The sequence below is a fragment of the Macaca nemestrina genome, chromosome 2 (genome assembly GCF_043159975.1).
Source record: "Macaca nemestrina isolate mMacNem1 chromosome 2, mMacNem.hap1, whole genome shotgun sequence".
Taxonomy (NCBI): domain Eukaryota; kingdom Metazoa; phylum Chordata; class Mammalia; order Primates; family Cercopithecidae; genus Macaca; species Macaca nemestrina.
Window position 1 is genome coordinate 199022118 of NC_092126.1, and position 72089 is coordinate 199094206.

Sequence of the window (72089 nt, forward strand, 5' to 3'; positions counted from 1 at the left end):
GTTCAAATTCTATTGGCTTTTACATCCTAATATGTGTAAATAATTCCAAGACTTCATATTCCTGAAAAACAAGTAAAAAAAGGAGAAAACAAAGAATATTTAACACTCTCAATTTATAATAGGAATGTGACAATACTGAAAGATTACTCCGTAAGTAGCAAGTATGGTAGTTAAAGAAGAATGTCCATGAGACTGGAAAGGTATCTGGGACTCGAGTAAAGAGGAACTGGGACGGGGCAGAGGCAGGTGTATGGGCCCATATGAATGGGAAAAAGAGAGAAAATGAAAGAATAAGGGCAACAGGACGGTAGAATGACAGTGTGCAGAGTGACAGGATTTGATGCTATGTGGCACAACACTTTGGCGGGAAAGAGAGTTATAGAGGGCTGTTTGGAAATTTTGCTTTTGTTTTTGTGAAGTAATTATACACGTATTTGTTTTCTACTGGACACGACATATATTTAAGACTGGATAAATGTTCTGCTATGTTTGAATTCCAAATAAATTGTATTTAATGCCAATGCAGTGATTCTTACACAATGACTTAGAGCCCATGATATCTTAGAAATTATCGTAATTCCAACATAATTTAATGCAATTACTGCTCTGATTAAATAGATAACACATTTCTACAAAAAATATACTTTAAGAAAGTAGAATTGTCACCATTTGGTGGGAATGGGGATATGAATGATAGATACTTCTTTTCTGTATTACCGGTTATAAGACAGTAAGCTTTTATATTTTCATAAGATCAGTTAGAAAATGTTGCTGCATCAAAATGGCAGCTGTTCATCTCAATCTTTGTTATATGATTGAGAAGTTAATCCATGAAACTTCAGTAGTAAAGTAAGGCTGATGCTTAATACATTTAATTACCCAAAAAAATTGAATAATTTAGGTTGTGAAACTGTGGCTACATTAAGTGATTTTAATTAAAGAGAGAATTTGCATAGGCAAATAGTAATTATGCCAGTTGAAATTTAGTCAAGCCATTAAGGTCATCTGAAAGTGCGGTTCCTAATATATATGTAGGAAACAAAGCAGTATGTGACTATATTTTTTTCTGAATACCCAAAATAGCATATGTAAATTTACATTTTGTTTTATCAACAAGGCATAATAGAAGGAGAATCACATAATCTCTATTTCTTACAGAGTCTTCCACTTTAAGCATTATATGGAAACATTTCCTTGAGAACAGCACTGTTAATGAGAAAAAATAAATCCTGGTAAAAGAAATTACTAGGTCACTCTGATGACAACAGATGTTGCGAAATAAAGAAGGCATAGGTAGTGAAAATTTTTTTAAAAATTTGCTCTGGTTTTTGTTTTGCTATGTCTAGTAAAGAAAAGTATTTTTTCTTTGCAAGAAAGGAATAGATACAGCATCTTAAAACTGCTGCTGCCATGTGACATCTTAAAGCCCTAAAACTATTTTACTTACATATTTTCCTTTGTATAGAATGAGTATCAATTAGTTTTAAATGATTTTATATGCCAATATTAGGTAAGCTAAAGAATGGGTTAATGTAGGCTAGAATGCAAAACTCAGATATAATTTTATATAAGTAAATGAAGATTTTCTGTATCAAAATCCTTTTTAACCTAGAATAATGAGCACAGCAGTCAAGATGGGTGATGGATGAAAATGTAATCAGCTGGCAACTGAGTTCAGGATATAATTATGTTACTTGTATAAACGTGTTATGGTGGCACAAGGTAAACCAGGCTCTGACAGGACAGGTAGTTTATCCAAAAGGGAATTTGAAATTAAAATGTCATAATACTTGTAAAAATTATTTTAAATGAACTGACACATTTAAAAGTTGCAAATGAAAAATTTTCTAGAATATTATTTGAACTTATAATTGCTTTTCAACATAAGGCTTTATTAAATTATTGATTAAAATGCATGTATTATCTAGATGAGCTAGCTGCACCAATCTGGTTGCTACAGTAGAGTCACAACAGTATTAATAAAATAGGTGTCTTCCAGCTTGTCCCTATCACAAGCAGCATTTGTTTCAAGGCCAAAGACAGAAAGTTGAACCATCTTTTCTGTAGCATTTTAAGCATATATGAAAGAAGAAATTTCTAGAAATAATAAAGTTGAAAAATGATTATCAATTATATATTAAGAATGTCTCTCCATTTCTATTCATTCAATGAGCTAATAGAAAGAAAAATGTGTTTAGGTAGAAGTTTTCAGATCTAATCTCAAGGAAGAAATAGTATGTTTTAGATGAATAAATCACAAATGAAAAATGCTGCCTAACAATATCTGTATTATTTACCTGATTATTCTCAAATATGATTCCTTATTTTGATCACCTTCATACTTAGTTAACATTGCTGCTGAGTATACAATAAAATTTTTAGTTATTTAAAACAATTATAATTGACATAATTTTGCATATTTATGGGGTACAATATTATGCTTTAATGCATGTATACATCGTATAATGATCAAATCAGAGTAATTACCACATCCAACACTGTAAATATGTATCGTTTCTTTCTAGTGATAGCATTTGAAATCTTTTCTTCTAGCTGTCTGGAAATGTATACCACACTGTTATTAGCTATAGTCACTCTACTACGTAATAGAATGCAATAACTATTCTTCCTGTTCGACTTTAATTTTATATCCTTTGATCAACCTCTCCCAGTACACCCACCTTCAGCCTCCAATCCCAAGTCTTTGGTACACACTATTCTTTTTTTCATTGATCGATTGATTGATTGATTGAGACGGAGTCTCGCTCTGTGGCCCAGGCTGGAGTGAGTGGCGCCATCTTGGCTCACTGCAAGCTCCGCCCCCCGGGTTCCCGCCATTCTCCTGCCTCAGCCTCCGGAGTAGCTGGGACCACAGGCGCCGCCACTGCGCCCGGCTAGTTTTTTGTATTTTTTAGTAGAGACGGGGTTTCACCATGTTAGCCAGGATGATCTCGATCTCCTGATCTCATGATCCGCCCGCCTCGGCCTCCCAAAGTGCTGGGATTACAGGCCTGAGCCACCGCGCCCAGCCTGGTAAACCCTATGCTGTTCTCTACTTTTATGAAATCAACTTGTTCAGATTCCACGGATTTATGAGATAATACAGTGTCTTTCTGTGCCTGGCTTATTTCCTTTCACTTTGTCTTCCAGAGTCAATGTTGCTGTGAATGACACTATTTCATTCTGCTTTATGCCCCAAATAGTATTTCATCATATAGGTAATACTATACCGTATACAGTGAAATAGTATTCCATTGATTACATACATACCTACATACATATATAAAATATGCGTGTGTATATATATGTATGTAGGTATGTATAGATTTAATCAAAGGAATACCATTTCATTGTATATGGTATAGTATTCCATATATGATGGAATACTATATGTATATATGCACACACACACATATAATAGAATATTATATATATTTACACATCATATTTTCTTTATTCATGTGAGATGGGCATTTAGGTTAATTCTATTCTTGGTTATTGTGAATAGAACTGCAATAAGAATACAGATAATTCTTTAACAAACATATTCTACTTCCTTTGGATAGTTCTATTTTTAACTTTTTAAGAAACTACCACACTGTTTTCTATAATGGTTCTGCTAATCTACATTCTAATTAACAGTACATAAGTGTTTCCCTTTTCCCACATCTTCCCCCAGGTTTGTTATAATTTGCCTTTTTGATAATAGTCATTTTAGCTAGGGTGAGGTAATATCTCATGGTTTTGATTTGCATTTTTCCAATGACTAGTGATATTGAACAACCTTTCATATATCTATTGGACATCTGTTTGTCTTCTTTTGAGAAATGTATACTCAGATCTTTTGACCAACTTTTAATTGGATTATATGTGGATTGATCTTTTGTTTGCCATTGAATTGTGTGCGTTCCTTATATAAATTCTGGATTTAACCCTTTGTCAAATGTATAGTTTGCAAATACTTCCTCCCATTATGTAGGTTGTCTGTTCATTATCATGATTGCCGTCTTTTAGTTTGACATAATCCTATTTTTCTATTTTTTTGCTTTGGTTTCTGGTGCTTTTGAGATTTTGTTGAAAAAAATATCTCCTGGCCCAATGGTCTGAAGTGCTTCTCCTATGTTTCCTTTCATTTTGGAGGTCATATATTTATGTCTTTAATCTATTTAGAGTTGATTTTTGAACATAGTAAGTGAGAGGGGCTTTATTTAATTCTTCTGCATGTAAATATTCAGTTTTGCTTGTGCCATTTTTTTAAGAAATGATTCATTTTTCAATGTGTGTTTTGGCACCTTTGTTGAAAAGCAGTTGGCTCTAAATGTATGGATTTACTTCTGAACTCTGTATTCTGTTCCATTAGTCTATTAATCTATTTTTGTACTAGTACCATGCTGTTCTGGTTACTATAGCATTGTAGTGTATTTTGTAGTCAGGTATTGTGATGCTTCCAGCATTACTTTTCTTCTCATGATTGCTTTGGCTATCCAGGATCTTTTGCATTTCCAAATGAATTTTAAGGTTTGTTTTCTATTTCTGTGAAGAATGCTATTGTTATTTTCATAGGGATTGCATTGAATCTGTAGATTGCTTTGGGCAATACAGATGTCTTTAAAATATTAATTCTTTCAATCTATGAACACAACGTATCTTCTTATTGATTTGTGTTTTCTTTAATTTCTTTCATCAACATTATCTAGTTTTCATTGTAGAGATGTTTTGCCCCCTTGGTTAAGTTTATTTCTAGGTATTATTCTTGTAGCTATTGTAAATAGAATTGATTTCTTGATTTCTTTTGCAGATCATTTGCTATTGATGTGTACAAATGCTACCGATGTTTGTATGTTGATTTTGTATTCTATAAACTTTACTAAATGTATAAATTCTAATAATTTTTGGATGGAGTCTTTAGGGTTTTTATATACATAATAATATAAGAAAACAAGAGCAATTTGACTTCCTGTTTTCTAATTTGGAAAATTTCCCATTATTTCTTTCTCTTGCCTAATTGCTCTGACTAGATCTTTTAGTACTAGGTTGAATAAAAGAAATGTAAGTGGGCATCCTCGCCTTGTTACAGATTTAGAGGATGTTAAAATCATAAGACATTTTTGTTAAGCCTCATGGTAAACATGAAGCAAAAATACTTAGTAGAGTAAAAATAAAAAACAAGGAATTAAAACATATTACCAAAGAAAATAACTTAAAGTAAGATGAAAAGAAAAAAGAAAGAGAGTAGTTACAAAACAACCAGAAAACAATAAAACGTCAGCAGTAAGTTCTTACCTATCAATAATAACCGTGAATGTAGATTGACTAAATTATTTAATTAAAAGTCATAGAGTGGCAGAATAGATTAAAAACAACAAAAATATATATATATATATAAAAAAGACCCAAGCTGCCAACAAGCAACTTACTTCAACTATAAACACATAAATAGATTGAAAATAAAAGAAAGGGATGGAAAAAGACACTCCATGCAAATGGAAACTAAAAAAGAGTAGGAGTAGCTAGACATATTGAATAAAACAGACTTTAAGTTTAAAATGATTTTCAGAAAGACAAAGAGGGTCATTGTGTAATGATACAATACAGCAAGAGGATAAAACAATTGTAAATATATATGCACCCAATATTGGAACACATAATATATAAAGCAAATATTTACAGACCTAAAGGGAGAGATTGACTGTAATACAAAAATTACTAACTTCAACACTCAACTTTCAGCAATAGATAGATCGCCCAAACAGAAAATCAACAAAGAAACATTGAGTTAAACTGTACTCCAAATGGACCCAACAGACATTTACAGAACATTCCACCTGAGAACAGCAGAATACGTATTCTTCTCAATAGCACATTTAAAAATTATCCAGCAGGAATTATGTTAGGCCACACAAAAGTCTTAACAAATTATAAAGCTGAAATCATATCAAGCATCTTTTCTGACCACAATGGAATTAAACTAGAAATTTATAAGAAGTGAAACTGTAGAAACTGTATGAATAAATAAAAAGCAAACAACTTGTCCATAATCAACCGGTGTAGCAAAAAACAATAAAAAAGGAAATAAATTCCTTGAGACAAAAAAAAAAAGGAAATACAGCATACCAAAACTTGTGGGGAAGGTAAAAGCAGTTCTAAGAGAGACGTATACAGCAATAAATGCTTAACTGAAAAAAGTAGAGGGATCTGAAATAAAAAACCTAAGCTTACACCTCAAACAACTAGAGAAACACAATCTAAAGCAAAATTAGTAGAAGAAATGAAATACAAATGATCAGAGCATAAATAAATGAAGCAAAAACTAAAAAATACAAAAGAATAATAAAGAGCTGATTTTTTGAAAAGATAAACAATTTTTCTTAAAAAAAAACTTTGGCTTACAGGAAAAAAAGAAAACAAATATAATAACATTTAAATTATTGATCTTTTTTATTATTACATGTTATTTTTACTTTTTTTTGTTATTCCATCAGTTACTTCATTTGAGAAATCTGGATTCAGTTAATTGGGAATACTTTGCTATAGTAGTAGGTTAGCTGCATACTAATTTTTGATTTTCAACATATTTTTAAAATGTTACATTTTGTTAAATCATCAAAACTTATAAAGATAGTATTTATAATTTCGATAAAGGAGATAAAGGTCTCGGAAATAGTAGCATTAAACATCAATATATAGGATTTCTTAATTGTGAAACAGACATTTGACCAAAGGTTTGTTTTTTTTTTTTTCCCCAAATGTTCCTTCTTCTCTAGAATACTACCCATTCGGCAAAATGTCAATGAATCTTGTTAGATCCCCACACTAGTTTCAAAATAAAAATAATGACATTTAAATCATAGCAACTAACTTGCCAAGGCTTGGGAGTAGTTTAATTACTAAGGTCCACACCAATGATTCTGGATTGTTAAAAAGGGCATAGACCTCAGGCATTGCTTTTTTATTTCATTCTAATGAGATAAAGGCTAACTAAAACAGCTGTATAATGAGAAAATATTTGAGAGCTTTTTTGGTAGTAAAAGTATTGATATCAGAAAACAATTAGTTGTGAGTGGAGAGGTGGTTGGAATCAAAGTTTATAAATTTCTACTATAGCCAAAAATAAAAACCACTTTATATTTTTAATATTTACCTCTAATGTTACACTAAATCTTTAAGATCTAATGGTATTAATTAAGAAGGAATTAATCATCTGGTTATAGAGTCACTTTCTTCCTTTATCAAATCAGTGCCTAACAGATTTTATTTGATTTGCCTCTTAATTGTAATCTTACTTACTCAAAAATGCTTTTCTATTCATAGAATTAACTAAATCTAGTATTTTACAAAATTGTACAGTTTTCTAGGGATTGTGTGAGAAGAAAAGTTTTCAGTAAGAAGTAATACGAATGTTTCAGCTCTGTCTTTTAAATATTTCAAAAATATTTTTACATTTTTAACATATAAGGACACAACAGCAATGTTAAGAGACTAGACTCTATATAAAACCAAAAGTCAGTTTCCAACTCATGTGCTTTTATTTGTATAAATGCACGAAGTCCCCAAGTATTTCAGAAGAATACAATTATTCATGTTATGAATCAAATTATGATGGGGTTAAGTAAAATTAAAATTCATGTCCTTGGTAAACATATTAATTCAAATCTTGCCATGTAATTAGAATGCTGAATTATTAGATGGAGATTAGGTGAATTTTTCTTGGGTGAATGAATATTCACTATAGATCCCAAGACACATTCCAATTTCATCAACATTCTAAATGTGCTCTTATCTTATCACTGTGCTCTCCTGATTTATAATATTTTCCTTAACCACACTTACTATATTTTAACAAACTCTGTGTCTATCATTTACTTTATTGAAAGTGATGAATTAAGCTCAATCTTTTTTCCTAGTTAATTTTATTCCACCTAATACCCCTTGCTTTAACAACTGGGAAGGGAGTTGTTATCCAAATATTTTAAATATATGAATATGCTGGAATGTAACTAAAATCACTATGCAGTTACTTCCTTTCAAAATGGTTCAGATTTCAAACAAACTGTTAAGAATATTTAACAGAATAACTAAATGATTTAACTTAAAATTCATTAAATAATACTGTGAAACAGTAAAAAGAATTCTACATATTTGGAAAATTTATAGACATGCCGTTCATACTTGCTTAAAATCAAATAGTTCATGCAATGTACTAATTTTATTCTGACTGGTACTATTTATACATTTTAATTTATGGATATCAAGTAACTTATGCAACTTAGACACTAATATATTAGGAGAGAAGTAGAATATCCATGATAACTTTAAAATAAAGCAATGTTTCAAACTCACTTTCACATCAGCGAGATGACATTAATCTATTTTTTTAAAATTTTACTTTAGTCTCTGGAAATACAGATCCAAACTAATATTATTTTGGCTATGTTTCTGCATTAGTGATTTTTTGACAGATAAATTGTAATATAAAATTACTGGAATACATGATTAGTATGATGTGGAATCAGGAAGCCTAGGTTCAAATACACATTCTCACACCCAGTAGAGTAAGACTTTGGTAAGATTATTTAATTTTATGTTAGTTAATTTTGTATTAGTTTCCTCACATGTAGTACAAAGACAACACTGGCCTCCACTTCTGAGAGCTCTTACAGAGAGACTGAACACGTTGTTACGAGTAAGCACTTAAAACACCTCTCCACACATTGGTACCCCTTAAATAGAAGCTATTCTTACACCACATTTTATGATTTTCAAATCACTTGAGATTTTTGCAATATACATGTTTCAATGAGGAAAACTTTTTTTTACTGCCCTTATACTGTGAAAGGACAAATGTTGGAAACGTTTCCAAGATGGTAAATAATTTTAGTCTCAGAAAGGACATTACTGGTACTTTTAGAAGAGGCTTAGTGCAAAGGCATTTCATTTCTAAGCATGAGTTCTGATTCTTCTTGTGTCACAGTGTTTATAACAAGCAAATCAACTCAAGTCTAATATAATTTTGAATGTAAGGTAAACATTAATGGTAAATATAACTAAAAATAACGGAATAAATGTATTTATCTCAACTGGTGTCTGTAGTTTTGCTATTTACTATACTGAAATGCAATATGTTGGTTGGAGAAAAAAGTTCCTTTTTTTGACAAACTGAATATTTTATGAATTGCATTTTATCACTAAATCTGAATGGATTTTTTTCAATATAAATTGAATTAGATACTACTTGACTAACAAATAGATGTTCTGGGGAAAATTAGCAAATTTTCATATTAACGTAGTTTGTAAACATGTAAATAGGTATGCCTTTCAGGAGAAAACTCTGGCAAAATATATGCTTTTGAAAATCTGTCAAGAAAAAATAAAGGAAATCAAATGTGTATTTGGGCAAAATACAAATACCAAAGTTATATCAAAATTTTAATTCAAGCAGTACTCACTTTTCACAGTCCCAATACACATGGATTTTCATTACTAAGTTTTAGTGGTTTAATTACATAACACCAGTGCAACAGCAAGAAGGTACAAATTTCAGCTACCACAGTATATTAACTGAGTAATTCCATGAAGTACAAACTTTGCTGCTAGCTTTTCAGTCCAAAATTCATTAAGTGAAACCAGATGTACATAATAATCACCAAACATATCACTTACCCAAGGTCTGCATACCTGTAATTCAGTTTATATACAAATAGCAAAGCATACAGTTGTGCTGTTTCCCTGTTCTCAATAATAAACACAGGTGATATTTTATTGAAGAAATAATCAAGAGAAAAAATTGGCCAACAAAAATAAGAGTGCACAAAGAAACAAAGCGTGATAATTCTGGTAGTAAAATTCTAATCAAATGCAAATGAAGCTATAGAAGAAACAGACTGACCATTGGTTCTGGGAATGTTGACACTGCTACTGTTCAAGGGATTTTAATATGGATGCTGAAGTAGTTAATGAAGGCAAAAGTATTGACATAAATGAGGAGGGAAAGTTTCAATAAAAAAGATGATGTCCCAAAGATAGTGAATGCAGGAAATTTCACAGTAAGGACCATCTTGAAGATACTGCACAACATTCAAACAAAAAAAATTAAATGTTGGAAACTTACCCAAATTTATAAAGAGTATGATAACTGACCAAGTTGTGAAGAAGATTCTCATTTCATATTGTGCATTATAAAATGAGAAGGCAAACACTGTTCAAATTACTCTTGATAAGATTTTTTCAAAGAAATAAAACAATTCTCAATGTTTCTAATGTAGTATATAAATATACAAAATAAATATTAGATTATTTTTTAATTTTCCCATATATTTATCACCAACAATAAGAGAATTTTAATGTTCTGACACAATTGTTTAAAGGTAATTAGATAATACTCTTTGTTCATTGGTAATTAAGATCATTTTGCATGTATTTAGCCTGTTTCATCAATTTGTAGTCTTGTAATGTCACATAAATTGAGAACTGCCTATACTTATTATTGGTTATTTACAAATGAAGAATTGATATATTTATTGCTTACAATAAACATACATTATTTTTGGTAAATATATGCATATCAATAAAATAATATATTGTATATGTATATGTATTCATAGATATATATTGTATTAGTCGGTTCTCATGCTGCTAATAAAGACATACCCAAGACTGAGTAACTTTTAAAGGAAAGGGGTTTAATTGCCTCACAGTTCCACATGGCTTGGGAGGCCTCATAATCATGGTGGAAGTTTAATGAAAAGTAAAATCACATCTTACATGGTGGCAGGCAAGAGAGTGTGTGCAGGGGAAATGCCCTTTTATCAAACAATCAGATATCATGAGACTTACTCACTATCATGAGAACAGAACGGGATAACCTGCCCCCATGATTTCATTGTCTCCCACTGGGTTCCACCCATGACACATGGGAATTATGTGAGCCACGATTCAAGATGAAATTTGGTTGGAGACACAGCCAAACCATATCATTCCTTCCTTGGCCCCTCCCAAATTTCATGTCCTCACATTTCAAAACAATCATGCCTTTCCAACAGTCCCACCTATGAGCCTATAAAATCAAAAGAAAGTTAGTTACTTCCTAGATACAATGGGGGTACAGGCATTGGGAATACACCCATTCCAAATGGGAGAAATTGGCAAAAACAAAGAGACTATAGGCCCCATGCAAGCCCAAAATGCAATGAGGAAGTAAGTAAATCTGAAAGCTCAAAAATGGTCTCCTTTGATTTCATGTTTCACATTCAGGTCACACTGATGCAAGAGGTGGCCTCCCATGGCCTTAAGCAGCTCCACCTCTCTGGCTTTGCAGGGTACAGTCCTCCTCCAAGCTGCTTTCATAGACTGGGGTTGAGTGTCTGCAGTTTTTCCAGGCACACGGCACGAGTTGTTAGTGGATTTACCATTCTGGAGTCTGGAGGACAGTGGCCCTCTTCTCACATCTCCACTAGGCAGTGCCCTAGTGGGGACTCTGTGAAGGGGCTCCAACCCCATATTCCCCTTCCACATGCCCTAGCAGAGGTTCTCCATGAGGGCTCTGCCCTTCTGCAGTCTTCTGCCTGGACATCCAGGCCTTTCCATACATCCTCTGAAATCTACGTGGAGGGTCCCAAACCTCAACTCTTGACTTCTGTGCACCCACAGGCTCAACACCACATGGAAGCTGCCAAGGTTTGGGGCTTACGCCCTCTGAAGCCACAGCCTGATCTATACCTTGGTGCCTTTTAACCATGGTTAGAGTAGCTGAGATGCAGGGCACCAAGTTCCTAGACTGCACAGAGCTGGGAGGTGGAGAGGTGGGGGGCTTGGGCCACAAAAGCATTTTTCCTCCTCAGCCTCGGGGCCTGTGATGGGAGGGGCTGCTGTGAAGACCTCTGACATGCCCTAGAGACATTGCCCTCATTGTCTTGGTGATTAACATTTGATTCCTTGTTACTTATGCAAAATTCTGCAGCAGGCTGGAATTTCTCCTCAGGAAGTGTTTTTTTGTTTGTTTGGTTGGTTTTTTCTATTGCATCATCCAGATGCAAATTTTCCAAACTTTTATGCTCTGCCTCCCTTTTAAATGTAAATTCCAATTCCAAATCATATATTTGTGAATACATAAAACTGAATGCCCTTCAAGTCACCACTTGAACACTTTGCCGCTAAGAAATTTCTTCCATCACATCCCTAAATAATCTCTCTAGTTCAAAGTTTCACAAATCTCTAGGGCAGAGCAAAATACTGTCAGTCTCTTTACTGAAGCATACAAAAAGTCACCTTTGCTCCAGTTCCCAACAAGTGTCTCATCTTCACCTGAGACCACTTCAACCTGGACTTTTTTCCATGTGTCTGTCAGCATTTTGGTTGAAGCCATTCAACAAGTCTCTAGGAAATTTCAAACTTTCCCACATCTTCCTGTCTTCTGAGCCCTCCAAGTCTCTAGGAAGTTCCAAACTTTCCCAAATTTTCCTGTCTTTTTATCCCTCCAAACTGTTTCAACCTCTGCCTGTTACCCAATTCCAAAGTCACTTTCACACTTTTGGGTATCTTTACAGCAGCACCCTACTCTCTACCCACCCTACTCTCTACCCACCCTATTCTCTACCACCCTGCTGCAGTACTAATTTAATGTATTAATCATTTCTCATGCTGCTAATGCATACCAAAGACTGGGTAATTTATAAAGGAAAGAGGATTAATTGACTCACAGTTCCATATGGCTAGGGAGGCCTCACAATCATGGCAGAAGGCAAATGAGTAGCAAAATCACATCATATGTGGTGCTGGCAAGACAGCATATGCAGGAGAACTGCCCTTTTATCAAATCATCAGATCTCATGGGACTTATACACTGTCAGGAGAACAGCACAGGAAAACCCTGTCCCATGATTGAATAACCTCCCACTGGGTCCATCCCATGACATGTGGGAATTATGGGAGCTACAAGATTTGTGTGGGGACACAGCTAAACCATATCATATTTGGACTGAGTTGATTGTTTTAAAAGTCACATTAGATAGAAGCTGTCCTCTTGTTTCTTATGGTACTAATGATAAAACTGTTGAAATAATCTGAACTATTTTTACCATTAATACAAAGAAAATGAGGCAATCTCAATAGCTGAAACAATACTAATATTTTAAAGCTAAATGCATATTCTGAGAAAAGCTTCAACTATATCAGTGACTCCCAAGAAAGTCATATTGAAAGCATCACAAAGATAACATAACATATGTTGCTCCAAATTAAAGGTATAATATTCTTACAATTATAGAATCATTTTCATATAAGGTAGTTTCCAATGAATCATTAAGGTCATAACAAAAGACAAGGAGTCATGTTGTATATCTTTATCTATATCATTAAACAAATAATCTCCAAAAGAAGAGACTCATAAAACCTAAGAAATAAAGAGGAGCAAACATTAACATCACCACCCCCTGGACTTTTTGGAAGCTGTCTAAAAATATCCATAGTAACAGTGTCTATAGCATGTCTACAAGCTAGAAAAACAGTTGAAAAACAGGCAAGTGTGATGAAAGCAAAAGATCCTGAAACTACACATGACTAAATAAAAAATTATTGTGGGAGCATCCCAGTGCTGAGCTAGGCATAAGACCAGAGGCATATATTTTAACATCTCTAAATTTCAGTTTTGTTGACTACAAAATCATTTTAAATCTGTGCACATCGGCATTTATAATAGGGTATAAATAAAGTGCAACTATGAAATCACTTGCAACCTTCAATCTGTTGTACAAAAATAGATGATCATAATGCATTTATTCCCTTGGTTTAGCTAAGTAAGACATTAGCTACTGCCTTTGTCAATATCAACCCTACAATATACTGAATAGACACTTTTCAGAGAACGTTTCAAAATATGTGTTTTGAGGAAATAAAATACATCAGCATTTTTTTCCAGTTTCATCTTCCTTTGCAGTTTTCAGCATTAGCTTAGATGTTAAACGATGGATCACAGGATGTATAGAATGAACAAGGGGCGATTCTAATATGGACCAAATGTATTAACTGCATTCTTGGTATTATTGAGATGTATCGGAGGAGAGGGCAATAAAGACGAGTCTCAACTGCAGCTTACTACACACTAACCTGACTTAACTTACTACAATACATTTGTATTCACAAGTGATGACAAAGGGCTCTTCGTATGTACATGCCACAAGTTCATTTCAAAGTTCATGTCATTGTTTGAAAGCAGTAGCTTGTTTTATAATTTATGAAGTATTACAATGCATTATTTTCTGATAACATGTGTGAAGGAACTGAATCCCCTGAAGCCGTTTTGCTGTTAGAATACAAATTTTACTGCCCAATAGATATCCTGACCTGCTAATTGCTTCAAAATCTGAATTCATATTTATAATCATATTTTCTAAGGTATGTGCATGCTATGAACCTTTCTTTCTAGTGTCTTTCATTACATGAAGTGATATATGAGGTACTCTCAAGAAAATCAAAGTTTTGGCAAGATATTGTTCAACAGAATACTTCTATATACATTATTCATTTTTGAAAAGATATTAGTAAAAGAATAAGAGAAGTATTCTTTGTGTTATAAAGTTCTACAGATTTTCATAAATGTTTGTTTTGTATTATAGAGAATAGTTTCACTGCTCTACACAATCGTAGGATAGAATTCAGAATGTGATAAAAGAATTTAAACATATCCTAAGTGTCTGTAACACTCACACTGAAGGGAGAGGAGGAATAAGGTGCTGACACTAGTGCGTTTGAAAATGAATGGAGTCTGTTAAGATAAAGGGGAAAATTTATTTTAAAAAGAAAAGGGAAGATGATATTTCAGATGCATAATTCAAATATAAGGAGTTATAAACTAGTAAACTGAAAGCTTAGAGTCATATTTTTTGTATTTAGTGTTAAACATTTTCAGTACAACACAGTGATTAAGTACACAGACACACAACTACAACTAGCCATTTAACCTTAACATAGAGGTTGAACTCTCTCTCTTTTCTGATCTGTAAAGTGATGATGAAAATAGTACCTACCTTAGTTAGAAGTATAAAACATTTATAAAATATCACAGTATATAAAGTAAACGCTACATCAGATTTTACAGTTGTTATTACAGTTTGCAAGGCAGCATGGACAGAGGTGACTAAAGAATCATGATAAAGGAAGTCTTCAAGGGAACAAAAACAGCCTATGACTCTTCCTGATAAGTGAAAATGTGAACAGTTTTTGTTAGAGCAGAGGATATCCAGATTCGGAGAGCACAGTTTTACACTTTTTGGATTTTTCTTTTAAGAAAATGAAAATAATCTTTAAAATACTAAACTAATTATACGAGGGTATGTTTAATTTAGAATGAGAAAAAGCCACCACAAATTATATTTGAAATATTTAACAAAACCAATAAACACCATCAAGTTTAAAAACATGGAAAACTATTTTTATTGATCACATGAAATTTCCATAATAATCTCAAGATTAACTTCTGGCTCCGGACAACTCACGCTTTTCTTCTCCTCTCCTATGTAGATACTTCTGATGTGGGTTGCCACTGAATGCTTTGGTATGGGTGTTATACTCCTGCAGGACCTCTGCCTTCATCTCATAGTGCAAGGAAAGTGGAAAGTAATTGTTACAAACTACACAAACAGCGGACCATACGACTTTCCTTGCTAAGTTTTCTTTCTTTGAAAGTGAAGGGATGATACACTAGTATCAAAGAGAAAGTAAAACGAACTATTAACAAAGGAGACACAGGAGTAAAATATCTTTTATTTATCCCCTTATCTCCCAAAAGTCATAGTTTGGCAGATTTCAGAGGAATACATAGTTGTGTATGCAACAATAATGGTATACCAACCAATAGGTATCAATAATGGTGAAAAGCAAGTAACACCAAAACCCTTATGTTCTAGCGTATGGGTTGAGAACATGAGAACCAAAGAAAAAATGGTGGTATTTGTGAAGAATGATAAAACTTGATAAGACTTCTTCATGATCAGATGTGTAATTCAGTCTCAGATTTTAGAATATAGGGAGAATATTTTACCTTGGTAATTTTGTAATCATATTGTGTCCAGAATTGGTGGGTTCTTGGTCTCACTGACTTCAAGAATGAAGCCGTGGACCCTCCCGGTGAGTCTTGCAGTTCTTAAAGATGGTGTGTCCAGCATTTGTTCCTTCAGACCTTCAAATGTGTCTGGAGTTTCTTCCTTCTGGTGGCTTCGTGGTCTCACTGTCAGGAGTGAAGCTGCAGCCCTTCCTGGCGAGTGTTACAGCTCTTAAAGGCAGTGTGCACCCAGAGTGAGCAGCAACAACATTTACTGCAAAGAGCAAAAGAACAAACCTTCCACAGCGTGGAAGGGGACCCCAGCGCGTCGCCGCTGGCTAGCTCGGGCAGTCTGCTTTCATTCCCTTATCTGGTCTCACCCACATCCTGCTAATTGGTCCGTTTTACAGAGAACCGATTGGCCCACTTTACAGAGAGCTGATTGGTCCTTTTTGACAGAGTGCTGATTGGTGCGTTTACAATCCTTGCGCTAGACAGAGTCACAGAGTGCTAGTTAACTAGATACAGAGTTAGCTAGATAGAGAGTACCAATTGGTGTACTTACAAACCTTGAGCTAGACACAGAGTACTGATTGGTGTATATACAAACTCTGAGCTAGACACAGAGTGCTGATATGCTGATTGGTGCATTTACCATCCTTGAGCTAGACACAGAGTCAGAGTGCTAGTCCTCCAAGTCTCCACTAGGTTAGCTAGATACTGAGTGCTGATTGGTGCACATACGATCCTCTGGCTAGATATAAAAGTTCTCCAAGTCCCCAACCAGTTCAGGAGCCCGGCTGGCTTCACCCAGTGGATCCAGCACCCTGGCTGCAGGTGAAGCTGCCTACCAGTCCCTAATCACGCTTGCACTCCTCAGCCCTTGGGCTGTCAATGGGACGGGGTGCAAGGGAGCAGGGGGCGGCACCCATTGGGGAGGCTCAGGCCGAGCCAGAGCCCAGGGCAGGGGGAGGGGCTCAGACATGGAGGGCTGCAGGTCCTGAGCCCTGCCCAGCAGGGAAGCAGCTAAGGTCCGGCGAGAATTTGAGTGCAGTGTTGGCGGGCTGGCGCTGCTGGTGGACCCTGCCCAACCTCCGCAGCTGCTGGTCCTGGTGCTAAGCCCCTTACTGCCCTGGGCTGCTGGTGTCGGCAGGCTGCTCCCCATGCTGGGCCTGCGGAGCCTGCGCCCGAGGGAACTCACACCAGCCAGCGAGCGCAGCCCGCAGCCCCCACCGTTCCTGCCCGCACCTCTCCCTCCACACCTTCCTGCAAACAGAAGGAGGTGGCTCCGGCCTCAGCCAGCCCAGAGGGGGGCTCCCACGGTGCCATGGCGAGCTGAGGGCTCCTCAAGCCCCACCAGAGTGAATGCGGAGGCTGAGGAGGTGCTAAAAGTGAGGACTGCTCGCACATTGTCACTTCTCAATATAATACCCCAAATCTGGAATTACAGTGGAATTGTACACCAGACCTTAAAACACCCAAGTAAAGAATGAGAAAACATTTTTCTATTTTGATTGTGATAGTGGCTATATGTCATTTATTCACATTTGTTAGATTTTTTCACTATAAAGGGATAATTTATTTGTATATAAATGGTATCTTAATAAAACTGTTTTCAAAACCTATTTGCAATAATAATAATAATAATGAAAATAATACCAAAGTAAAAATTAAAAGAGACAAAAATATTTTCTATCCCAAGGGCTAAAACCCAAAAATGAAAAGGCTTTTAAAATTTGGAGAAAAAATTGTAAGGGGAAAAAAAACTGTGAACAGAAATTTCATGTAAAATATAAACACAAAACTACTTCCAATAAATAAAAATATGTTAAACCTTATGAAGTTTTTTAGTGCAACCTAAACCTATTTAGATTTTTTTAAGTGATATGTGATTACATAATCTATTGGCAAATCTCTGAGGAAATAAGCATTCTCATAAATTCAGAAGATTCTGAGGGACTATTATGAACAACCATATACAAACAAACTACAAAATCTATAGAAAACGAATAAATTACTGGAAACACACAATATCTCAAGATTCAATCAATCAGGCAGAAATTGAAACCCTGAACAGACCAATACTGTGGATCGAAATTGAATCAGTAATAAAAAACCTCCCAACTAAAACAAGCCCCAGACCAGATGGATTCATAGCAAAATTCTACCCGATGTGCAAAGTACTGCTACCAAATCTATGGAAAATATTTCAAAAAATTGAAGTGGAGGAAGTCATCTCTAATTCATTCTATGATGCCAGTATCATCCTGATACCAAAACCCACCAAAGATAGAAAATAAAAATAAAAAAATAAAAAAATAAATTCAAGTCAATATGCCTGATGAACTTAGATACAAAAGTTTTCAATGAAATACTAGCAAACTGAATACAGCAGCACATCAAAAATGTAAAATGTAATTCACCATCATTAAATAGGTTTCATTCCTCAGATGCAAGGTTGGTTCAACATAAACAAATCTATAAATGTGATTGACCACAAAAACAGAACTAAAAACAATAACCATAATTATCTCAATAGATGTAGAGATGCTTTTGATAAAATACAACATCCTTTTATGTTAAAAACCCTCAGCAAACTAGACACTGAAGGGACATACCTCAAAATAATAAGGGCCATCTATGACAAACCCACAGCCAACATCATACTGGATAGGCAATAACCAGCAGCATTCTCCTTGAGAATGAGAAAAAGACAAGGATTTTTACTTTCACCACCCCTGTTCAACATAGCGCTGGAAGTCCCAGATGGAGAAATCACTCAATAGAAAGAAATAAAAGGCATCCAAATAGCAAAAGAGAAGTCAAACTATCTGCGTTCTCTGAAGATGTTATTCTACACCTACGAAACCCTAAAGACTCTGCCAAAATGCTCCTGGAACTGATAAATAACTTCAGTGAAGTTTCAGAGTACAAAGACAATGTACAGAAATCAGTAGCATTTCCATATAACAACAGCATTCAAATTGAGAGTCAAATCAAGAATGCAATCTCATTTAAAATAAACACACACACACACACACACACACACACACACACACAGTACTTAGGAATACATCTAACCAAGGAGATAAAAGATCTCAACAAGGAGAATTTAAAACACTGCCAAAAGAAATCACAGATAACATAAACAAATGGAAAAATATTCTATGCTCATGGATTGGAAGAATCAATATTGTTAAAATGTCCGTACTGCCCAAAACAATCTAGAGCTAGCACGCTATTCCTATCAAGTTACCAATGTCATCTTTGCAGAAGAAAGAACAAAAAAACTATTCTAAAGTTTTCATGGAACGAAAAAAGAGACTGAATAGCTTAAGCAATCCTAAAGAAAAAGAACAAAGATGGAGTCAGTAGATTTACCAGACTTCAAAATATACTACAATGCTAAAATAAAATCATATGGTGCTAGTACAAAGATGGAAATGTAGACAATTGGAACAGAATAGAGAATGCAGAAATAAACCCACAAACCTACAGCCATCTTATCTTTGACAAACTTGACAAAAATAAACAATTGGGAAAGGATTCCCTATTCAGTAAATGGTGCTGAGATAGCTGGCTAGCCATATGTGGAAAAATAAAACTGGACCCCTTCTTTTCACCATATACAAAAATTAACTCAAGAAGAATTAAATATTTAAATATAAGAACTCAAACTAAAAGGATCCTACAAGAAACCCTAGGAGACATCGCTCTGGAAATCAGCATTAGGAAATAATTGGTGAATAATTCCTCAAAAGCAATGGCAACAGAAACAAAAATTGAGACGTGGGACCTAATAAAACTAAAGAGCTCCTGCACAGCAAAAGAAACTAGTAATAAAGTAAACACACAACCTACAAGATAGAAAAAGTGTTGCTAATTATACAGCTGAAAAAGGTCTAATATCCAAAGCCTTTAAAAAACTTAATCATACAAACAAAAAACAATCCTGTTTAAAATGGGGGCAAAATACATGAACAAACACTTCTCAGAAGAAGACATACAAGTGATCAACAAACATAAAAAAATCCTCAATGTCACTAATTCACTGATCATCAGAGAAATGTAAGTTTAAATCACAATGTGATGCCATCTCACACCAGTCATAATGGCTATTATTGAAAAGTAAAACATAATAATAATAACAGATGCTAGCAAGGCTGTGGAGAAAAGGGAACACATACCTGTTGGTGGGAATGTAAATTAGTTCAGCCTCTATGGAAAGCATTTTGGAGATTTCTCAAAGAACTTGAAACAGAGCTACCATTTGACCCAGCAATTCCATGAAAGGGTGTATATCCAAAATAAATTATTCTACCAAAAAGACTCATGTACTTTAATGTTCACCACAGCACTATTCACAATTGCAAAAACATGGAATCAACTTAGGTGCCCATCAATGGCGTACTGGATGGGGAAAATGTGGTACATATACAGCATGGAATTCTAGGCAGCCATAAGAAAGAACACTGGGAAACATTTCCTGCCATTATTTTACTTTATATGGTTGGAATGGTTAACTAGAATGCTAGCAGACAGTCAATCAAAACAAAATAAAGAAACAAACAAACAAAAAACCCAGGCTGTCGAAAAGACAAATTAAGACTTGCTTTTCAGAGACACTGAGATCCCTTTACCGATTTCACGGGATTTAGGATGGTTAACTGAAAAATGTTAATATAAAAGACACTTAGAAAAATGCCTTGCACATAGAAAGTGCTGTATATATATTTTTTCCATTGTTATTATGGAATTTAAACATAGCATGGCATTAAAGATGATTTGTTTTAGTAAATAGCAGAAACTCTCATGCACTAACATGAAAGGCCCAACATATAATACATTAAGTTGTTATTAGTTCCTAAACCTATCTTTTTGAGTAAATGTCTGAAAAATTTTTTTCTTCTGTTACATTCATTGGAACTGTGGTATTTGGAGAATGTAAATTTATGTTAGGTAAGAATGAAACTGAAAAATTGAAAGAAATGAACACAGTCAGGAAAGTCGAGTCAAAGATATCAGGAAATGAGGAAAATGAGGAAGGAACCAACATTTGCTGAGTGCTTAGTATGTGCTGGGCAGAGCATTATGAACTCGTGATAAAATATTTTACAGAATTTGAAAGTTATCCCTGAATATAAGTATTTATATAAATATTGTTAGATGAAGAAATTTAAGAATCACAAAATGCCCAACCTCAAATAGCTTGTAGGGGTAAAGCCGTATTTTGAAATAAGATTATTTTTTAAATTAATAAATGTAACATTTAATGACTTCTCAGAATTTTAGCTAAGATCAAGAGTGATACAGTGTTTATTACTAGGTCACATGTAATAACACATCTATTATGTTATTAATTTTTCAGTATGTTTATAATAAAACTAGAGTGTTTATTATTACATCAAAGCTATAATGATGATCATCACGTGTTCACTAACTCACCTGGCAACGTCAAGTAGGTTAGGTACTTAAAGTTAACAGAGTTACCACAAATTGGTTACTAATTATAATAATAGTGATCATTTTTTTTATATCTTATTTTATGTACTAACAATCTTCATTAAATACATAGTTATTGAAGTAATCATTTCAAAGTTTATGAGTTTGAGGCACAATAAAGTTAAAATACATGTTTTGAGATCCAATCTCTACTCAGATCTCCCTGGCTATAAATTCTTTCTAATTTAAATTGTATTATATAATTCAAGTAAAAGGATAAAATTAATATATGATTTGAAAGTTCATTTTGTAAATATGTAATAAATATGATGAAAGTTTGCTTAGAAAAAAAGCAAATGTCAGTTAGCCTAAAAATATTTAGGTATGATCTGGGCGCGGTGGCTCACACCTGCAATCTCAGCACTTTGGGAGGCATCATGAGGTCAGGAGATCGAGACCATCCTGGCTAACACAGGGAAACCCCGTCTCTACTAAAAGTAAAAAAAAAAAAAATTAGCCGGGTGTGGTGGCACATGCCTGTGGTCCCAGCTACTCTGGAGACTGAGGCAAGAGAACCACTTGTACTCGGGAGGCAGAGGTTGCAGTGAGCTGAGGTCGTGCCACTGCATTCCAGTCTGGGCAACAGAGCAACATACAGAAATATATTTATTGATGAATAAATCTATAGATACAGACATAGATTTATTATTAATAGATGTAGATATAAGCTAAAAGAGAAAATGGTTCCTATATTGTATTTTTACTTGAGTTTATTTCAACAATATTCATGAGTTCATATAGAATTTCTATTTCATTAGAAATATGTGTGTAACCCACTGTAAATAGTCCTGGAAAATTTTATGGTTCAGGAAAGGCCAGCTGGAATAATAAAAATCTCAGTATCTTAATGCAATAAAGATGTATATGTTATACTGGGTTTATACTATTTATTAGCAGACTTTCTTCTATGCAATCATTGAAAGCTGCTTTCTTAGTGCTTCCAGTGAGGCTGCCATTATCTAGGACCTTGGATCGTCCTTACCGGTACTCCACATCCAGCCAGGCAGGGAAATTAGGGAATAGTGAATGTGAAGCATTGTACATCCAATTGTATAGGTTAGGCTGAAAGTTTTCCATTCTTAGTTTTGCCCACATTCCCATGGCCAGAATTCAGTCACATGGCCATACCTAACTACAAGAGGTGTTAGGTGCTCCCATGAAGAACACAGGAGGAGTTTGTTAAACAATTAGCCAAAATGAATTATAACATTTAGATAATAAAAAATTAAATAATTAGGAACAAAAATTAAACAAATAAAAATTTAAAACAGGGCAAAAAATGTAATTTATTTGATACTGTTATTCTTACCTTGCCTATATCTCAGACAGAAGGACCCACAAGCACAAGATTACTGAAACTAGAGTCTCAAGCTATGAACTTTAGATACAGGACAGAATATGAGAAAATGCATGGGGGAGCAAAAGTGCCTAATTTGCAAAACATTTGTCTGATAAGGGATTAATATCCAAAATATATAAGGCACTAACTCAATAGCAAGAGAACAAATAACCTGATTCAAACATAAGCAAAAGATCTGTATAGATATTTCTCAGAAGAAGACATAAACATGGCCAAGAGTTTTATGAAAAAATGCTCAACAACATTAATCATCAGGAAAGTATAAATTAAAACCACGAGATATCACCTCACACGATTTAGAATAGCTATTATCAAAAATATATATATATAAATATTAGTGCAGATATACAGTAAAGGGAGCCCTTGTACACTGTTGGGGAAAATGTAAAATAGTACAGCTATTATTTTTTTAAAAAAATGGATGTTTCCCAAAAAATTAAAAATAGAACTACCACATAATCCAGCAATCTCGCTACTGGATATATATCTTAAAGGATCTCTCTCTCTATACACACACACACACACACATACACACACACACATATATATATATATATATATCTGATATATGTATATCAGAAATTGAAATCTGTATGTTTAAGAGATATCTGCACTCCCATGTTCATGGAAGCATTACCCGTAATAGTCAAGATGCAGAATCAACTTAAGTATCGATTGAGGAATGAATGGTATATATTTGTGTGTGTGTGTACATACTATATTTTCTTTATTCATCCACCAGCTACTTGATTTCATTCACACATACGTAAAATGTGTGCCTTGAAGGGAAAGAAACTTTTCAGTTGGATTGGTCGGTCTGGAATATTATTCATTCTTAAAGAAAGGGAATCCTGGCATTTGCAACAACATGAATAAAACTGTAGTACATTATGATAAGTGAAATAAACCAGGCACAGGCAGACAGATATTGCATGATCTCACTTATACATGGAATTTAATATATGGAACTTACAGAATGGTAAAATGGGAAGATGTTACCCAAAAAGTACGGTTTTAATTAAATAGAACGACTAAGCTGTACTTAGTCACTTAGTATGGTGACTATAGTTAATAATAACATATTGTATGTTTGAAAATCGCTATGGGAATATATCTTAAAACTCTCATTGCAAAAATAATAAGTGTTTCAGGTAATAAATGTATTAGTTAACTTGATTTAACCATCTCACAATGTTTACATATACCAAATATAATTTTGTTGTCTTTGTTTGTATGTTCCTATAAAGAAATACCTGAGGCTGGGTAATTTTAAAGATTTATCTGGCTCATGATTCTGCAGTTGTACAAGAATCATGGCACCAGCATCAGCATCTGGTTAGGGCCTCGGGCTGCTTCCACTTACAGCAGGAGGTAAAGGGAAGCTGGCAGGAGTAGATATCATGTGGACCAAGAGGAGGCAAGAGAGTCAGGGGCAGGTGCCAGGCTGTTTTTCTTTTTGAGAGAGAGCCTTGCTCAGCCACCCAGGATGGAGTGCAGTGGTGCGATCTCTGCTCGCTGCACCCACCATCTCCTGGGTTCAAGCGATTCTCCTCTCTCAGCCTCCTGAGTAGCTGGGATTACAGGCACCCACCCTCATGCCCAGTTAATTTTTGTATTTTAGTAGAGTTGGGGTTTCACCTTCTTGGCCAGGCTGGTCTTGAACTCCTGACCTTAAGTGATCCACCCGCCTCAGCCTCCCAAAGTGTTAGGATTACAGCCATGAGTCACCGCGCCTGGCCCAGGTTCTTTTTAACAGGAGTCTCTCTCAGGAGCTAATAGAGTGAGAACTCACTCACTACCCTGAGAATGGCACCCAAGCCATTCATGAGGGATCTTCCCACATGACCCAAATACCTCTCACTGGACCCCACCTCCAATAATGAGGATCAAATTTCAACTTGTTGTTGGAAGGACCAATATCCACACTATAACAGTTGTACATGATAAATGTATGCAATTTTCATTTATAAATTATATCGTAACCAAACAGTAGATTGGGATAAAAAGTGCACTTTCAAAAGTTAGGTGGGAAACATAATTGGAAAGATAATTTAAGTGTAACTAAAATTCTGTACCCTCTCATGCAGCAATTGAAAGTTGTTGAATAATTTTTTTAGATGAGAGTAAATGGTAGCATGTATAAGTTGTGAAGATAATTTTCATTTTGGGGGACCAATATTCTCAAGAAAGGATAATTGATTAGAAACTCACCCTAGAAGTTTAATTCAGAAATCTAAGCGCCTGAACTTCAGTGGCATTGTGAAGATGGAAAAGACAAACAAATTGGAGATATTTCAGAGATAGAATAGTGATATTTCAGAGACTGAATAAATCAAAGCAGAGTTGTAATCCGGAATGTAAATTTTGAGAATAAAGATGCCTTCTCTTAAATGAAGTAATCTATGAAATGTTCCTGGGTCTAACTAAAGTTATTTCCCAAGTGTCAGGGAAATAAGTCAAAATAACTACAAATAGGACAGGTTACAAGAGCAAATGAATTAAAGGAAAGAGTGACATGATTGCTAATGGCTCCCATTAAGTCCTTGCTGTTGGTGTAGTTGATAAAGTTACAGAAAAAAATACAGTTAACCATGCTTTTATTTAATGAAATCATACTGAACTTAGCACCATGTTATTAATTCTTGATATTAAGTAGATGAAATATGTCTCTTGAAATCTATGTCAGCTTTAAATCTTGCAGATGCATTGATATATAACTATACAGAATTAAATAGATGTCACCTAGAGAGAACTTGAGGTGTTTGTGATATGGAAACATCTTACATGGGAGAAAAATTATCGTTGAAACTTTTTCAGCTGGTTTGGTAAGCCTGTTTGGCAGTTTGTATGAAAATACAAGTTTCATTCTATACATATTATTTATTTTTATAATATTGACTTCAGAACACTTAAAATTGAATAATTTATAATAATAATAAGCATTACATTAATTTATAATAATTTATTAAATATGACTTCAATGTATAATTGAAGATATGGAGCAAGAGATAAATTCATTTGATACAATAGAGCCTGTGAAAAGAAATATATGCTGTTCCTAACAGAGATTTTTATTTCAAATAACAGGATTTTTATATCTTTCAAATATTTCTCTTTAATTCTATAGGACACTTTTACCCAAACAACAGACTCTCCTATGACTTCTACCAGTTAGTATTGCTTGTTTATTTTATTTTATTTTGCTGACAATGTAATGCATACTTTCAATGATTCTATACCTTCTTAAGCAATGTCCTCTGTAATCTGTATATAGACCAAGGTCTGTGCATGAAGGATCTTTCTAAGAAAGCACAGATCATTCTTATTTACATTTTATAACAAGTTCACATGATGTAGCAAACAATAGGAAAAGCTATGCTTTAAAATTATTTTCTATTTGTGTTTTAAAATCCTTAGAAAATCACTTAGGCACCATAAGGAAATTATTTGGTCTTCTAAAATTTTAATTTAAAAATTAAACATCTTTTAATTTTTAAACAATGTTTTTGAAGAGAAAAAAAGATTCTGCATTTATCTGGAAGATAGCTTTCTACCAGTTTAATGAGTTTCAACTATGAGATGATTAAAATGAGTTATATGCATCTCACTTATTGAGTTTATAAAGAAATGATGATAGGCTATTAAATATAATGATCATTAAAGCAAGTTCAAAATATAATGTTGCTTTTTTAGCATACAGTGCTATTTTGCCATATAGTAATTTGTGATAACTCTGCGAATCTTTGATGTCATAATTGGATCATCATTTTTATGATCATAATTACTAATATTTGAGGAGCTTTCTCTTTATGTATTATACCTTGTAATTAAAAGCTTAACAACGATGTTTAAGAGAATAAAGTGGAAAAGGAAAAAGGTGGAAGTTCTAAAAACATGGCATTGATATCTGATTCTCAGTTAGAAATATAATAAGGAATTCATTCTGGCTAATATTACTGAATTTATCTTTCTTGGCCCTGAATAAGTATGAATGAGAATTTTAAAAATAACCTCCCATGGTTTCAATAAAATTAATGAAGCTCACTGTAATAGAAAGAGACAAATCTTGAGTGAGATGTTTGAATGGATATTTTCTATATAATTGTTAAATGTTTCTAGGTTGGCCGGGCGCGGTGGCTCAAGCCTGTAATCCCAGCACTTTGGGAGGCCGAGACGGGCGGATCACAAGGTCAGGAGATCGAGACCATCCTGGCTAACATGGTGAAACCCCGTCTCTACTAAAAATACAAAAAACTAGCCAGGCGAGGTGGCGGGCGCCTGTAGTCCCAGCTACTCCGGAGGCTGAGGCAGGAGAATGGCGTGAACCCGGGAGGCGGAGCTTGCAGTGAGCTGAGACCTGGCCACTGCACTCCAGCCTGGGTGACAGAGCGAGACTCCGTCTCAAAAAAAAAAAAAAAAAAAAAAAAAAAAGTTTCTAGGTTGAGTTCAAAGAAAAAGCTAATTACTTCCTTTATAATAATTATTTTTCTGAGAAAGAAAATATTCTTTTCAGGCACCCACAAAGGAAGCATTCATATATATTAATTACCAGAATGAAGGATTAATACAAAACAATTTTTTTCGTTATTCACTATGAACATAAGTGTAATTACCAGAAAGTAGAATTAGGGTCCTAGGAACCTTCCAGTGCAACCTCCCTCATTTTACAGGGGGGAAGAATATATTTCAGAAATGAAGAGTCATATTTAAAAGCCATAGAGTGAGTATACTCTCCATTGGATTTCCCTGAAGTTGCAGAGCAAAGAATGAAGAAAACACCAAGAGCCCATTACATTATATAATTATTTTAATCCATGTAAAGTAAGCTGATATAGTACCAAGTTTACAAGCATTCATTTTATGTCAGACATAGAAAACCCTTGTATTTTTAATTTATCTTTTTCTTGTAGCATAATATTGATTCTATTTGTGTTATTTGCCTATCAAGCAAAGTTTGGTCAGCTGTTTCACTAGAGTTAATACTGCTATTCTTCTGTATATGAAGTTTTCTATATAAAGTATCCTTATATGATGATTGTATTAGCTTTCTGTGGAGAAAGAGAACCAACTGAGAGGGAGGAGAGGACAGAAAGAGGGAGAGAGAGAAAGAGAGTGAGGGAAAGGGAAATTGAGATTGATTTTCAGAAATTGGCTCACAAGGTTGTGTATGCTGGCAAGTCAAAATTTGGTGAGACAGAAAACAGACTGGAAATTCGGACAGAATTTCTATTTTACATGCTGGAGACACTCAAGACATTTGCTCTTAAGACCTTAAACTGGTTGGATGAAGCCTAACCACATTATGGAGGTTAATCTGCTTTACATAAAGTAAAATAACTGTACATGTTAATTACATTTACAAAATACCTTTACACCAATATTTAGACTAATGTCTAACCAAAAACCTAAGCAACATTGTCAAGCCGAATTGACAAATAAAATTAATCATCACAATGATTAGAGGACATAAGTGAAATATTTACAATGTTAGGCAGCACTGCATGCTCAGGGGAATTAGAGTCAGTAAAAGCTGAATGTTTATTAGGGCTCAGAACACTTTCGAATGACCAGTTCAAGTTATTTTTCAGCAATAGGTGAAGCCGAATTTCAGCAAGTCTTTTATATGTGTAATTAAAATGTAATAAAATAAACCTTGTAAAGCAATTAGTTTCATTCTAGACACGTAATACATATTTAATTAATGATAGCTATAATTAAAATGAAGTTTTTCCATTCAGTCTATTGCATTCATAGTGCTATTTTTTTCCATTTTATAGATAAGAGAAATGATATTCATAAAGCATAAGTAACTTGCAGAAAATCATAAAACAGAAGACCTTCTTGTATTTAGATCAGAAAATAGAGGAAACATTTTACAAGTAGACTTTAGAATGTCCAACAATATATGTGAACTGGAAAAATATTGCTACATAGTAGAAAATAGTCTGAGACAGAATCAGTGTTAAGTGATACTGAAGCCAGGAAACAAAACGGCAATATTCTTAAAACAGCACATTAAAGGGGCTTTTATGAGTGCAGTGTAAAAAAGACAGCATTTAAATGTATTAAAATAATTTATAAGACTTTTTTCCTTCAATTCTGAACAGTATATGTTGTTAAAAACTTGGCAAAAAATAATAAAAGCATGCATGAGAAAATGAAATTATCAGTACTCTCATCCAACAGAGATTGCCACTATTAATTTTTACACATAGACACATTGTGTTTGCTTTTTCTGTATACTAAACAATGTATTATAAACATTGCAAGAAACCAATTTCTTTGGTTTTCTGACCACAGTCTAATAAGCATGATAATTTTGAATATTTTTAAGTCACAGAAATAGTAATCACACAACAAAGGAATTGCATTCATTTTATTTTTAACAATTCAGTGGGTTTAAATGGTAGCTCACTGTTATTTAATCTAATTTTGTACTACTTAGATTATGAGAGAGACTGAACATTTTTCTTCTTTATTGGCCATTTATATTCCTTATCTTGTGGATAGCCTGTCCAGATGCTTTAGTCCCAACAAAACTCAAATAATTATCAGTCACACTTTCAATTTCCTAGGAAACAAATATAAGTAAAATTATATATTGGCATAAACAATTTTAAATGTCCTGCATTTTCCTATTATAAAAGAGACTGATTTTCACTGTAGAATATTAAAAGAACATAAAACAGGGTGAAAAAGAAAGTTAAAAAAAGGCACAATCGCCATCTATTGTTGTACCATTCTGATAAAGTGAATAATAATGGCTAATATGTTGTCTTTTATTGGTGTTTTTCACGTACATATATGATTGCGTATTTCTGCAAATAGATGATACACAAATCAATGATCTTTCACACACATCCTTGATACAAATTCTTCAAAGCAAACTCATATCTTCAAATTGTATGTCATGTTACTTTTCTACTTAAACTTCTCCAAACTTTATGCAAGATTTCCATGTATGAGTCTACCACACTTTATTTATCCATTCACCTGTTAATGGAGAGTTGGTCCTGCCTTTTGAAGTCTATAATTTTGAAGTATATAATTTCATATTTTGAAATTTCTTCTAAGAAAATAATTCAATATGGATATAAGGTTTTATAAGTAAATGCATTGAAGAAACTTTTAACAGTCATTTATTGCCTATTATGTGCCAAACATTATGTTAGCCATTGGATTAAAAAAGTTAATCCATTGACAAAATTTCTGACTAACTCCACTGAGATTAAACTCTAAGGAGAGTAATAATCAATAACAAAAGAACATGTACATATATACATATGTTTATGCATATTGTCGTATCAAGTATTGTTTAGCACATGACATATTTACAAGTAATAAAATATATAAATATAATTATAAAAATAAAATTAATTAATAGCATTGATCAATCTCAAGATTATTATGCTGAGTAAAATAAGCCAGACAGTGAAATAAAATATTCTGTATGGTACCATTTTAGTAAAATTATACAAAGCCAATTTAATCTATAGAGATAAGAAACAAATCTGAAGTTGCCTTTACCTGAAGACAAAAGAACAAATGGATTAAAAATTTTTTTTTTAATTATTTATTTTTTTTCTTTTGGTTATGAGAATGAAAATATTTTTGTTTGTGCATAATTAATAAATTGTCTTTGCCATTCTTTGTCTTTTTTTCCACGAGAGGGTGTTTTTCTTATTGATTGGCAGAGATTTCAGATTAAAAAATACATATATCATGTATTTATTAAAGATTTTAATAAATTATCTTTTACTTTTGATGTTTACAATCTTACTGAAAGAAAGAAGTTTTTGGTTGTTGTTTTCTTGAGACAGATTCTCGCTCTGTTGCCAGGCTGGAGTGCAGTGGTGCCATCTCAGCTCACTGCAACCTCCAGCTTCCTGTTTCAAGTGATTCTTCTGCCACAGCCTCCCGAGTAGCTGGGATTACAGCAGCGCGAGCCACCACGCCTGGTTAATTTTTGTATTTTTGGTAGAGACGGGGTTTCACCATGTTGGCCAGGGTGATCTCGATCTCCTGACATCGTGATCTGCCCGCCTCGGCCTCCCAAAGTGCTGGGATTACAGGCATGAATCACCACGCCTGGCCGAAATAAAGAAGTTTTACAGTCATTAAGTATCCGTTCCATTAAGCTCAACTCAATCCAACCCAATTTAATTCTTTTCATTCTTTCAGAAAATATTTATTACTTTCCTATGTTAGAGACTCAATGAAAATATTATATTTATTGCAAAATCTTAGTTTCCAAAGAAAAGAGCATGGATTATAATTATAAGCTGTGTTCCGTTTTGGTTGATTTTCATTTTTTTTTTTTTTTTTTTTTGAAATCCAAACAAGATTCTTTATTACGTTCAAAAAGGGGTTAAAAATGTAAGTAAAGGTTATGGTACATTTCAAGCACTCAAATTAATCACAGTTTTTGTCAATCCATTAAAAATTTTAAAATAAGCATTTTTATTATTTTACCTTTTGTTAAAATAATAGTTTTAGCTCTCTTTTGGTTCTGCTTAGGGGTTATTACATTGATCTTTAAAATCTTAGACTTTTATAAAAAGTGAAAGGTATATAATTGGATCCTACTGAAGCCAGTAACCGCAGAGACAAGAGTTCCATTTTGAGTTATTTTAGAAATGTCAGCGTGTAAACAGAATTGTGAGTAGTTGTATGCCTTTGGAATCCTCACTTGCCTAAGAATGAGGAAATTTGTAAGTAAATGCACAATCATCTCTCTGTAAATTAGTAGTACTCCACCAGCGGAGTGACCAGGCAGAATCAATTTGTAGTTGAGAGATTGTTCTTGGTTTCGCAGCAAATAAAAATGGCAATGTTTGAACACATTTACTAAATTATAAAGAAGACATCTTATAATTTCAATCTTCACTTGTCAATCAAAGGCAACCATATATTCTACCAATTCAAATTTTAAAATCTTTTTTATAAAGCTAACATAGAACAAATGAATTATATCTTTAGGATGCTAAGGCAGAGACAGGAAGAATGAGATCAAACTTGGTGAGATGTCAAAGTAGACACCATTGCATTGAGTGCTTGATGCAAAAATACTGTGAGTACAATAATCAGTAAGTTCACAGTGTAAAATAATTAATGTGAATTAGTTTTGCCTCCTATGTTAACTCTCATTATTTTTGTTTTCGACAGTTTAAAAAATGTCCACACTTTTCCATGTTCATAAATCACGACAGCATTTGCTGTTACATTATTGCAGATAGATAACCCTCTATATGAAAAGACTTTTATTCAAATCTGAATGTACGTTTTCTTGTCCAACATGTTAATTCTATAACTTAAAACTCTTGTAATAGTCCACATGTTTTAGCTTTTACTTTTTGAAGTGGTAAAAAGCACTTTCCAAAACACACACACACACACACACACACACACACACACACGCTGCACATTCATGTGCATGTACATATGAACATGGAAAATGTTTCCATCTATTAAAGAAATACGAATTATCTTGGAGACAGAATCAGATATACAATCATTATCAATCAAGTTATTTTCCTATGCATACTTTGGTGAAGACTGAGAGCTTTAGGCTGATAAACCAGATGAGGTAAAATTGTGATTCTTTAGAAAACATTGGTATAAATAGCTTACATAAAAGGACACAAGAGTGGAGAAATTCTAGTTCTATTAAATGAAAGACATATTTTAAAAGTTCACATATTCATTCATTAATTCATTCATTATATGTATTTTTAACATCCTGTTTGTCAGTCTTGTTATCACACGTCTGTACTTTGCAGTATGGTAGCCACTAGCCACATGCAGCAATTAAGCACTTGCAACAATACAAAGGGATTGTATTTACTTTAAGCAATTTTATGTAAAATTAAAACTAATATTCTATTCAGTTATTGGAAAACATATATTTGGAACACCTTGACTATATGAATCCATTTTTTCAACTAAACTTTGTAAAATCTAAAGGCAGATCAATTATATCTCTATGAAAATTTAACATCTTAATTAAGATGTGCTTATGGTATAATGAACAGACCGACTTTCAAAAGCAAAGTACCAAAATAACATAAAACATCTCAATCATGATTCTTGTATTGATTAAATATTAAAGTAAAAACTTGGATTTATTAGTTTAAATAATATTTATTCTCAAAATTAATTTTACTTTTTTCCTTTTTACATTTTTAATATGGGTATTAAATATTATAAAAGAATAAGTATTAAAAGAGTTAATGTTGGTAAAGAGCTTGACAATTTGCATCACATAGTTATTAATAGTCATGAATTACACTAGGATCCATCTTCTTTTAAAGGTAAAGAGTATTTTCTTTTATAACTTGAAGGTTAACAATAAAAAGCCTGCCTAAAAGTGTTATCTTATTTTAGCATAACCTGGAGCCTAGATTTATTTTTCATGAAGCCTTTAAATAAGAGCAAGAATATTTTATTAAAATGCATATGCGGAACTAATGTCTCCAGTGTTTTCAAACCCAGCTAAGAGAGTGGCACTAAATGCATTTTCTGGAGTGTCCTAATTCTTACAACAGCTCAATGAGGTGGGTGGCATTACCTAACTCTAATACACAGAAAAAGTAATTAACATGCCCAAAAGACACAGGTGCAGTCACTGAACAAATGTCTTTTGAGTATCCCCTTTGTCCTTGGATTGCTTAAGGCATATAAATATCACCAATGAACAAACTCAATGAAGAATCCTGCCCATTTGGAGTTTTTTTTTTTTTTTTTCTCTTATAGCAATTAAGAATTTAAACCTAAACGTGCCTTAGTAAACTTCTCTATCTTGTTTAAAATATATTACTCACATTAGTTTGGTGATTTGGGACTAGTAATTTAATACCTCAACTCGTTATAGACTTAACCTCTAAAAAGATTAATAACAAAATTAATTTTAATACAAATACAACCATGCAGAATTTGGGGTAAAATATCACATGTAAACACCTCTATACTTACTATATATCTAATATATTTACTTTTTTAAATGTTCATGTTATTTTAAAACGATTCATCATATGAAATAACATAGTTTACGATACACTGACATTCAGCTTGTCTGAATTTTATATTTTAGTACTAAGAGTATTATCTAATATTACAAAATTTGTACAATAAGTTTGAGTAAGTTTGCTTTTATTTTATAGTTTTGACCTTAAATATTTTTGTTTATCATTTTCCCCAGTGATACCTGCTCAAGACTAAAAGTTCATGAGGGCTTTTGATTAAAAACAAATAATGTTATCCTAAATAAAATTTTACAGTGCTGTGGGATGTCAGAATTAGACTGCCATTAACTTCACATAAATAAGGCTGCAAGTAATATTCATTCAATCTAAAACTTTTGAAGTAGAAATTCAACAAATTAATTTAAAATATCATTTTGATTCATTACATTGTTTTACAACTTGGAAATTATAAATATTACAAAGGTTTACATGTATTCCAGTATATGAGGATAGTCACATCATAACAGATGTACTTGTAATAGCACTTTCATAATATAAACCCCCAAGTTTTTAAGCATGAAGTATGAGAATACATGAGAATACAGAAGAAAACCACATATATTTTACCTATGTGAGATAATTTCAAATGGAGCACAAATTTTAGTGCCTTTAATTACTGAAAATTTATCATAAATTTCAGAGATTTTTGTTTTTATTTGGGAAATCAAAGTGTTTTAATTGGTTTGCTTTCGCATATAATCTAAGAAAATTCTCTAGATTTCCATTATATCAGGTATCAAACAAAGGGATGTTGATATCTTCAAGGGAGAAGTATTATTTTTTATATCTGCTTCATTTTTCTAACCATATATTTGTCCTATTGAAAGACATGCAGATTCAAATATATAAAATACAATTTGTCTCCTGTAGCCCTTATTTTAAGAAGTAAAAACCTTAAGAAAATCATGAACAAAATATTCTTAGGGAATTTTAAATTAATGGTACTTAGAGTAACAGTTCAATAAAGTGATTGTATTATTCAAAGGAACATCATGATTTTTAATTGAGGAGCTAATAGTGGGTTTAAAAATATCCACAAAATGACTTTTTATGAAGCTCAAAAATAAAACCTAATAATCGTCTTTGAATCTTGCAAGTCAACTTATTTGAAAAACAGATAATTAAAAAGCTTGCCAACAAAACTTGAATGTGGGATGCATGTTTTTAAATTAATAAATGAAATTTGGCCTACATATAATCAGAGTATGATGTAATGGTAAGAATTCAGCTATTCTAATGCTATAGAAAACAAACTTGGGAACAAGGGACTCACAATACCTTCCACAAATGACATTATGCAAGAAATAATTCAGAAGCTGAAGATACATTGTTTTGTCTATTAATCGAGGTCTCTGATTGATTTAGCCTAATCTTATTCGGCCAAAAGACAAAAATATATGAGCGGTCTCTGGTTGAAAATGAAAGTAATCTGGCTACAGAGAAATCTTATCACTTCAGGAAGTGACTTGTGGTAATTTATTACAGACGAAGAAATAAGTAGAAAAGAGTTGCTTTAAGGGCTTTGATATTTTATTGAAATTGATGTTTTTTCTTAAGAAACAAATGAGTAATAGCAGTGAGCCATTAGAAATTGCGACATGTTGTTTCCAGTTTTGATTTCCATAAGGATTTATTTTGCATACAATTATGCCCTGATGTCACAAAATGCTATTAACGGATATGAAAATATTGTCATCAAAACCTCAACAACACGATGTGCCCTCAAACTTCATTTTATATCTTGCTGTGAGTTGTACACTGCATGTTAATGCAATTCATTGTGTGCACTAAATCTTAGTATATCAGCTCACATGGGATATACAAAATGTTAAAAAAGCTAAAAACAAAAGGAAAACTTTTCATATATAGAAGAGAAATTTCTTCTGTTCTGAAAAAAATCAGAAACAACTGCCTAAAACATCCTGATGGTTGTATTATAAATGAAAGCTTCTTTTGTTAGATAAAAGCTATAAAATCAGTATCCACTTCGGATAAATGCATACTGCATGGTGAAAACTGGGAATAATGGTAGGATGTTCATGCAGTTTCACCAACCACTGAATTAATTTCATTAATTTATAAGAAAATTAATTAATTTTCACCAACCACTGAATTAATTCATTAATTAACCTTTTTTAAAAAGTCTGTCCTATGCCAAAGACAAAACACAACAGGAGCAGTCATTTCATGTGACCAGTTTAGTATTCATCTGTAGTCAGATTTCCCTAATGTGACGTTAAGTTGTCTTTCTCTATTCAAAAAGAAATGTCCAATAAATCACAATGAATAAGAGGGAGATGTTGCAGGAGTTCAGAATTACTCCCAGTTCAAATATGAAAATCATTAAACAAACCATGGAATGAGACTGCATTTGTCTCTAGTAAAAGTTCTAATAAATTAAAAACAAAACATTATATTTCTGAAGATTTGAATGAGAATGAGAAAGAAAAAACGGAAGAAAACTTATTTAAATAATTCAATAGACTATTCTAAGCAAAGAAAGATACGCTTATTAGAATTCAAAAGTAAACTCACAGGTAATTATATTTATAGAGCTACATTATCAGGTAAGAAAGCCAAGGAGTCATCAATGTTGTGATCATTTCTAGACGAGAAAACAGAAGCTGGGAGGTTAAATGACTTGTGGGAGCTGACTGTCCATTGGTGAAGGAGCAAGGATGGAAGTATAGGTCTTGCAACCAAGATATTGTCTCATTAAATACTAGCATATTAACAGGAATGATGCAATAAAAAAGGTCTTTCCTCTTGTCATAGTATCACCCTGTTAACATACTGGTAACTTAAAAGTGCTCTAGAACATTTTTTCATGTGTCTGTTGGCTGCATAAATGTCTTCTTTTGAGAAGTGTCTATTCATATCCTCTGCCCACCTTTTGATGGTGTTGTTTGTTTTTTTGTTGTAAATTTAAGTTCCTAGAACATAAAGTATAATTTTAAAAAAAAAGACATTTTCAGAAATAAAGTAAAAAAAAAAAAAAGAACAAAAGAAAAATAGTGTTCCTGGGAAGGAATTTGAGAATACATTAATTATCATAAATTGTTAATTTTTTTCATTTCTGAAATATGGCCATCCTCTCTTGTGTGAACCTGGTTTCTGTCTATTGTCTACTCAGTTAAATAGCACCCATCTGACAAAAAAAAAAAAAAGTGCTCTAGAGATGTCTAAATAATTTGAGTTTCAATTGCCTGGTAAGAGAACTGGGAATGTGATTCGGACTTCAGATTCCTACGTTTTGCTTACTAAAGTAGTATATACCACATGGTCACAGTGTTTGCGCCATTTATCTCATTTTTCTTATTATTTCAGCAATGAAGCCATATATATACAGCCATTTAACATACTTCATTCAGGCTGTGTGTAAAGCAAGCAAACAAATAATAAGTAAAAACATTAATTATAAGGTTTTTACTACTATTAGGCCTGAAGAAAATATTATATTATATTGCCTTTTTTTCTCATGAATTAAAGGTTTTTGTAAAAGAGTATGAGTAGTAAAAAACATTATTGATTCATTTATAGTCAAAGTATATTTTACCTTAGCATTAATAAAGGATTAGATACCTTGGATGAGGTAAAGCATTATTTATTATTCTAGATCCATTTTAAATCTTTGTAGTTTAAGAACAAAAAATCAAGTAATAGTTCACATCAATACTAAAAGAAAGGTCTGCAACTTTTTAAATTAAAATTATTAGAAAACAAACTCATCCACTTTTCAGCTGATTTTTTTTTAGTTTCAGTTCTTTGTGTTAATAAAAAATAGTGTATTAAAATGACAAAGGAATGAAAAAGCCGTTCTGATTTAGAGTTACCACAATATGCAGTTGGCGATGTTTTGCACACAATTTAAAAATTGGTCAGAAATTATGCAGCTAAGAAATAGATAAAATGGAGTCGATAAAACCTATAGACAATGCTCTCTCTCACTCTCATCTGCAAGTTGAATACCTGGGTCATTTAACCTCCCAGCTTTTATATAATATATATTATATATATATTATATATATATATATATCCCATAAACCAGACAATTATAAAAAAAAGTCAGGTAAAAGTTGATTTGTAGTAAAAATTGACCACAAAAAAATTCTCTTTAAAGTTTCTAGCACCACCTTCTAAATTCCAACATTAATGTATTTTCTTCTCAGTAATAATTTTTTATGCCTGAAGAACTTATAGAAAGCATCTAGATGTATGATGTCCAGAACCTTGAGCTGTTGAGAATTATGTTCTCTATCATGCCATATTTGGTCTGCAATCTTAGAAGGTATTTATTTTCCTTTGTTTATTTACCTCTTCTTGTTGACATATTTATGTACTTGTCCTTTAATTTATGGACTATCTCATTTCATCTTGCACTTACATGTATCCATCCTACTTTTTGATAGAAAAAGACAAATGACTTTTATGATAATGATAATGAATAAGTCCAGGATAAAGACATTGGTTAAAGAAGCAATGTAATTCTACGAAAAGATGTGGCTATTTCATCTGGTGTTAACAAAAAGTGACTCTTCGATAAAAATAGGAACACTTAGAGATGTCTTTTCATTTTTATCGACTTTTATTGACATCTGCCTGTTAATATCCACTAAATATAGCATCCATTAAACATAGAATACATTTCTTTTTACTTTTTACAATTACTATTCCTGACAACAATATCATTTAGCATCTAGGAATAAACATTAGTTGTAAATGCCAAATACAAGATGAATTTTGACTGCCCATCTCCTGTTACTGTCTCTTTTGTCATTTCTAAATCTTTTGTCATTTTAAATCTACTTGTCAGTTTGCATTTAACATGCATTATAATTCATGTTAGCATTTGGGATGCTCCTTGAGGCACACAGTTATTTCCCTTCACTCGCTTTTGTGTTTTTACAGCTAAGATGCTTACTAATTTGGGGGCACCTTGGACCAAACACGAGGTGTTATGGACTTTTCTTTTACTTCCATTGAACAAAATCACTTTATTTGACTTAAATATTTAAAATATATTTTTGAGAATAAAAATTATCACTTGCGTATACAGTGAACACTTGTATATACAGTAAAATTTCTTTATTCAACTTAAATATTTAAAATATAGTTTTGATAATAAAAATTAGCACTTGTATATATAGCGAACAGCCTTGTAAACTTAAAGAGAAGTAAAAACAAGGACAAAATGCTCTCTGGTAAATATTAAATAAGTGTCATTGCATTCATTTCTTTTTTAAAAGGTGATATTTGAATGCCAACTCTACACTACTGAAAATACGGTGTCATAAGTACTGATCCTGACCAGAAAGAGCTTATTGTGTCATGGAGGCAAACATAATGACCTTACAACACTGAAAGGTACATTCAATTTTGGAGCTACTGTGTGTAATGGGTAATGAAAAATTCAAAAAAGGAATCCCTAATTTAATTTGAAAAGGTTAGGAAAAATTTCACAGAGAACATGACATCTGAACCTTTCAAAGAAATGTATGAACTTGAGAAGAATACAGTACATTGAAAGTTAGAAATTCCAAGTAGAATTAAATAGTCATTGCCAATCTTAGAGGGTACCATGTGTTTATGAAAGTAAACACCTTTATTCAATTTTATTGTGACCTCTGGGGTGGCTACTCTGCTCAATGTTTCTTCTAAGTAGCCTATTGCCGCCTTTTATGTGGTACAGTTTGATTTCTGCCTTGTGATTTTCTAGAGAACATGTTTGTTGAAGATGCAGATTAAAGTAACTGAGTTAAACATTATAAATTCATAAAATACTTATTTAGAATTGCATAACAGAGAGAAAGAAAGAAAGAATCTTTTTTTAAAACAGAGACATCATTGGATAAATGAAGCTAGTCACTGATATAAATTAAGAATATAATAGAATGTAATATTCTTAATGTTATGAGAATATGTAAATTAGAATTTTTATGGTTATAACAAATGACACAAAATGTTATACCTGCGATTCCTTCTGAATCCTATTATGCATTGGAATTTCCTCTTTTGCATAGATTTTCTATCTTTTCAAATATTATCTCCACTTTTCCCTTATAAAATTCTTTTGTTATGAGAGAGTAGAATAATCTGCCAATCAATGCATTGATATGGAAAAGGTCAAAAATTTTTCCATGAAAATGTTCAGTCATTGTGTTCTTTGTTCCTCAGATTCTTTTGAGCAACAACTAATTCAATTAAACCAACTCTAAAGCAGTGGATTGTCATAGATCATAACCTTTCAAAATGTCTGTGTGTTGTTCCTTAAATTCACCTTAGTTAGCATATTTTAATAGTATCACACAATGGAATATGATTAAGCAGTCTTGGGTTAAAAAAGCACGTTATGCCCCTGCCAATTACATAATAAAGGGAATGAGAAGGATGGCATTTCAAGACAGACAGAAATCAACATACTGAATAACACACAAACAGATCAAGAATTGATGGAGATTAAATACAAAAAGTGACAAATCAACCTAAAACGTTTATCATGTTGGCGTCGTGATTCACCTTTATTTCCTCAGATACATTTAAAAGGAAAGGAATGTTATTGAGTGAGTAAAATAATCTCTTATTTTAATGAACACAAGAAGCAAGAAAAACTAGTATCAGTATTTTAACTTCAAAACAGGTATATTTTCATTAGTGAATTATTTGGCACTTTAATTTGTTTCTACTAGTGGAAGATCATTTTTATCAGGGATCTATTATGTTAATTCCATTTAGTGCTGGATTATCCTGAAATAAGTGGAGTTCCATAAGAAGACTGAAATGCTGTGAATACAATATTGGTTTGAAAACTTTTCTGAAGCCTATAGTACCTTATTTTCAGTATAGTTTGAACAACAAATTTTTAAATAGAAATTGTGTTTCTGAACTTTTGTGGTTATAAAACTTTATAATCACAATTTCTAACTTAATGTAAGTTGTATAAATCACATAGGTGAGAATTCAATGATGCAAAAATTTTGGAAAATTAAAAGACATCTCTTATTCATAATTTTTTCAGTCAAATCCAAAATTTTGTAGTTCTATGTAGTTCTTCCCCAAATTTTACATATGGTTGTATACGCTTTGATATTTTAAATTAGACCTAGTAGATGTGTTATGTTTATTTAATCATACCCATGTTTTGATTTTTTTTTACTGTAATAATTCAGCAATAAACATACTTCTTCTTAGAGTTTTTTCCCCATGTTTTGAATTATTTACTTAGAATTTGTTCTCAGAAGAAAGATTTGATGGGAACTGCTGTATAGATTTGATAGGAACTGCACCCCAATATTAAATGGGATGCAGTTACTTGCTATTTTCCTTTCAATCACATAATATTTTGATATGTCTGTGATGACATTTGATTTATTTTATATGTGTATATGTATATTTTATTTATATTATATATAATACTATATATATACAATATTTAGTATTTTATAATAATACATATGTATAAATATTATTTTATAATAAATATATATAAATTATATTGCTTTATAAATCAATATATAATAAATATGTAGACACATATAAACTTCCATGCCTGGAGGAAACTTGGGCCTCCCGAGATGGTGACTCAGCTATGGAAAGCTGGCTGGAGTCTTAATTTGTCCTGCAGGTGTATATTAAATCAAGAATTGACCTGAGAAATTATAGGATTTAATTAGAAAAATAGATTGCAATCCATTAAATTTTTTTCTACTGAGGTTTTCAGTCTAAGTTGTGTTCAGGGCAATGAAGTCTTGGATTTGCAAAAGTGACTGAGCATGTAAATCAAGTTGGTATCATGGCTTAACTATTTCTTAAGGTATGTTTATAAGAAAAGAAATATTATGGAGTAAGATTAGTTTCCTTTATTGAACACAAGAGGTAGGGAAAAATAGTATCAATATTTTTAACTGGATTATATTAATAATGGACTATATTAATTATGTAGTAATTTTTAACACATTAGAAAATAGCTATGACCCTTAACATAAATAACACACCTTTAATTCAATGGAAGTACCAACTTCTTTCCTACAGAATTCTGATAATTCAGAGAATCATGTGTTAAGTATAACAGATGTAGCAGGCCTACTTCTCAACTAACAGTTCTCTTTCCACTGACAATTTTCTAGCTTTAATCTGAAATTAACGTCCTCTTTTTGGAGAGCTAAATTTTTTATTTAGTGGAGAAAGTGACTTCTTTTCTAGAAAACCCTATCATTCAAAATGTATCGCCTCTTCAATAATGATATAAACCCAATATTTTCCTAGTAATTGAAATATTTCTTTTAATAAAAAAACTCTCTTTTAACTCTTCTTTCAGAGTTGAGCTGTTAGGAAGCTCTAAAATTGCTCTGTACCAGTACTCATTTTCTGGGGAAAAATCACATTTTCCTTGCTGAACTGTATTCAGAATCATCTGGAACAGCTGCAACTTTTGTATGAAATATTTAAATGCATTTTTTTTCTGGCTTAATGATTAACAAATGATTTCTCTCTTGAAATTCTTAATTATAAAACTAATAAAGTTACTGTTTAAAATTTTCTGGTTATGGTTTCACACTTACCCATAAAATATAGTTGTCTCTGGTTACCAAATCACAAATATTATTTTTCTGAACAAGTATAATAACATTTTAACGACATAGCCCTCCCTTTGGTGCACTAAATAAACACATATTAATGTACCTTTAATAAAATAATTACCTTTAGTATTCATCAGCTTCTACGCTTTTGAAATGTAGAATAGAAAACAATGTTTTATAACTACATACATGGATAACCCATTTAAAAGAAGATTAAAATATTTTTTAAAATGTCCCTACAGAAGGCATAAATGTTTAAATGATGCATTATTTACTCAAATATGTGTTCAACTATCTCTCATACAATTGCAAAAATTATTTTGCAGTTTAAATAATGATCAATTTTTTTCTAACTCTCAGAAATACTATTTTTAAGTCTTTCTGTGTACTGTGTTACAGGCATGCTTAAATCAATGGGCAACGTTTTCTTATTCCAAGAATGTAACTTGGTTTTTATTGTAAATAGATGAAAATTTTCCTGTGTTATTGGAGAAATTCAGATGAATGGTGCCTGTGGCTATAAGTATCTTAAATATAAAAATATTCCTCAAAACATATTTGTACCTTTTCATTCATGGTATCTGTTATTCTGAAAATTCTGTTTTATTTCTATACAAGTCTAATATTTACTAAACATTAAATTGATATAAACATTTATGTTGCTTGTATAGGAAACTGTGGATCCTCACTATATAATGTAATTAACCTTCAAATGGATATTTTGTATGCAAAGTCATTTATTTAAATTTTAAACTGCCTCTTACTCTAGTAAAAACAATTTCTAAGAAATATATATAAAATATTTGCTTTCATAAGTATAAAACAAATCTTCATATTTACTTAATGAAGTAAAGAAGAATATCAAGCCAAAAATATTTTTTATGAAAAAAGCCCTGCAGAACTTGGAATATTTAGGTATGGAAGATATTTCAATACAAACAGTATGCAAATAAGGAGTAAGAAGAAGAAGATAAAGGTCTCCAATTATCATCTATTATGAATAGAAAATAAATAGATGGAGGTGTTAACTTCAATGATAAATACTGTATTTCTGACTGTCTAAGAAAAACTAGCTGTGTTTTAGCCCTATGTTTACCTGCCTTTTGATTATGTGTATTCACCGCTTTTGTAATTTTGCACTCCAACCATATGTAAGTCAGATGTAAGGGAGTAGCTAACCTCACTTTGATCTTTAATTTTTTTTGACGTTGTGTTCTTGAGATTATTTTTTTTTAATTCAAATTATCATCAGATAGAGTTCGAACATCTTGAATTTACATTTAGATAGCCTGACCAATATTAGGCTTGGTGATTGGCCTTGGAAACCCATACTCCCTATAATGTATTGGATATTATGTATAAAGTAAACTATCAGGAAGGAGGGAACATACGTAATAGCAAGTTGAAATAAATCATGTAGCATGATGACAGTATTTGTAAAAACAGCATCCTGCGTGTGACACTCTTGTCATGCATATGTCTGATGTGGTTCTGGAGTGCATGATTGGTGAGCTAGCCATGTCCCCTGTGTTTGGAGAGTAGTGAAGCATGACAGTCCATGTGCTATCGTAGCCTTTGTCTGTTATCCTTCATGACAGCGTGATAGCATGTCTGGTTTTAACCATTCCCCTGAAGTAAGGCTAAATGGTTGTGATGTTTTTCCAATTTCCCACCAACCAATTCTTTGGGAACTTCACTTTTATTAACCCCAAAGGCCTCTCCATTTGTTTCGTTCTCCCAAACAGTATCCAACTTTCAGAATTCAGCAAAATTGATGGGGCACAGCCTTCTACAATACACTTCTTTGTAAGATTTCCTTAAAAGCTTCAGCACTTAAGGAAAATCAATAGTGTTTGATGTGGTTTTGTGGCTTTCAGTCTCTTAAACATTAAATTCAACTTGATCCATTGCTATCAGTAGTTTAGAGTTATAGTTCAGCCATCTAGAAAGTTTTGAGTGTCTTGGTCCGTCATCTGCCATGAATTCACCCACATTGACAAGGTTAATGAGTTTTAATTTATATATATATAGGATATATATATATATAATACACACATTACAAATAAATAATGAGTATCAAAGAAATGCTCTATTATATATAGCCACAATATGAAATGGAAAGCTAGCTTATTTATTAACAAAGCTAGTATTATCAGAGTTTTCCAGAAAAACATAATCAATAGGATATGCATATAAATTGATGAAGATGTATTATAAAGAACTGACTCACACTATTATGGACTCCGGGAAGTCCAAAGTCTACAGGGTGGGTCAGCAAACTGGAGACCCAGGAAGAGCTGATGTTCCAGTCCAAAAGGCATTCTGCTGCAGAACCCACAAGAGCCAATGCTCCAGATGAAATACGAAGGCAATCTGCTAAAGAATTCTCCTTCGCTCCTGGCTGGGCAGTCTTTTTTTTCTATGGAGACTTTCAGCTGACCCGAAGTCCACTCACATTACGGAGAGCAATCTTCTTTACGCAAAGTCCACTAATTTAGATGTTTATCCTACCCAAAAAACACCCTTGCAGAAACACCCAGAATGAAGTTTGAACAAACATCTGAGCACCCTGTGTCCTAGCCAAGTTAACACATAAAATTAACCGTGATCAAGCTCATTTTGATGTTGGTGGAATTTAAAGAAACCTGGACATACTTGGTAAATCTGTGTCATGAACACACCACTAGAATAACTGTATGGAAACTGGGGCCCCTCAACAAAGGGAAACCACATTCCATCTCTGATGCTTCAGACATTGCTATGCCTACCCTTTGGAACTGATGCCAAAGAAGTCAATTGGCATGGGAACAAGCAGTTGTCCTATTATTTAAAAGTAAATGCATAAATAAATGACTACCATGGTTCACAGAGAAGGCCATCATATTTATGTATGGGGTGGGCCAAAGTTTCTGAGTGTGATATGATGGACACATGCCTAGATTGCAGTAAGAGAAAGGTTTACTTTCAGAAAACTATAGCACAAGATGATATTTATATGAGAGAAGGACAACGTTCTCTCCAAGTTTATACTTAATATCTGTCCCCCTGAGAATCCAGTTTGCATGTCTCAGTGCTCAGCAAAATAGATAGAGGATTGCCAGGCAGAATACAAGTGGAACCGGGCGGGTTACTCAAACCCGGGTTGTAGCAAGAATGAGGTAATGGTCACGTCTTATAACTGGGTACATTACACAAACATTATAAAATTGAATTCGTGTGTACGTGTAAGAAAGTACTAAAAGTTCAATGATGTCTTTATGTAATGGAATACCATCACTAACATGCAGTGAGGTATACCTACGCATATGGGCATGGAACCATCTCCACATTATGTTTGGAGCTTTGAAAGAAAATTAATGTCATATTTGGTAAAAGGTAAAAGTAAAAAAATTCATATATACCCCAAAGTAATAATAATTTAAATTGTTTTCTTCGTCTTCAGAAATCATACAGATAAATTATTATATACTATTGCCATAAACGTTAACATTATAAATTCATAAAAAAGACATCAATCAATATCAAAATGATATTGACACAATTTTTATGATATGCAATTTTGAAGTGACAAGTACAGAAACAATGTTACATAATTTAGGTTTATTGTTGTTGTTTTTATTGCTATATTTTGAGACAGAGTCTCATTCCGTCACCTAGGCTGGAGCGCAGTGGCCTGATGTTGGCTCACAGAAACCTGCATATCCTGGGTTCCAGCGATTCTCATACTTCAGCCTCCTGAGTAGCTGGGTCTACAAGTGTGCACCACCACACCTGGCTGATTTTTTGTATTTTTAATGGAGAGGGGGTTTCACCATGTTGGCCAGCCTTGTCTCGAATTCCTGGCCTCAAGTGTTCCACCTGTCTTGGCCTCCCAAAGTGCTGGGATTACAGGTGTCAGCCCCCATACCCAACCCATAATTTAGGTTTTGAAAGTCAGATTTCAAAATGTTTGACAAGTCGAGGAATAATTATTCATTTGCTGGACAATGTTTTAACAAAATAAGAAGTATGTTTTACTTGAATAGTGTTAGAACTTTGATAAATGTATGGTGAAATAGATGTAAAAATTTAGTTTAAAAGAACATTTTTTTTTTCAAAATTTCTACTTTGAGTAGGTTAGAGCTTATATCATTGAACAAAAATTTTAATATAAATTATGTCATAATTTTCAAACAAAGAGAACATCAAATTGCACCTATTATACCTTGAAGTTTTATGTGACAATTTGTATTGATTGACAGATATGCAAAATCTATTATTAATATTCACCATTGCAATCATAGAACAAAAATCAATGGAACTTAGAAATCTAGATTTTTCAAACTTTCTTATTTCTTAGGATGTGTATAGTTGGTTATTTTGCTTAACTACTTGAACTGTCAATAAACTAATCTGTTTAAAAAATACAAGAAAAAATTTATCTTTCATGTTTATATCTGGATATTTGTGAGGGCCTTAAATGATGAAAGGTAAAGGGTTTTGAAATATTGTGAAGAATTTTCATAATTAAAATTTGTATCCTTAGTAAGAACTAAAAATATGTGTCTATGCACCCTAACACATAATATATACTATTCACAGTCCGTATATACATAAAGAAAAACAAAAACTTACCAAATGCCAATTATATGCCAATATTACTGGAAGCTCTTAGGACCTATCAACTCATTTAATCCTAAGAGCAATCCATTGTTTAAAGTACAATTTATTTCTTCAAATTATAGATGATAAAACTAACACTAAACATGTTGCAGAATTAACAGATGCCTAATTCATTACTTTCAGAAAGCCACGACACCAAGATTTAATCCCACTTATTTTATGAAAGTCATTGAAGCAGGAACTGATTTCTCTATAATACCCTCACAAATATATAACTTGGAAATACTCTAAAAATATTCCAGGTGTAAATTACTGCTTTTAATACTGTTGTTTAAGAAGCTGTAATTTTAAAAAATGTTTACTGAAAACTTACTAGGAAGGAACATTAGAGGATAAAATATGAGTAAGAGATAATCTCTTTTCTGAAAAAGCTTAAAATCTTGTGACCATTACTACTTTTATTCAGATAATTGTTTCTCAAAAGCTTTAGATGAGTAATGCGTAATGTCTTATATTACCTTTTTGTTGTTTTGAGGTTTAAGTAGGAAAACACTTGTCTAATCTTTTCATCAATGTTCTTAATTTACCTTTTCTACTTATTTGTGATATAACCTTAAAAAATTAATGTAATAATTTTACAGATCAGAAAGTATAATGCAAAATAACTAAATTATTTTTAAGCAATTATTTAAAATAATGTCTTTGAAAGGTAATACATGTCAGCATTACTAAATATGCGATTTTAAAAAAACAAATCTGAGTTATTAAACATAACAAAATATAGTAAAAACAAAACAATGGATATCATTTTATTTTTGCTTTTTTAAAATTTACAACATAAATAAATATCAGGTTGAGTTTTTCACATACAACAGTTCTGGTCTATTTTAAAGAAACCGAAACAAGAAAAAATGCAAGGGACATTATTAAACAGTGGTTGTTCTATTTATAAAGTTGATTTAGATCCCACAGGAAATTGATCAATATCAGTCAATCTATGTTTTAATCCAGGACTACAAAGCATCACAAAATTAGAAACATTTGTACACCTACTTACATTTGCTTTCTTTGTACAAATATTGTCTTCTATTTAATAAACTATTTTCAAATTTGTCTATTATCTTAGTCTGATAAACTTACATACCCTTTGTATAAATTTCAAAATATTACTTTGCTTATTGTCAAGAAATTGCATGGAAGTGCTGCTTGCCTGGGAAAGGAGGAAACAGTACATGAAAGTGTGTTCCAGTGAACTGCCTTACTGTATTCTAAGTTGGTTTTACTATATTACAGCACTTTGTCCACTCTTCAATTTTTCTTCACTTGCTGTTTTGTTACATTCCCTTCTTAAATACATGTCTCTTTTTATCCACATATTCAAGTGTATGCTATGTGTCTATTTGATTTGAACATCTGCTTTACATATTTCATATAAGAATCCTGTAAGTACAAATTTAAAGAGTCTAACACTTGTTTTGTAGCTTAAAAGTAAATGTGAACTATCTTCTTGTTATAAATATACTATTTTAAAACTTAACGTTTGTCCATAAATCCCATTGTTTGGTTTATGATAACCTGAGAAGGCACAAGATGAATAAATCTTAGGAAATAGTCACATACTTTGTGAAATGTTCTCCATTCACAAGACCACAAGCAATTAAACACTGTGTTTTCAACCTATATATTTAATATTTCTATACTGGGGAAATTTGATTTAGTTTATCATTGAACTTCATATAGCAGTAGAAAATGACATTAAAATAGTATCATTTTATGGACCATACAAACTGTTATGTATCTATAAAAATTAAAAATAAAAACAAAAGGAAAAACAAAAAAATAGAGATTGAAAAGAACTATGCACTATTAGGCACATATTTTTGGGGATTAGCTCACTCATCCCCTAAATGAACACCTATAACTACTGTGATGGCAATCACTTATTGGACTTTTCAAGAGTGACTTCTCTGTGAAAGAATGATAATGTTTTTCATCCAGTCCCTAAACTTGGAAAGAAAATTAAGTCAAATATTCACAAGTGCCAACTTCAAAGCAAGTTTTCCATGGTAACCGTACCTCAAAAGCCGGTGGTTGCAGATTTTTGCCAATTAGCAACTCCAAAGGGTGCTATTAGTTCCTTCAGAAACATAAGGGACATGGTTTTCATCTGTGACTGCTATTCCTCTTTTAGAGCTTGCCATGATAAAAGAGGGAGTACACAGCAGCATACCATTTAGTTCTTAATTATAATCATATAACTGGTTCTAACGAGAACAGTACATATTATGATGTAGTACTTTTCAATAAAGAATAATTGCCCTTGTTAAATCATCAGCATTAGCCCAGCAGACTGTGTTACACCAAATGCAAAAATCTAATCCACATTTAACATCTAGATTATGTGCTTTTCTTAAATGTCTATCATCTAGGCTGTGAGCTAAAAATAAATGACACATACATAATAAAAAGCTTTACTACGATGAACATGGCAACCTGGAATCGTCTAAGAATTATTCTTCATAACTAAACATTGACTACATATTTGAATTGCAATTACATGAATATTCAACTTTCAATTTTTTTTATTTCTATTAATTTTCCTGAAATCTTATGAGATATCTTCTACAGATGATATTCTGTATTATGGAGTCAACCACAATTATAAAATTATTCTGATGTATTAGTAGATATGATTTTATGCAGCCTCAAGCAAACATAAAAATTTTTTAACTTAAAGGCATTGTGTCTCTTTATTATTAGCAAAATTTAAAAGCCATTTGCTTGTTTATTATCAGCAAAAATTCCCATTCAGTCAAATGAAAAAAATAATCACATTGTTATAGGAATAGCATTGGGGCATATTTAATGTCTTGGGCAACTCTGCAATAATAACAACTTAGACTTGAAAATATTAATGTTATTACAATGATGTATTATGGCATAGTTCTAAAATTAAGAAATTAAATAATTCTTACACTAGACTATTAATTGCAGATATTCAAAATTAAGGAGAAAATAATTTCAAAATATTTTTTAAATCTCCTTCAAAAATTAGATCTCTATTTCTTTACCAAATACAGTTTTCTACTAAACTGCTCCATAAAATAACATAAATAACCTAGATTGAATACCAGTTATGAAGAAGCTCTTTTAATATGAGTTCTCAACCCAACAAACTGTTACAAATGAAATATGTGGAAAAGGCCTATTAGTTTTCAAGTTATGCTTTAATTAAGGCACAAACAGCATTTTCATCACATCCAAGATAAGCAAAATTGGGGAGTGGCAATTTTTATTGCACACTTTTAGCATTTTTATACTATGATGTATATGTACAGATATGAAGCATGTATAATTTCCCTTTTCTTAGAAGGTTGTAACTATAAACTGCCTTTAAAATTATTTCTGAGGTTAGTGCTCATATAAATAGGTAACAGAGAGCACATAAATACTTCTGAAAAAAAAAACATAAGAAAAGATGTGAATAATAGGAGGAAAAAAACTGGGAAAAAAATCTTTTTCAAGAACTATCATGTGCCAAAAGGAAAGGTGCTGATGATGCTAGGAAATCTCATTATTCTGGAAAATCTATTGGGAGGATATAAAATATCAAATACACTATAATATGTTTTAAACAAATCTAAATTTACTTTTTAAAGAATTTTGATATTTTTATAGTTTTATATGCTCTGCCTGTTACCTTTTCCCCAAAGAGAAAAGAGAATAGTGTTTTTTTTAACTGACAAGTAAAAATTTTATATTTTTATGGTGTTCAACATGCTGTTTTGATATACATATATGTTAAAGAATAGCTAAATCAAGATATTTCACAAATGTATTACTTCACATATTTATTTTGTTATGATAACACTTCACAGCTACACTTTTAGCAATTTTAAAATATATAATATATTGCCATTTCCTGTGGTTACTTTGACAAATAACAAATGTATTGAACTTACTTCTCCTGTCTAATTGAAATTTTGTGTCCTTTAGCCAACATCTCCACAATTCCAAAAGAGTATAGTCTTAAGAGAGTACCCCTATCTCAAGTAGACACAATATTGTATGGATTAAAACATACATACAAGTTCCTATGCCCAGAATGTTATTGCCTAGGTTATCTTCCAGGGTTTTATAGTTTTAGGTTTTACATTTAAATCTTTAATACATCTTGAATTGATTTTTTTGTATTGTATAAGGAAGGGGTCCAGGTTCCATCTTCTACATATGGCTAACCAGTCATCCTAGCACCATTTATTGAATAGGAAGAGCTTTCCTCATTGCTTCTTTTTGTCAGTTTTGTCAAAGATCAGATGGTTGTAGGTGTGTGGCCTTATTTCTGTGTTCTCTGTTCTGTTTCATTGGTCTGTGTGTCTGTTTTTGTACCAGTACTATGCTGTTTTGGTTACTGCAGCTCTGTAGTATAGTTTGAAGTCAGGTAACATAATGTCTTTAGCTTTATTATTTTTGCTTAGGATTGCCTTGGCTATTTGGGTTCTTTTTGGTTGCAGATGAAACTTAAGATAGTTTTTTTTTTTTTTTCCTAGTTCTGTAAAGAATGTTCTTCATAGTTTGATAGGTACAGCATTGAATCTATAAATTGCTTTGGGCAGTATGGCCATTTTAATGATGTTGATTCTTCCAATACAAGAGCATAAAATGTTATTCTATTTGTTTATGTCATCTTTGATTTCTTTGAGCAGTATTTTGCAGTTCTCATTGTAGAGATCTTAAACCTCCCTGGTTAGCTGTATTCCTAGGTATTTTATTTTTGTTGCAGTTGTGAATGCGATTATCTTCTTGATTTGGCTCTCAGCTTGGCTCTTGTTGGTGTACAGGAATGCTCATGATTTTTGCATGTTGAGTTTGTATGCTGAAACTTTGTTGAAGTTGTCAGCTGAAGGAGCTTTTAGGTCAAGACTATGGGGTTTTCTAAGTATAGAAACATGCCATCTGCAAACAAAAGTAGTCTGATTTTTCTCTCTTCATTTTTGGATGCTCTTTCTTTCTTTCTCTTGCCTCATTGACCCGGCCATGGTATCCAATACTATATTGAAAAGGAGTGGTGAAAGAGGGCATCCTTGCTTTGTGCCAGTTTTCAAGGGGAATGCTTCCAGTTTTTGCTCACTCAATCTAATGTTGGCTATGGGTTTGTCATAGAAGGCTCTTATTATTTTAAGGTATGTTCCTTCAATACATAGTAGATTGATAGTTTTTAAAAGGAAGCTATGTTGGATTCTATCAAAAGCCTTTTCTGAATCTATCTGAGATGATTACATGGCTTTTATTTTTAGTTCTATTTAGGAATGAATCACATTTATTGATTTGCATGTGTTGAACCAACCTTGCATCCCAGGCATAAAACCTACATGACCGTGATGGATTAGTTTTTCTATGTGCTGCTGGATTTGGTTTGCAAGTATTTTGTTGAGAATTTCTACATCAATGTTCATCAAGAATATTAGCCTGAAGTTTTTTTTCAGTGTTGTGTCTTTTCCAGGTTTTGGTATCAGGATAATGTTGGTCTCAGAGAATGAGTTGGGGAGGATTTCTTGGTTATCAGTTTTTTTCCTGTAGTTTCAGTAGGAGTGGTACCAGCTCCTCTTTGTACATCTGATAAAATTTCGCTGTGAATACATCTGATCCTGGACTTTTGGACTTTTTTTAGATCGTCGGGCTATTTATTACAAATTCAATTTTGGAGCTCATTATTGGTTTGTTTAGGGAATCAATTTCTTCCTGGCTCACTCTTGGGAGACTGTATATCTCCAGAAATTTATTTATGTCCTCCAAATTTTCTAGTTTGTGTGCATACAGGTGTTCATAGTAGTCCAGGCTGGCTATTTTTATTTCTGTGGGGTGAGTGGCAACATCTCCATTGTCATTTCTAATTGTGTTGATTTGGATCTTCTCTCTTTTCTTCTTTATTAGTCTACTAGTGGTCTATCTATCTTATTAAATTTTTTTTTTTTTAAAAACCCTGAATTTGTTGATCCAGGCAATACTGTTCATCTAGGCAAGACCATTCTGGACAAAGGAATTGGCACAGATTTTATGATGAAGATGCCAAAATCAGTCACATCAAAATCAAAAATTGACAAGTATAATCTAATTAATGTTAAGAGCTTCTGCCCGGTGTGGTGGCTCACACCTGTAATCCCAGTAATTTGGGAGGCCGAAGCAGGCGGATCACCTGAGGTCAGAAGTTTGAGCTCAACCTGACCAACACGGAGAAACCCCATCTCTACTAAAAATACAAAATTAGCAGAGCATGGTAGTACATGCCTATAATCTCAGCTACTTGGGAGGCTGAGGCAGAAGAATTGCTTGAACCCGGGAGGTGGAGGTTTTGGTGAGCTGAGATCAAGCTATCATACTCCAGCATTGGCAACAAGAGCGAAATACCATCTCAAAAATAAATAAATAAATAAATAAATAAAGTCAAGAGCTTCTGCACAGCAAAGAAACTATCAACAGAGTAAATAAGCAACCAACAGAATGGGAGAAAATATTTGCAAACTGTGCATCTGACAAAGGTCTAACATCAAGGATTTATAAGGAGAAATGTATAAGAAGGAACAAATACATAAGAACAAAACAACCCCATAAAAAAGTGGGCAAAAACCATGAACAGACATGTTTCAAAAGAAGACATACATGTGGCCAACAATCATATGAAAAAGAGCTCAAAATCACTGATCATTAGAAAAATGCAAATCATAACCACAATGAGATATCATCTCACACCAGTCAGAATGGCTATTACTAAAAAGTAACATGTTGATGAGGTTGTAGTGAAAAGGGAAGAATCATGATATTGGTGGGAGTAAAAATTAGTTCGACCATTGTTAAATGCAGTGTGACAATTCCTCAAAGAGCTAAAAACAGAAGTACCAATTGACCCAGCAATCCCGTTACTGGGTATATGCTCAAAGGGGTATAAATCATTTTACTTTTATGGTAAAATGCACATGTATGCTCATTGCAGCACTTTTCACAACAGCAAAAACATAGAATCAACCTAAAAGCCCATCAATGGTAGACTAAATAAAGAAAATGTCATACATAAACATGATGGAATACTATGCAGGTATAAAAAATAATGAGATCATGTCCTTTGCAGGGACATATATGGAGCAGGACACCATCATCCTTAGTAAACTAACACAGGAACAGAAAACTACTGCATGTTCATACTTATAAGTAGAAGCTAAATAATAAGATCACAGAGACACTAAGGGGAACAAAAGACACTGGAGTGTGCTTGAGGGTGGAGGGTGGCAGCAGGGAGAGGAACAGGAAAAATAGCTATGAAGTATTAGGCTTAGTACTTGGGTGACAAAATAAGCTGTACGACAAATTCCTGTGACACAAGTTACCTATATAACAAACCTGCGAACTCTTGAACCTAAAAGTTTAAAAAATAAGATGAAAATAAGTTCAATTAAAAAAGAATCTGCCATTACAGATTCATATTTATTTAGCTTTATTTGGCTTCAATAAGAAAAATAAAACTATTTATTGCTCTTATAGCATAATAATCAGAACAGAATCTTCAATGGTGACCCTCTTTTTACCTTATGCATGATGGATGTTTAATTGTATAAAATTTATTAAAGGATTTATCCTAAAGGTAAAGCAGGAGAAATGACATAAAAAGTAATTCTTTAGAAGTTCATTTTTACTTATAAGTGGGAGATGAACAATGAGAGCACACGGACACAGGGAGGGGAACAATACACACTGGGGCCTATCAGAAGAGGGAGAGCATTAGAGAGAGAGCTAATGCAGGCTGGGCTGAATACCTAGGGGATGGGCTAATAGGTGCAGCAAACCACCACGGCACATGGTTACCTATGTAACAAACCCCTGAACGTTAAATAAATAAACAAAAATAAAATTTAAGGAAAAAAAGTTCATTTTTACTAAAGTGTTCAGAATGGACTAAGCAGGTATGGGTGTAGGACAACAATTTAAACAGAAAATCCATTTAGGTGACAATTAGTATGTTAGATGGCTTTGTATTTTTCTAAGTAAGTAATCGTCCTGACTTTGACTAAGTGGGTGCCATTGTGAAAGGAGATGAAGTGATAAATGTGATTGATATGTATGTGATGGTTAATTTTACGTATCCACTGGACTCAGAAATGCCCAGATTACTGTTAATACATTATTTCTAGGTATGTTTATGAGAATATTTTCAGAAGAGACTAGCATTTGAATCAGTGGACTAAGTAAAGAAGATCCCTCCTCACCAATGGAGGTAGATACCATCTAATTCATTAAGAGCTGAAATAGAACAAAAAGGCAAAAGATTAAATTTGCTGTCTCTCTTCTGGGGATGAGACATCACATGCCCTGGGACATTGGACTCCTGGTTCTCAGACTTCCAGATTCTAGGATTTACACCAGAGGACTCCCTCTATTGATTCCCTATCCTTCAGACTGAGATAGAATAACACAACCAAACTTCCCGATTCTCCAGCTTGCAGACAGCAGATGGTGAGATTTCTCAGCCTTGATAATCTTGTCAGAAAATTCTTGTAATAAATATGAATAATAAATATACATTGGTTCTGTTTCTCTGGTAAACCCTAACTAGCACAATTTATGAACTAGATAGAATAGAATTGAGTATTAATTGGATGGGGTGCAGAAAAAGAGATTAGAAAGAGCTAGATATATGCTCCTAATTTTCTACAATTAAAAATAGGTGGTTCTTGTATTTTGATAGGAATTGCATAGAATCTATAAATCGCTTTGGGTGATTTGGTCATTTTAACAATATTAACCTTCCAATCCATGAACATAAAATATATTTCCACTTTTTTTGTGTCCCCTTCTATTTATTTCATGAGAATTTTATCATTTTCCCTGCATAGATTTTTCACTTTTTTAATCAGATTGATGCTAGGCATTTTTTATTTTTGTAGCTATTATAAATGGGATTACTTTTGTAATTTCTTTATATTGTTTCCTGTTGGCACATATAAATGCTGCTGATTTTTGTATGTTGACTTTGTATACTGCAACTTTACTGAATTTGTTTATCAGTTCTAAGAGTTTTTTGTAGAGTTTTTAGGTATTTTTTGTTATAAGATTATGTCATCTGCAAAGAAGGCTAATTTGACTTCTTTGTTTCCAATTTGGATGGCTTTTACTTATTTATTTTGCCTAACTGATCTGGCCAGGACTTCTAGTACTATATTGAATAACAGCAATGAAAGTGGGCATCCTTGACATTCTTCATAGAAGTAGAAAAAATCCAAAATTTATGTCAAATCACCAAAGATCCTAAATAGCTAAAGCAAATCTTGAGCAAAAAGAACAAAGCTGAAGCATCATACAATCTAACATCAAACTTTATTACAAAGTTGTCATAACCAAAACAGCATTGTACTTGCATAAAAACAGACACAAAGACCAATGGAACAAAAATAGAACAACCAACTCCTCTTCAACAAAGGTGCCAAGAACTTACAAAGGAATGTACTAGTCTGTTCTCATGTTGCTGATGAAGACATAACCAAGACTGAGTAATTTATAAAGGAAAGATGTTTAATTGACTCACAGTTCCACATGGCTGGAAAGGCCTCACAATCGTGGTGGAAGGTGAATGAGGAGCAAAGTCACGTCTTACATGAAGGCGAGCAAGAGAGCTTGTGTAGGGGAACTCTCATTTATGAAACCATCAGATTTCATAAGACTTATTCACTATCACAAGAACAGTATAGGAGAAATCACCCCATGATTCAATTATCTCCACTTGTCTCTGCCCTTGACATGTAAGGATTGTTACAATTTAAGGTGAGATTTGGGTGGCAACACAGAGCCAAACCATATCATGGGGAAAAAAAAATAGTACTGGGAAAACAGGATAACGATATGCAGAAGAATAAAACTAGACCCCTATTTCCCAACATACACAAAAAACAAGTCAAAATAGGTTAAAGACTTGAATCTAAGACCTTAAACTATGAAACTACTACACAAAAAAAAAAGACTGGAGAAATGCTGCAGGAGATCGGTCTGGCCAAGAATTTGTTGTAGAAGACCTCAAAATCACAGGCAATCAGAACGAAAATAGACAATTGAGACTACGTCAAGGTAACAAGCTTCTGCATAGCAAGGGAGTAATAAATAAAGTAAAGAGACAACCCACAGAATAGGAGAAATACTTGCAACCTATTTGTCTGATAAAGCATCAATAACCAAAATATACAAGAAACTGAAACAATTAAATAGCAAAAAATAATAATAATAATATAATTTAAAAATGGGCAAAATATCTAAACAGACATCTCTGAAAAATATATAAATAGCCAACAGGTCTATGAAAAAAAAATGCTCAATATCACTAATCATCAGAAAAATGCAAATCAAAACTACAATGTGATATCATCTCTCATTTAAGATGTCTTGTATCAAAAAGGCAGACAATAACAGATTCCGGTTGAGAATGTATAGAAAGAAGAACTCGTATACACTGCTGGTGGGAATGTAAATAAATATAGCCACTATGGAGAACAGTACAGAAGTTCATCGAAAATTAAAAATGGAACTTCTATATGACCTAGCAATTCCACTACTGGGTATATATACAACGGAAAGAAAATCAATATAACAAAGATATATCTTCACTTCCATGTTCATTGCAATATTAGTACTATTCACAATAGCCAAGATATAAAATCACCCTAAGTGGCCATCAAAAGATGAATGGATAAGGAAAATGGGGCCTACATACACAATGGAATATTTTTCAGCCATAAAAATGAATAAAAATCTTTCATTTGCAGGAATATGGATGGAACTGGAGGCTATTATGTTAAGTAAAATAAGCCGAGCACAGAAAAACAGATGTGGCATTCATCTATGGCAGCTAAAAAAGTGGATCTCACGAAGATAAAGAAGATTGTTGTCTACCAAAGCCCTGGAATGGGAGAGGAGAGGAGGGATGAAAGAAAAAAACAAGAAAAGAAATTGATTTATGGCCACTGAACTGTAAATTTAAAATTGGCAAAGATGGTAAATTGTATATAAATATTATACCTCAATGAAAAAATTAAAAAAATATATGGTCCTGCAATTTATTCATATAATCATTGGTAGAGATAAGGCCGTAAAAGTAACCTGAGTATTTTTTGAGTTTGTATAAAGTGAATTGAAGATCATTATGGGTCATGACATGGAAATATTAATCTCATCAATGAAAATGTAAACCTGAAGGCGGTGACTGAATTAACTGAAAGTCCATTTTGCTAAGAACAGCTGAGAGATTATTTTGCTAAGAAATTCTCTGTGGATAATGGAGAATCACGTTAATAAGCCAAAACAATGTTTTTACTGAAACTAGTCTCTCTAATTAAGTAGCAGAGAGTACATTACAAATCATTTCTCAGTCATGGAAGCAAAGGTCAGAACAAAATATGTTGAGCCATGAATAACAATAATGGAATGAAGACATTGCCAATAACAACAAAGGAACATGAACTCCGTATGTATTTTGTCTTTTCTTTTGTTGATGATGCTTTTTTTAGATGGGGCTCAAACTGCTTTAATATGTAGGAAACCTGTAATTACTTTAATGAGGAAGAGTTGTTAAAGAATTGAAGTTGAGAATTCTAAAGAAGGGACTGCCCAAAGCACCACTGTACTTGAGAAAGTAACAAAATCAAAAGCATGAGCAGGTGCAAGACAGATTTTAGTTTGAGTAACAGATGCTAAAATGTTTTTATTAAATGTCTTCATTTTGTTCTTAGAAGTTGAAGACAAAGTCATCTTTAAGAGGAAGAAGATATGCAAGAAGTTTTGAGAAGAATGGAGATTACTTATTATAGCCACTTTAAAGATTCATTTATATATATGAAAAGGAATAAAATATTATAATTGCAATGTTATATTTAGATTCCAGGGAGGAGTCTGGATCATTACTTTATATTGCTATAAATCTTCCTAGATCTGCAGTTTTCCTAAGCTGTGTTTGAGAATAAAATGGATACCACACTCCTCAGTGCCAAGTTGTAGAACTATTCCTGCCCCCAGCTCTTATGCACTGGGGCAGAATTTTGGCCCAGAATAGGCATAGCAGAAAGCTCACAGTTATGCCCTAGAAGACTGTCTTTATTTGGAAAAGAACATGCAGAAATGTGTGCTGTAGAGTATTGTCAAAATAACTCCATGATATTCATAGAAATAAGCACAAGTAATAGAGCAGTCAGAACTGTAACAGAAAGAACCAGGGAAAGAAACCGATAAGAAGAGCCTTCCTGGGACCCTCCTAAATGCCCTAATCCAATCCTGGAAGTTAGGGAGGTTTTTCATGCACAAGGCTATATTCATTCAGGAGCAATCAGAGCAGGACAGACTTAATATATTCCTCGTGGTACACACAGATCCATCAACAGGGGACAGGATGCTCAATGGCAAGAAGAGCATAGAAATAAACACACAATTAAACATTGGCTGAACAGTAAGCTACTCTGACCCAAAGGTAACATCTAGGAATCCAAGATGAAACATAAAATTGCATTTCCTTTTAAAAGTCCAGAAAACTGTGTGGATGCTTAAGTCTGTGCCCTATCAGGAGTGATCAAGGAGGAAAAACCTAACTTATTGTGAAGCAAAAACATAAATTCCTTGAACTCTGACAGCAAATTTCAAGAGACACATAAATTAAATAGCAAAGAGTAAATTTACATGAGCAAAGAATCTGAAGCCCAGCCACTGTTGTAATCCAAATGTTTGCATTCTCCCAAAATTCATGTTAAAATCTTAATCTTCAAGGTGATGCTGCTAGGGGTGAGGCCTTTTGGAGATGATTATGTCCTGAGGGAAGAACTCTGATGAATGAGATTAGTGCTCTTATAAAACAAGCTTCAGGGGGCTCGTTCACCCCTTTCACCATGTATGGACACAGTTAAGAAGATGCTGCTCTATAAGTTAAGAACTGGGATTTTACCGGACACTGCATCTGATAGCACCTTGTTCTTCGACTTTCCAGCCTTTAGAGCTGTGAAAATAAATTTATGCTGTTGAAAGCCACGCCGTTTATGGTATTTTGTAATAGCAGCCCAAACAGACTAAGACAACCTTTGTCCAGTAAGTGGCTTACGTTAACCCAGGTAAGAAACTTAGGTAGCCAGAGAAAAAGTTGAAAACAAAACAAAAAAAATCTTAGTAGCAACATCAGAGGCTGCGCAGCGCAAAAAGAATAAATATCACAGAATTAGTTCAGAGAAGTCACTAAACAAATAAATAATGAAGAAAACAATCACCAGCAATGGAGGTAGTGGTGGGGGGTAGTGTGTAACCATTCAGAGCTGCTACAATATATTATTTTAAATGATACAGTCCTGTTTTCTGCAAAAACCTTAGGATACATGGAAAGAAATGTGAACTATGACCACATGTACTAGGTGAGGCAGAGATCAGTCAGTAGGATATGGCTTTCAAGGAGCTGAGATGCTGAATACAGAAAAAAAAGAAGTAAAAGAGACCATGTCTAAAAAATTAAATAGAGATATGATGACAATGTCTCATCAAATGCACAATATCAATGCATATAAAAAACTATAAAAATGAACCAAATGGAAATCTGAAATAGACATGTACAATAACCAAAATGAAAATTCACCAGAGATTCAACAGTAGATTCAAGCTCTAGGAAAAAAATAGTGAACTTGAGAATAGATCAATATATATTTTACAATCTAAAGAAAAGAAAGAGGCCAGGAGGGGTGACTCATGCATGTAATCCCAGCGCTTTGGGAGGATGAGATGGGCGGATCACTTGAGGCCAGGAGTTCGAGACTAGCATGGCCAATAAGGTGAAACCCTGTCTCTACAAAACATGCAAAAATTACCTGGGCATGGTGGTGCACACCTGTAGTCCCAGCTACTCAGGAGGCTGAGGAATGAGAATTGCTTGATCCCAGGAGGTGGGGGAGGTTGCAGTGAGCCAAGATCATGGCACTACACTCCAGCCTGTGCAACAGAGCAAGACTCTGTCTCAAATAATAATAATTAATAATAATAATAAACATAAAGTAAAGAAAAGAGAGAAAATGAAATGAAAATATACAGAGGCTAGGAAAAATGTGAGGTTACATTAAATGTAGCAGCATACATATAATGAGATTTCCAGAGAAGAATATAGAAATAGAGAAATAGGAAGTTTATGCAGAGAACTAAAAGCTGAAAACTTTATAAATTTTATGAAAAAGTGTATTGCTGACATTTAACAAGATCAATCAGCTCCTATTAGGCTAAACATAAAGTGACCCACAAAAAAGACACATAATAATCAGAAACATGAAAGCCAAAGGTAAAATCATGAAAACAGCAAGAGAAAATGATGCATTATGAAAAAAGAAACCCCAATAGGATTAATAGCTATCCCGTCATCTGAAACTATAAAGGACAAATGACGCTGGTGTGATATATTTAAATTGCCAAAAAAAAAAAAAACCCCTAACCCAACACTGTCAGACAGGAATCATATAGCCAGCAAGACAGTATTTCAAAAATGAAGCAATAATCAAGACATTCCAAGATAAACCAAAGCCAAAATAAATTGTAACTAGCAAATCTACTTTAAAGAAATACTAAAGGATGTTGCTGTGGATTGGATTGTGTTTCCGAAATATTTACATGCCTCATTCCTAACCCTTAATGTTACTATATGTGAAGATAGGCCCTTCAGGAGGTAATGAAGGTTAAATGAGGCCATAAAGGTGGGACCTTGATCAGATAAAATGGGTTGTCTTAAGAAAAGAGGAGGAGTGAGGGATTTCTCTCCCCAAGCAGCCATCTTCAAGCCAGGAAGAGCCCTTTCCTAAAGCCAAAACCTGATGCAACCTTGATTTTGGACTCTTCATCCTCCAAAACTGTGAGAAAATAAATTTCTGATGGCTAAGCCATGTAGTCTGTGGTATTTTGTTACAACAGGCCAAGAAGACCAATAAAATTTGGCACTGAAGAATTGGGATGCTGTTATTAAAAATACCTAAACAATGAGGAAGTGACATTGGAACTGGGAGGCGACCAGAGGCTGAAAGTGTTTTGAGGTCGATGCTAGACAAAAGCTTGGATTTCCAGAAGTACTTTTTGGTATAAATATGCACATTAAAAGGTGATTCAAGCGAGGGCTCAAGAAGAAAAGAGGAAAGCTATAGAGAAAGCCTTTATCGTTTTAGAGAATACATATATTTTCATGAACAGAATATTTATAGAAATATGGACGTTAAAGACAGTTCTGTTAAAATTTCAGACAAAAATGAAGAAACGTGTTATTGGAAACTGAAGGAAAGGTGATCTGTGTTATAAAGTTGCAAAGAACGTGGCTGAATTGTGTTCTATCCTTTCATGGAAGGTAGAACTTGTGAGAGAAGAAACTGGATATTTAGCTAAAGATATTTTGAAGCAAAGTGTTGAAGGAATGACTTGCTTTTTCCTGACTACCAACAACAACAAAAAGTCAATTATATCAAAGGATTGACTCTCAGGCCTAATTTCCTCCTGTGCATAATAGGAAAGATTGCCTGCCTAATTGAGCTGTTGTCAGATTAATTAAGTAACTAAGTTCAACTTCAAATTCATTTTGAGCAAGGCAAAAGATGAGTCCAGTACCACACACAACATAGCATGCAGAAATGACACTCATATTTATTGAAAGTTTAATAGGTGGAGGTGTCTGTGCTAAATACTTCCAAAGAGATTATCGCCCAGCTTTACAGGCAGAATGCTATTAGTCCCTACAAAAGCTGCATGATTCTAGGGAAAGCAAAGAATAAATAAACCCCACACACACACACACACACACACACACACACACACACAGAGCAACTTTTATAAGTCACACGAATGTTCACATTCTGGGCAGGACATGAGAAATCAAAATAGAGGAAAACATTCCCCCTTACCCTACAAAGCTTTTATGTTATACGCAGACTACTTCTAACAAAGATTTTTAATTATGTCTCAAAAGTAACCCAGGACTTAGAGACAAAAATACTGGCTTCATATTCCTACTTTAACTATTGGTCAAGTGGTTTCTTGAATTTTACTGCTCACTGCTCAATGGAGGCTGATAATAAGAATATTGACCATATTGTATGGTGGTTGTGAAACCTTAATGAAATAATACACATGGCTACTCTGTATCTGGTAAATCACTATGCTGCACAGGATAGTAGTTGTCACCAGAGCAGTTGGAGTAGTTGTTTTGCAGTAATATAGTGGTGGTGATATAAAGATTTTAAGTCTTAAAATAAAAATATAAAGCAAGACTAAAAACCCATACAGGGTTGAAGAGACCAAGGCTAATAGTATGTTTAGTTTCGTTCTAACCTCCCTGGTAACCAAAAAAAAAGTAATGCTGAATCTCACTTACAAAATTCAACTAAAGATAGGAAAACATTTTCTAATGCTAAGCTCAATGCAATTTACATAGGTTTTTAAAATTAGAGTTAATGATATACAACATAAAGGACAATGTCTTCAACTATAGTTTTTCAGAATATACATAATTCTTATGAATACTTTTTATGATAATCTGTAACAAAAACTCATGTCAAACATGAAAACATTGCTTTAGAAAAGCCTTTCTCTGAGGACTAAACTGCTGAGATTTAGGAATATAATTTTCTGATGAAGAGTTTCAGTTTTTTTATTATTATTATTGAGCTCTTCTGGTACCTCAGAAGTGGGACCAGCATGTTGCATGCATTATCCCTAATCTTTATGATTTCTTGCAAGGTGGGATTATTGTTCCCTTTTTCTACGGTTAGTAGGTGGTAAAAACATCACACCCTTGCTATTAAACAAGAGAATCTTAAACTTTTGACACATGGGTTAGTTTTATATGAATGACCAGTATGATCCTTAGCCTGTCTTTTTCAAATATTAATGACTTACAGGCAGGCTTTGGAGAAAAACTAGATAAAAGAAAGTTCAAGGTTCGTTCCCTGGTGAGTGTCCAGGGATCAGACACTCTCTTCTAATTAAATGGAGATTCTACAGCTTCTTTTTTTGCTTCTATCTTACTCAACTTTGATCATTTGATGATATGAACTATAGTTCCTATTTTAGAAAGAAAATTTAAACAGTTATATTGAATAATATTATGTACACTCTTTTGTTTCTTCAAAGTGATGAGTTACATCTCTGCATCTTCAAATGTTTTTCTTCTACATATACACACACCTGAAAAACTAAAAATATACTCCAGCTCCCAGGACTATAGGAAAATCAGAGATAAAATAAGGGTGATTCAGTAGTTTATCAATCAAAATATAATTGGCCTACATTTCTCCCCTTCCTTGCCTTCCTGTAGATCTGTGAATCTATGTTTTCTTACCAAGTAAGAGTGCTTCTTTCCTCCCTGTACATATCTCCAAGAAAGTGGGGGAAAGCCATGCTAATGATTTTTAACTAAGCATCCGGAGACACTAACTCCCAAGCGCAATGCAATGTATGTACAGTGAGTGTGCCCTTCTCCAAAACTCTCTGAGGTTGTATTTGTTAATTCTCTTTTCTTGTTAAAGTTCTCATCCTCTACCGAAGGTTGATTATTTTCTTCCAGGAAGATCTATGTTAATTGAACTCTGGTTACATCCCTTTAAAAAGCTTGACTTTCCTTTTGTGGAACATATCCTGAGTTGGAATAAGGCTCCATTAAATAACAAGTAATACACAGCTATCTTTGCATAAATGGTAGGAAGCAACCAAACTTTCTAGTTATGGCCTCTTCCTCCTTAGAGTTTCTATAATTTGGATATCTCTACTGAGCTGGGAAAATGAAGCCATGTAAGACTTGACCCTTGTTGATTCATAGTTTCTTTGGAATTTTTAGGTGCTCTGTGGTGGTTAATACTGAGTATCAACTTCATTGGATTGAAGGATACAAAGTATTGTTCCTTTGGGTGTCTGTGAAGGTGTTGCCAGTCAGCAGACTGGGAAAGGCAGGCCCACCCTCAGTCTGGGTGGGCACCATCTGACCATCTGCCATTGTGGGTAGAATGAAAGCCAGCAGAGGAACGTGGACAGACTCGACTGGCTAACTCTTCCAGCCTCCATCTTTCTCCTGTGCTGGATGCTTCCTGCTCTGGAACATCAGACTCCAAGTTCTTCAGCTTTTGGACTTTTGGACCTACACCAGTGGTTTGCCAGGGGCTCTCGGGCCTTCGGCCACAGACTGAAGGCTGCACTGTCAGCTTCCCTACTTTTGAGGTTTTAGGACTGAGACTGATCCACCACTGACTTCCTTGCTCCTCAGCTTGCAGACGGCCTATTGTGGGACTTTATCTTGTGATCATGTGAGTCAATACTTCCTAATAAACTCCCTTTCATATATATATATATATATATATCTGCTATGAATCCTGTCCTTCTAGAGAACCCTGACTAATATAGGCCCTAATATATATTTTATATCTATGTGATTCATGTGTTCTCCTTATGGATACTGCTTGTTTCAAACTGTTTTTGTTTTTGTTTTCTCATATCAACTAAGTTAAAAAGAATCCAATGCTGCTGTTAGCTGACAACTTGATTCATTACATGTGTAGATCTGTATAGTATTTTTTTTTAAGATTTTAGACTTTGGTATAAGCAGGACCAAGTGGAAAAATAAAATAAGTTTCTTTTTGTTCAAAAATTAAGAATTTTAACAAAGCAAAAGCAGAACATTAAACCAAGAGCAACGTCCTGTCGGCCTGCACAGGTTACACGTCTCGGAGGCAAGCCCTGGTGTCTCTCTTTGACTGTGTCTCCTAAAAGCAAAGCCTGAGGTTGGGAATCAGATTCAAGTGATTTATTAGAAGGAGTGTCCTTTAGAAAGGGTATTTGAAGGAAACAAGAAGTAGAGGGAAAAGCTAATCAAAAATGTGGTCTCAACTGAATACTAAACTCTAGCTAATCTCACAGGGAAAGCTCTGCAGCAAAAATCTTTCAGAGTTAGTCAAATCTTGGGAAAAGAGGGCCAGAGTTACATTCACCTAATGATGGGTAATTCTCCAGATACGGGAGTAACACTCACAGCAGCTGTAAATCTGGTGAAAAGGCTGGTAAAAGGGATCTGGGTCGGCAACAACATCTTCCACCACAGTCCCTGCCTTTAACTCTGTGGTACTCACACGTCTTCTAATCCAATATATCATCAGACTAAAGCATGGTGCAACAAGAAATGTAACAGTTTGGCAATGCATGGATCATCGCCCAGTAGGATCAGTGTAGGTTCTTATGCAAATTCAACTTCTTATAGAGTGGTTTTAAAAATCATATCGCCCAATCCTCATTGTTGTTTTCTAAGAATTATCTCTAGAACTCAGATCATTTAAACTCTTCAAATAAATTAACAAGATTACATTTGACTGTTTGTTTCATTATAAAACACCCAAATCTACAAGGTATATTCATGCTTTCTATCGTGCTTTATCAACGTGCATCTCATTACAGACTACCGGTATTTCTGAAATCACAAATGGCTTCTGAGAATACATCTCATCTCTGCACATCGCCTTTTCTTTACAGTGTTATACCCATTGTTTCAAGATGAATTGCCTCTAATTCAAGTACTGGGCATTTTGGCAGACACTGTTGCAATTACGTGTTGTGAGAGGATTCGCTGATATTTTAGAAGGGCCCAGCAGTATGAAGTAGACGTGACTATCAATCCATCAGAGTGTGAGAAATGTAGCTCTTACCTTCCAGAGGCAAACGTTGGTTTCTATTTGCAGTTCCACTTCCACTTAGTGGCCACAAATTCATTTCAGTCAATTCAAGATAATCTCTGTCAGAGCAACCTCCCTTCCCCAGTGACTTTCCCACATGGAGGGGAGAAGGTGAAGGGCCTTTTATTAAATTCTGTCAACAGCATCAACCAATGGGAAACACTTGTTTATAGCTAGTGCCAGTACCCAACTGCAAGTAGACCATTGTTCCGCCTACCTCTCCTCAAACACAAGGCCTCATGTAGGTGATTTCTACACAAGACCTGTCCAGCTTCACTTTTTCCAAATATAGATTTTAGCAATGTGCCCACACCATATCCCTTTGGCATCTATTAGTCTGTTTTCGAACATAGATACTCACTCTGACAACTCCTTTTCAACCTCTGGCTCATAACTTCTACTCCTCTCCTCCATTAATCTGCCTTGGACTTTTTTCAAAGCCATGAGCTTGAACAACCTATGAGACAGAAGTTTGCGGTAATTTAATTTTCCAGTGGTAATAATCAACAAATAAGTATTATTACCAAGGTTTATTATTAAAACAAGAGTCAGTGTATAAATACCTAAATACTAAATGCTCTCACTTTTTAGAATGACAATTCTGAGGTGCATTCTACAAGGTTCTTTGGGTTGGCGGGGGGTGTGTGTTGTCGGTCAGGATGCTAAGAGTAGTAACCAAATCAATTATATAGCCTGTATTGTTTTTTATTCTTATCCTCTCTCATTCTTCCCACTCCTTCATTTCTGCTTGTTAGAATATCTTCTCATGTCCACTGCTTCTAGCTTCTATAAAAGTCCTTGTCTCAAACGTTATGTTACAGGAACTCAAATCAAGATAGTTTCTACTTAAAATGGTCCTAGAAAATAGAGCCCTCTGAAAAACTAATCAGATATGACAAAGACCGTACTTCTGAGGACAGGCAGAGGAGTAAGATGATAAATGTGATGGCAACATGAGAGTAGATTGAATCCTCCAGACTGGTCAAAGTGTCCCTCACTCTTCTAAACAATACAAAACGCTGCTTTGCTGGAATACATGCTAAGATACCAGCTACATCAGATACATCAGACGTTTTACAAAATTATAAGTCATCTCCTCAAATTCGCCCATATTTCCCCTTATTAACTCCAAAGATAAATGAGGTCAGCAGCATAGTCCAAGGAAGGAATTATAGTGTCTAGTATTAAAGGAAATATTATATTTAATAAAGGAATTAGAGAATGTGTTCCAGTAAGAACTGGAAAAATGCAACTGGGAATAGATCTTGAGGAAGCAGAATGCTGGTAGGGAAAAATATAACAGGGGATATTGTTGACTTTCAAGTCTCATTTAACAACTCAGTATTAAACATCCTAGCAATGGCACTTAGCAATGAACCCAAAGATGATGCTCTTAATTATTACGGGATAACTTCCTGAAGTTTGGATATGACAATGGCTGCAGCTTGGTGGACAGTTTCTGGGCATGCTGCTCACATATCACCTCAAATACTTTCACAACTTACACTTTTGTATCTCGGGGCTTGTCTTTGAAGCCATGAGAGCCGACTCACACCAGGTGAAGGGCAACCTCAACGTGTAAGTTAATTCCCATGTCTGGGAACAACATTCGACCAATAAGGAAAGATTCATTGCTAACTAAATTCTCCCGTTTCCCAGCCTTCAAAGACATAATCTCGAAGCACGTTATGTAAGTTTCTCAGAAAGTGCCACAGGTACTAAACCCCAGTTACTATAGAATGACCAGTTCAACAACATACACTTTCCTAGCTTTCCCTCATTTCCACTTTTACTTTCTTATTTAGGCTGTCGTTATCCAAAGAGCATATCTGTACTCAAGTCCTTGAATTAGGCTCTGCATTGGCAGAAATTACATAGATCAGAAATGCAATATATCTCTATGAGAGCAATGCTTACCTAAAGGTCACGTATAGTAAAATCTACCACATAAATATTTTCAAACCTTTAATATAAATTGATCATTTCCCCCCCAACAAGTAGTCAGAATCAAAAGTGTGATCAAAGGAAGATTGATTTTAAAGGATCTGTTGGAGTGATAAAATTATCTGAACCTGGATAATGGTGATCATTGTACAACTTGATAAATTACTGAAAATTATTGAAATATACAATGGAAGTAGATGAATCTTATGGAATATAAACTAGGTCTCAATAGAGTAGTTAAAATCCAAGTAAAAGCCCATGAAGGGGAATAATAGTTTAAAAGCATATTAGATAAAGCATCAAAACAGAATGTCTCACTCAGATTTTCCTCAGGACTCTTGTTTTATTACAATAGGATTTCTTAAACTGAGATCAGAGGACGTCAGTGATCTTTAGACGTTCTCTTATCCCAAAGCCTAATGTAATTACGGTTTGGGAGACTTTCTTTGTCATCTCTGCCATTTGACCTGGGAAATCTAAAAGGAAAATGTCTCTATTGTGCCTTAAGCAGGCAGACACAATAGAATTCAGAAGCACGACTATAGATAAGTGGCAACATTCTTTTCCTGAGTTACAGAAAAGGAAGTGACCAGATTCAGGGAGAAGCATTAGTGCAAAACCAATAAAACTCAGGCATGATTTGGGAACTAGAAAACCCTTTGTGACAATTCTAAATTTTAACTGTCTAAAGACGGTTAAAACTGTCTGAAATTTCTGGCTCAGTGTGATTTACAGCATCAAATGGATTGGGTTTCAGACAAAAAGTCATTCCAAATATAGGCATTTATGTAAGTATAATTTTATTGTACATAGAGTTTAATACATTTGCTTTATAATTAGATGATATTTAGAAACAACCAGCACTAACTAGTTTAATCAAAATAAACTTTTCTATTTAGAGTAGACAATTTTTCCCCTTAAACAGTTATTTGCTGTGTATAAGTTCAAAAGACACTATATTATGTATGTTACAGGACAATTATCACTATCTGCTATATGAAGTCTCCAAATCATAATGACTGTTTACACTAAAAAATGTAATTTCTCCACATGCAAAGAAAAGGTTAATGTACTACCCAGGCCCAGTGACTTTAACATGAGTGATTATTCAGTGATACAAATTCCTTGGATTCCTTTCTTGCCATGTTCAACACATGGCTTTAAGATTCCCCTGATGTTATCCTGCTAACTGAAGAAGGGGAGAGAAGTTAAGGAAGATCTTTGAAGATGTTTAAGTAATAAGGACCAGAAATGACAAATATCTTTATAGTGCAAATTCTATTGCTCTAAATTTAATCAGAAATATCTCTCTAACTGCAGAGGAAGCAAGAAAACACAGCTGAGATGTGTATCCAGAATAAAGATGAATAGATTTTTTAGTCATCTTACATGTAGAATCCACTCTACCACATCCCATCAACTATTTCAGGCCATTCTGTGGTCCACTGTTCCACTCAGAGAAAACCACAGAAGTCCCAGAAGAACATCTTCAAAAGAGCATGGTACACTCCTCCTCCCAGCCACAGCTGATTGGACAAGATTGCACTTGGACCCCTGTTGAAGTTTCTAGAGATACCTGGAATCCGCAATGGCCTTTTAGTAATTGTTCTGCGAAGTCTTGCTTAATGGAATTTTCTTACATGTTCATTTGGATGTACATCTTTATATTAAAACCACATAAGTTGTAGTAACGTAAATAAGTCGCATTCTTTAAGAAAATCTCTAATTACAACATTCTACATTAGTCCTCATCTCTCCCTCTGAGCAGTTCAACTGTAATCATCATAAACATCTTAAACTCAACACGGAAACTGATAATCCTAGTTTTTATGTATTTTTCAGTGGCAGAATCTTCTAAACTCCTTGGACCAGAGATCAAGTTTAACTCACTTATCTTCTTCCTTGGAAATTGTAAACATCACACATCATTTTGTCTTTCTTTGTTTCTTTTTTTTTTTTTAATTTATTTATTATTATTATACTTTAAGTTCTAGGGTACATGTGCATAACGTGCAGGTTTGTTACATATGTATACTTGTGCCATGTTGGTGTGCTGCACCCATCAACTCGTCAGCACCCATCAACTCATCATTTACATCAGGTATAACTCCCAGTGCAATCCCTCCCCCCTCCCCCCTCCCCATGATAGGCCCCGGTGTGTGATGTTCCCCTTCCCGAGTCCAAGTGATCTCATTGTTCAGTTCCCACCTATGAGTGAGAACATGCGGTGTTTGGTTTTCTGTTCTTGTGATAGTTTGCTAAGAATGATGGTTTCCAGCTGCATCCATGTCCCTACAAAGGACACAAACTCATCCTTTTTTATGGCTGCATAGTATTCCATGGTGTATATGTGCCACATTTTCTTAATCCAATCTGTCACTGATGGACATTTGGGTTGATTCCAAGTCTTTGCTATTGTGAATAGTGCCGCAATAAACATACGTGTGCATGTGTCTTTATAGCAGCATGATTTATAATCCTTTGAGTATATACCCAGTAATGGGATGGCTGGGTCATATGGTACATCTAGTTCTAGATCCTTGAGGAATCGCCATACTGTTTTCCATAATGGTTGAACTAGTTTACAATCCCACCAACAGTGTAAAAGTGTTCCTATTTCTCCACATCCTCTCCAGCACCTGTTGTTTCCTGACTTTTTAATGATCGCCATTCTAACTGGTGTGAGATGGTATCTCATTGTGCTTTTGATTTGCATTTCTCTGATGGCCAGTGATGATGAGCATTTTCTCATGTGTCTGTTGGCTGTATGAATGTCTTCTTTTGAGAAATGTCTGTTCATATCCTTTGCCCACTTTTTGATGGGGTTGTTTGTTTTTTTCTTGTAAATTTGTTTGAGTTCTTTGTAGGTTCTGGATATTAGCCCTTTCTCAGATGAGTAGATTGCAAAAATTTTCTCCCATTCTGTAGGTTGCCTGTTCACTCTGATGGTAGTTTCTTTTGCTGTGCAGAAGCTCTTTAGTTTAATGAGATCCCATTTGTCAATTTTGGCTTTTGCTGCCGTTGCTTTTGGTGTTTTAGACGTGAAGTCTTTGCCCATGCCTATGTCCTGAATGGTACTACCTAGGTTTTCCTCTAGGATTTTTATGGTATTAGGTCTAACATTTAAGTCTCTAATCCATCTTGAATTAATTTTCGTATAAGGAGTAAGGAAAGGATCCAGTTTCAGCTTTCTACTTATGGCTAGCCAATTTTCCCAGCACCATTTATTAAATAGGGAATCCTTTCCCCATTTCTTGTTTCTCTCAGGTTTGTCAAAGATCAGATGGCTGTAGATGTGTGGTATTATTTCTGAGG